The sequence below is a fragment of the Hypanus sabinus genome, unplaced genomic scaffold (assembly GCF_030144855.1).
Source record: "Hypanus sabinus isolate sHypSab1 unplaced genomic scaffold, sHypSab1.hap1 scaffold_414, whole genome shotgun sequence".
Lineage (NCBI taxonomy): Eukaryota > Metazoa > Chordata > Chondrichthyes > Myliobatiformes > Dasyatidae > Hypanus > Hypanus sabinus.
The window spans coordinates 342436-414524 of NW_026781294.1; the positions used below are offsets into that span (position 1 = coordinate 342436).

The 72089-nt window shown below is 45.4% G+C and overlaps 1 long non-coding RNA gene across 1 annotated transcript; it reads right to left on the reverse strand.

Moving 5' to 3' along the window:
* Positions 1-872: 872 nt before the first annotated feature.
* On the reverse strand, positions 873-58368 carry LOC132388802 (uncharacterized). Its single transcript, XR_009510348.1, has 3 exons — positions 58346-58368; positions 7561-7741; positions 873-888 (listed from the first exon to the last, which is right to left on the reverse strand). It is a non-coding gene; the product is annotated as an uncharacterized LOC132388802 (long non-coding RNA).
* Between the last annotated feature and the right edge of the window lie 13721 nt (positions 58369-72089).

Below are 72089 nucleotides of genomic sequence, written 5' to 3' on the forward strand. Positions count from 1 at the left end.
AAGTGGTTGGCCACTGAGAACTCCCGCTTTTTGTTGACGGAGCTGAGGTACTCGATGAAGTGTTAATTCATTTGAAGGAGGGTCTCGGCCATAAAAGCCAACTGTTCGTTCAATTCCATCGATGCTGCCTGACCAATGGTGTTCCTTCAGCACTTTATGTGTATTGCAGTTAATTACATTCGCAGTTTCCGTGCGTTCAGTACCTCAATGCAATAGAGCATTCCAATGAGAGTAGAAGGTTGATCAATGATTACAAAATCTGTGCAGTTGAACAAGATCTACCATAACAATCATGGAACCCGGGGTGAGCCGGGGAGTGGTTCACAGCGGTATTCACTGAATTCGTAAATCGTCATTCCTTCGTCTTTGTAATTTTGCAATTTCGTGTTAGGCTATCCATACCTCATCACACTTGGGATTTGACTTGAATTACATCATGTTTATTTTTACCCCAGCTGTTGGAAGACAAGTCAGCCTTGTGTAGTATTGAATATTCAGCGTGCTGGAGCGACTATAAATGAATGACTGTGGAGATTGATCAGCACAGAGTTTCTTCAGCGAGATCGTGAGCAGCTGGAAGACAGGCTGAATCTCACTCAGCATGTTTGAAACAATTTACCGTGTGAGAAACATATATTACTTGATCATTGCCGTCATCGGTGTTTTTGGTAAGATCAGAAGTGAGCTAGCTTTTGCAGTTCTGTGTGCGCGGTCTTTGATGACCGACAGCGTTGTGATGCCGGTGTATTAACGAGTGCGGTACATGCTCTGGGAAGAAATTCTGCCTTCGTTCGAACGTTCCCTCGCAGTTTAAACCGTGGCCTCGGATGAAAGTAAACCGGCCGTTGTAACAGATGCAGTATGGATGATCAGCGAAGTGGTTTCATTCTGTAAATTCATAGCAGACAGTTTTGATTTAATAATGCAAAGCCGCTTTCAAAATAAACTCCCGTCATTCCCTGCGCTCCACACCTTTACTGGCCTCTTTATGCGAATCAATGGCGCAGTATGTTTTGATATCAACTTAAAGATGTTGCTCTGTATTTAAAGAAACTGCTGCAAATTTGAGGGAAATGCGGAAACGTATACAAGTTGAATGTCAGGGTATCGCGGTACACATCACTTCTGAGTCAGACACCAAACGATTGGGAGTTTCGAAAATTGGAAACTGGTCTGTGTGCGTTTTAGTGTACCAAGTTTGCTTCCACGCCCTATTGTATGTGAAATGAAAAGGCAGTTAAGAGCCAACCCAGCGCAGTTAGATGTCAGACAGGGCAAGGATCATGCGAAATTCCGCTCTGGAGCAATGAGCATTCAAGCGTTGGTAATAGTGCTGTAATAATTTGGAAGTATTGCTGAAAGAGGCCGATATTTGAACCACTTATGTTGTCTTTCTTTTGCAAATTGAATGGATTAAACACTAACGTGCAAAAAAATCGGAAAATTCCAAGGGCGAGCCAATATATTTAAAAGCAAAAAATGAAACTTTCAGATAGGATTTATTGACATAGGGTTTATTTATATAGGAAAATGTACAGCAGCAGAGTATCAAAGAAGTGAGACTAAGACATGCAAAACGAGAGAACAAGCAACACACTCAAGTGCTCGTGGAGCACAGCAGGCCAGGCTGCATCTATAGGAGAAGCACTGTCGACGTTTCGGGCCAGGACCCTTCGTCAGGACGTCAGAACGGGAGAAACTAATTTTCTTTCAACTTTGATTTTGTTGGAAGTGAACCGAAACGGAGGGAGTGCGTCTGAGCTGAATGGAGATTGTCAGAACATTGGTGACGGGAATGTGGCGGAAGTTGCCGAGGCATCCTGGCTTTAAACATCAGTCGCAAACTTGCAGGTGGTGGAGTTATATTTATTTTCCCAGAGCGCCCTAGTTTATACGTTTACAACACCTCCTCCCACAAACAGTGCCCCTCCGCCGGTAACGAGTACCGTAACCTTTCAACCAGCATGCACTCGCTTGAAGCAATCTGTTACTCCCACTTTACGCTTTTAATCATCCAATAATTGAACGTTGAGAAAAGTTTTGTCGTTCACAATTTCAGACTTATCTCCGCCCCGAGACCAAAGGAGAGGCGAGACAATAATTCACTCATTCTTCTCGTTGTTCCCGCAGTGAATTTAGTGGCGATTGTGATCCTGTTCGGGGGAAAATGTGGCCTCTCCACCTGCACCACTCGCTACCTGGTGGCTATGGCAGCAGCGGATCTACAAACCATCATCTTTGAGGTCCTACTGTGGCGGGTCAGTTATTATTACTTCCCCGGATCTTTCCTGGACATCACCCCGGTGTGTAGTGTCATTTCTTCCCTGGGTGAAACAGCCACAGACTGTTCTGTCTGGTTCACTGTCGCTTTCACGTTTGATCGGTTTGTCACCATCTGTTGTCTGAATCTGAAAGCAAAGTATTGCACCGGGAACACAGCGGCTGTGCTTTTGGCAACCACCGGCGTTCTGCTCTGTTTTAAAAATGTGCCCAACTTCTTTGTGTATAGTCCTGTGAAACTGATTGGCAATATACCCTGGGACTGCATTCCAAAGCCGGGCTACTATACGTATCCCGGATGGGTGGGATATAGATGGGTCTCTACCGTTCTAACCCCGTTACTCCCATTCGTGTTAATACTACTGTTAAATGTTCTGACAGTCAGACATATTATAGTTACTAGTCGCGTCCGTAAGGGGCTGAGAGGTAACGATAAGGCGGAGAACCGCAGTGACCCGGAGATGGAGAGCAGGAGGAGGTCTGTGATCTTACTTCTCACCATCTCCGGAAGCTTCATCATCCTGTGGTCGGTGAATGTTGCCGAGTTTCTTTATAACACAATTGCTGGATTGGATCAAAATTATTACAACGATTCGGAGTACATATTTCAACAATCCGGATACATGCTGGTGATATTAAGTTGCTGTACAAACACATTTATTTATGGGGTAACTCAGTCCAAGTTCAGAGAGCAGTTCATCAGCGCAGCGAAATATCTGCTCACGTCAACTATTCAACTAATTCATAAATAAAATATTTAAGTTTTTTTAGAGGCGGTCGCAGTGTTTTCCACCTTGACACCGCAGAACTGGCGCTCCTCGGAGAACGTGGCAGGGGTGGGGGTGAATCAAGCCGGTTTAGAGCCCGAGCGGGACATAGAACACTAACAGACCCTTCGGCATCTGCAGCCCGCGACGTCCCCCTCCTAGCAAATATTAAACCCCCGCTACCTTTTACTTGTTTACACTAATTTTCCGCTTCTGTCGCCGCCACACCCCTTTTGACGATGAAACCTGAACCCCATCCTAATACTCATCGGTCAAATGACCTACAAAGCCGTTGCTTCGCGGCGACGGAGAGGAAGCAGAGCACCTGACAGAAATATTGGCGTCACAAGGAGACCGAGGCGGAATTTACACGGAACGGGCGGCAGATCAGATCGGACCTGGTCCATACTCATAGTGAGGAAACAGATCTGCAAAGGCATTCAGAATATTATGTACATCTTCTGCACGTCCTCCAACTCGCTATAAGCAGTCTGCATCCTCGTATACAGATACCTTAACTTCAACTGTGAGTTTACCTGCATCGAGTGAGTTTGTATCAACTTTGTGATGTATTCATCTGCACAGGGAATAGCTCAACATGCCACAACTATCATCTGCAAAAAGTTTATTTCTGAAGTTTTCTTGCATGAAACTGTGAGGAAGGAGCACTTATTACTAATTTCCTTGAGTGTTTTTAGGAAGTAGCACAGAATTTCAACGTAGAATCTGTCAATAGGCACTTGAGAAAGGATTTTAGCGAAAGGTAATTCAGACGGTCAAATTGCACGGTAAAGACCATTACACCACTGGGTGTAGAAGCAGAATTGAGCTATATTTTCCATCGAGGTCTTCCACGTTTCGTCCTTGGGTGGATCTTCCTCAACCCAATCTCTTTCCATCGCCCAGAAACACTTAGACCTATAAAAAACTTCGTTTCCTCACTGCATCTAATGTCTCTACAATTTATTTGTCATCAAATTAGAATCTGCTTGAAATAAATTCCAGCACTGCATTTGTCCTCGTTAATGCCGAAATAACCTGCAAGGTAGCTATCAGGAAATCAGGAGCAAGGAAATAACTCCATATGCATCTCTTATTTCGGACATTTCTCCCCAGTTAAAACTTGCTACACAGAAGACTTTCGTTCCAAAATGCTTCCTCCACACCTTCATACGCAGTATTTCACATGTCACTTATTTCCCCACGATTTCAAAGTGACTGCTCTGCCGGCGACATTAATTGTATCTGCGGGCAAACCCGCCCAGCTGAATCCCATCCAATAGCTGACTCCGCACCGTTGAAAGACTCGTCTACCCTGGCGTATCACTGCTTCCTCCATGTAATGGCACATCTTTAGATATCTCTCGGACTTTCGAAACATTAACGTTTGATGAGGAGGGCACGATGTTCTCTGCAGATGTCACAATGATCTCTGATCTTGTTTCCTATAATATCCCGGGATACAGATGGCCAGGATCCGAGGATATCCATGAAGAACTTCAACACTTCGTCCATTATAATGTTGATATGGCACCGATAGAACAGTCCCCAAAGTGACTCACAAACCTATGTCAGTCCCACGAATAAATGTCGATGTGATATATTCATTTAACACTACCATCATTCTCTTCACATAGATCACCCCTGAGGCTAGCGGTGTCTATTTCACAGCCGCACCCTACACCCAAACATGTATTTACCCATTTACCTCCCAGATGCAGTATATAAATGTGCAGGACGGTGCCAAATTCATTGTTGTTCGTTTTCACGTCTAGATGCGCATTGGTCGACATTTTGCCGTTTCCGCAGCAATTTCGGATTGCAATGCATTTCCTCCTTTCCAAAACTGACGGATTGCAACCTGGAATATCCATACAACTCGATTTATTTTCTTTATGCTCAGCATTAATAGGAACAGGTAACTGCAGAACAAACCCCCTTCTTTCCTAGTTCATTTGCAAAGGTTCCCGCCTCGACAAGCGTTCTTGTCATCCGAGAAGTGTGTTTATTAAAGAAGCATTTGATTAACTTTGCACCAGATTAGCAATCTTCATAAGCCTGGTCCAACAACATTATACATTTCTTAGAGGATTTATGAATTGAGCAGAGCTTACGGTATCGTAAATGTAAGCCGTTAATTACCTGACGCTTTTCGTATCCAAATACACTCTACAATTATACTATTATTTCCATGATTCTAATCTCCAGCTCAATGCTGTATCTACCAACCAGTTACTTGTTTTACTATCTCAATACTCACCGTCGGAACTGGGACAAGAGACAGCGGTGCCATATTCAAATGCAGAGAATGAGGGTGTGTTGAAGGCAAACGCGGCTTGGGTATTGATTCAGATAATTCAAAGTAGCGTTTACTTAGTCATTCGTTCCGGGTACTCTCCTACCGGCGTGGACTCAGCACAAGTGTTCCTCATACCGATCACAGAAGCTGCCTTTGGTTTCCCTAACGTATGTATACTGAGAGTGCAGCGGAGCAAATGGCCTCCCGCGGTCCGAAACATCCATCTCCCACTTTTATCTACACCAAGTTCCCGTTCTCGTCACCGCCACATCCCTTTGGATAACAACTCAGCGGCTCAGGATCTGAGGATATTGGAGACCAAATCGGCAGAAATGCAACTCACTCGTCACTTCAGTCATTTTGCAGAAGACGGAAATGAAGTCTACCGAAACCTGCAGTAAATCTTGCGCAAGTCCTTCGCTTTGGAGAAGCATTTAACACTGCAGACCTCGGGAATTCTGATAATCGTCTTTGCGAATTTCTATGGAGAATCTCAGTGCGTTATCTCCTTCTGGGAAAGAATGTCATCTCGCCTGCTGATTTCTAATAAATTTCCATCCGAGGAAACTGCATGTGGAATCTCCTCTGCATTCACTCCGGTACAATCGCATATTTATTATTATGTATTTAAATCAGTAAAGCCTGAGCTGTCGAGATTGACAAGCACACTCTTACTCAATCGCCAGGAACTTGCGGACTATTCCAGTCGTGTTAAGTATTGTGGCTTTCGGGAAATTTACACAGACGTTGCCGCAGAACGAATTGTTCACTGTTATTGTGCAGTGACATTCGGATGGAACCAGTTGTAGATATTAAAATCGGGAAAATGTATACACTGTCCGTGTACCATAGACTTTCAATTCCCTGTTTTATTTCAGCATTTTTCGAGTTTTTCTCCTTTTTCATTTCTGTACTTCTGTATTCAAATCGATATATTCATGAAATATATTGTTTTTCTTTTGCTTCGATATCCTGTAATATTATATCCAGACGTTTATCATGTATTACCCTATATGTAATAATGGATCAGTTGCAATATACTTGTAAGGCTGTGATTATAAAACTGGAGCAGGATTGTCTTTTTGCAATGAAACATGTCATTATGAGTGGATTTTGGTGACTGTTCTGTACCACTTTATTTTACCTGTATAATTCACATGGAATTAAACTGTTGCAGGCTGATGGAAAGTGTTGGATAGTTTCCAGTTTCTCTTTGCATTTTATTATCTATTTGTTTCTTTGTTTCTTTGTTTATTTATTTTTTATTTACTTTTGTAATTGCAGTTATTTTTCTTCTGAACGCTGGATGTGTACCGCTGTTTGTATCGTCTTTCATTGATTCTACAATGGTTACCATATTTACGGAATATGTCAGCCGGAAAGCGTTCTACAGATATACTAACTAATAGGTACTTTGATCATAAATTGACTTTGAAAGTCAATTGGGTGTATGGTCAGCTCTGCTTAAATTCATCCGGGAAAATTAGCTTGTTATATTCTCAATAACTTTTGTATATCCTCACTATGAACTACTGTAAATTTCTCCACAATCAGGAGTGAATGTTTTCTCTTCACCTAATTTAATCTTTTACAACGTATTCATATTCCAGAAGCCCGAGATGCCAACCGTATGCATTCATTAGCCACATCTCCACGGTCAAGTAACGGTAATAGTTATAATTCGCAAACAAGTCATTTCAGGAGATTCACTGGTCAAACTGTCTCAGTGATAAAGACGTTAAGTCAGTAGTGTTAGCAATACCGCTAAAAGCCAGTAAGTGCAATAATATTTAGGAAATACAATGACAAATCATGGCTTTGTCTTAGAATACACATTACCAGAACATAGAATTTAGAAAAAAGAAATTATAATTTCTATAATGTTTCTATACGGCCACAACGTTGTGCCGACCAAGTAGCCTGCTCTAGAAATTGTCTGGAATTTCCGTAGTGAATAGCCCTCTATAATTCTCAGCTCTTTGTACCTATCTAAGAGGCTCTTAAAAGACTCTATTGCACCCGCTTCCACCACTGCGGACGGCAGAGCATTCCACGCACACATCATTCTCTGCGTGAAAAAAAAATCCCCCTGACGTCAGGTTTAAAAAGAAGACCGTCATATCCAGCGGGCAGCGGAGATAGAGAGAAGAAGAGTGATAGGGCTTTGGGTCAAAAAGGCTTACCCGGTCACGGGACGAGGTGAGGTAGTTTTACCTGTGTTAATTGCGGAAACGAAATATGTGTGTGAAGCCGGTGTTCTATGCTCGGTGTCAGATGTGGGAAGTCCTGGAGTCTCCCATCCTCCCGGACGGCCAAAACTGCACCGGATGTGAGCGAGCTGCAGCATCTTAAGAAGCCGATGCAGCTCAATGAACTTCGCCCGGTTACGGAGACCCTGGAGGTGACAGAAAGGAGTTATTGGCAGTTAGTCACACCGGGCCACAGCAGACAGAAAAATCGGTAATAGTCATGAGAGGGAAGGGGAAGTGTCAGGTACTAGGGAGTACCCCTGTGGCTGTCCCGCTTTACAATAAGTACTCCTGTCTAAGTACTGCTGGAGGGGACAGACTACCGAGGGGAAGTAACAGTGGTAGTGTCTCTAGACCAGAGTTTGGCCCTGTTGCTTAGAAGGGTAGGGAAAGGAAGGGAAAGGCAGTTGTAATAGGGGACTATAGTTAGCGGGTTAGCCAGACGATTCTGTGGACGCAGGAGAGAAACTGCGTGGTTTCTCTGAGTGGTAGTTCGACTCACAGATGCCAGGGTCCAAGATATCCAGCAGTGGGAGGGAATATAGCCAGAGGTCGTGGTACATATTGGTACCAATGGCATAAAAGAAAAGGGAAGAGCTCCTAAAAACAGACGATAGGGAGCTGGGAAGGAAGTTGAGAAGCAAGAGCCCAAAGGTAGTAATCTCGGGATTACTGCCTGTACTACGCGACAGTGGTCATAGGAATAGAATGAGGTGGAGGATAAATGCATGTTTGACTGATTGGAGCAGGGGGCAGGGATTCACATTTCAGGATCATTAGGACCTCTTTTCCGGCAGGTTGACCTGTATAAAATGGAGGTGTTGCACTTGAATCCCAGGAGGACCTGTGTCCTGGCAGGGCGGTTTGATAAGGCTACCGGCGAGAGTTTAAACTAGAATTGTTGGTCGGTGGGAACCGAACTGAAGAGACTGCGGAAGAGGCAGATGGCTCACAAGTAGAGAAAACTTGGAGACAGTGTGTGAGGGAGGATAGACAGGTGATAGAAAAGGGACGCGCTCAGGTCGACGGTTTGAGATGTGTCTATTTTAACGCAACGAGTATTGTGAACAAAGCAGATGAGCTTAGAGCGTGTATCAGTACTTGAAGCTAAGATTTTGTGGAGATAATAGAGACTTAGATGGTTCACGGACAGGATTGATGGTTTCAAGTGCCGGGTTTTAGATGTTTGAGAAAGTACAGGGAGTAAGGCAGTAAAGGTGGAGGCGTGGCACTGCTGATAAGAAATAGTGTCACGGCTGCAGACAAGGTGGACGACATGAAGGAATTGTCGACTGAGTTTCTGTGGATGGAGGTTAGTAATAGGAAGGGGTCAATAACTCTGCTAGGTGTCCTTGTATAGGCGCCAAATAGTAACAGGGATATCGAGAAGCAGATAGGGAAATAGATCCTGGAAATTTGTAATAATAAGAGTTGTCGTGGTGGGAGATTTTAATTTCCCAAATATCGATTGACTTATCCCCAGAGCAAGGGGAGTAGATGGGATGGAGTTTGTAAGGTGTGTTCAGGAAGATCTTTTGACTCAATATGTTTATCAGCCTATAAGAGGAGAAAATGTACTTGATTTGGTATTGGGAAATCAATCTGGTCAGCTGTCAGATCTCTCATTAGGAGAGCGTTTTGGATATAGTGATCATAACTCAAGTCAAGTCTGTTTTTATTGTCATTTCGACCATAACTGCTGGTACACTACATAGTTAAAAACGGGACAAAGTTTTCAGGACCATGGTGCTAGATGAAACAATACAAAAACTTCTCTGAGCTACGTAAAACAACACAGAAATACTACAGTAGACTACAGACCTACCCAGGACTGCACGAAGTGCACAAAACTGTACAGGTACTACGATGAATAATAAAAAAGACATTAGGGACAGTAGCGGGCAGTAAGTTGGTGTCAGTCCAGACTCTGGGTATCGAGGAGTCTGATGGCTTGGGTGAAGAAACTGTTACAAATTCTGGTCCTGAGCTATACTATCTCCTTTACAATAGCTTGATAGGAAGAGATAGGAATTGACAAGTTAATAAAGCATTTTATTGGAGTAAGGGGAATTATAAGGCTCAGGCAGGAACGTGGAAGCTGAAATTAGGAACAGATATTTTCAGGGAAAGGTACGGAAGAAATGTGTCAAATATTCAGGGGATATTTGAGTGGAATTCTGCATAGGTACGTTCCAATGAGACAGCGTAGTAATGGTAGGGTACAGGGACCGTGATGTAGAAAAGCCGTAGTAAATCTAGTCAAGAAGAAAGGAAAAGCTTAAGAAAAGTTCAGAGAGCTTCGTAATCATAGAGATCTAGAAGATTATAAGGCTAAAAGGAAGGAGCTTAAGTAAGAAATTAGGAGAGGCAGAAGGGTCCATGAGAAGGCCTAGGCGGGCAGGATTAGGAAAACCACTAAGGCATTTTACAAGTATGTGAATAGCAAGAGGATTAGATGTGAAAGTATAGGACTCATCAAATGTGACAGTGGGAAAGTGTGTATGGAACCGGAAGAAATAACAGAGGTACTTAATGAATAATTTACTTCAATATTCACTGTGGAAGAGCATCTTGGTGATTGTAGTGATGACGTGCAGCAGACTGAAAAGCTTGAGAATGCAAATATTAGCCAAGAGGATATGCTGGGGCTTTTGGAAAGCATCGACTTGGCTAAGTCGTCGGGGCGGAGAAACCAGGAATGGTACAAGAGTGTATGTTTGTCCATGAGAACTCGCGTGTGTTACCTTGTTCACTCTAATGAATGCAGGCCTTTCTGTGCACACTGAGGTGCGGTGGCTGGGGTCGACAGGTTTGCAACTAAATCGTTGCAACAAATCGTTATATAAAAAAAAACGAAGAACGTCCTATCTCTTCCTATCAAGCTATTGTAAAGGAGATAGTATAGCTCACGACCAGAAATACGGTAATTTACTCTAAACGTTACACATCCATGAAGCGTATTTCCTTCGCACTTGATGCGCCTGACATGGAGAATTTGCTTGAATACTGAACAAATGTATGCCACTGATAACTTTTAAACTAATGTACGAATCACCTTTCCCTCCTTCAGTTCAATGAGAGAATGACAAATTATCCGCTGCTATCTGAAAAGGTCAATGTTCGGCAACTTCATGGTGAAAGCTTCGGCTCCACTGTAATCACACGCATTACCTATGTGGATCAGAATCATTACAACACTCTAATCAGACCATTATTATCGATGAGTCCATCATGACCTTTCCCATCAGTGGAGGCAGGTATTCGGACTGTATTGTACACCATATTATTAATCCGCATCGCCACCATCATTGATGTTTGAAATTCCATTTCCTTGTCCGTCTCTACGTCAGCACTCTCGAGAATTCCGTCCAACTGTGAATATCCCAGCCCAGCTTACGCATGGAAGGTAATCATCTCGTACCTCAATACTGACCCCTGTCTATCCTTCGGTAGCTATCTGACTAAATGACCAATTGAATCCCATAACCAATAATTCATTGAGTTACGACGGCATGGAGTCTCTAGACACAATGAATGACTCTATTTATGACAATTTAAATACATAAACACATCGAGCTAACACGTCAGCGCAAAAGAAAAGACAGAAAATATAACGTTGCGTTATATATACCTTGAAAGTGCAGCTCAGATTGTCAAATAAGTTATTACGACTCTCTGACAACAAGACGAACAATTTTGTTCATCTGCCGAACTATAGTCATTATTGGTACAAGTGTAATGAACACAAATGCTCTGTCGGATTAAGCATTTGCACCAATCCGAGGGTCCTTTACACGGTGATTGAAGTACATTGCTTCATACCCGTGTGAACATTGACGGCTACTGGTCTAGTACGTGAAAGAATGCATGTGTATCATTTGAATGCACATACAAACACCATTGGGGTTCTCAGACCATTGCAGGTCTGGCAGCATCTACAGAAATGAATAAATAGAAGATGTTTCGGGCCAGGACCCTTCGTCGGGGGTGAAACGGAAGGAAGAAGATATTAGAAGAAGTACCTTGGCGGAGGGGAGCAGCACAAGCTAGAAGTGGATAGGTGAAGTCTCATGAGTGGGGAAGGGGGTTAAATAACAGGCTGGGTGGAGGTAAGTGAGATAAAATCAAGGGTCCGCAAAAGAAGGAATCTGATAGAAGAGGATTGTGGATCCTGGAAGAATGGGAAGGAGGAAGTGCAGTACATGAAGGTCATAGACTGGTCAGGAAAAGTGATAGATTTCCAGCGCCGGGAAACGAATAAGTGGAAATTATCGGAAGTCGGAGAAATCAATGTTCCCGCCATCAGATTGAAGGGCACCTGGACGGAATTTGAGGAGTAGCTCATCCAGTCTGAGAGTAGCCTCGTCGTGGCACACGGGATGAACTTTGACCGACAAGTCCGGCAGGGAATGGGACTAGGAACTGAGATGATTGGCTACTGAGAAATGACGCTTCAATCGATAGAACTGACATGCTCGACACAGAATTAATTAATTTGATGAAGGGTCTGGTCCGGAGTGGTCGACAGATTAATCACGTCCAAAGATGTTGCCTGAACTGTTGAGTTCGTCCAGAAATTTGTGGTTGTTGCAGTTAAACTGATTAACGGTTTGTATGCGTTCAATATCTGCGTAACCCTGGCTGCGATATTAGTTTAAGGCTCTTCACTAAATTACAGGAGCGTGATAATAACATATTCGTCTTTATATTTCTGTTGTGAGATCTATAACAGAGACAATTCCCAGAATGAAACAGAGCAGCCGAATGGCGTTGTCCCATTGGTCTATCATTACAAAGTCTATGGATTCTCGGAATTGACAAGACCATGAATAATAATCCTGAAACCGGGGGGTGAGCCTAAGAATATTCAGTAACAACATTCACAGAATTCTCAAATCATCATTTCTTCTTATTTGAGATTTTGCAACTTTTTGTCAACCTTCCGCATCACAACTGGGATTATATTTCAGTGACATCATGGTTATTTTTTTTTTTACCCCAGCTGTTGGAAGGCACGTCAGGCTTGTGCAGTATTGGATATTAAGCGTGCTGGGTCAAGTATAAATGAATGACCGTGGAAATTTAGCTGCTCAGAGTTTCTTCGTCAGGAATAAATGCAGCTGGAAGACAGGCAGGATCTCACACAGAATGTTTGAAGCAGTGTACCTTGTGGGAAAGATATATTACTTGACCATTGCCATTATTGGTGTTCCTGGTAAGAACAGAGACGAACTAACAACTGTTTTTCTGTGAGATCGGTATTTGGACTCATTCAGTTACCGACAGTGTTATGATGGGGTTATATCAGTGAGAGTGGAGCCGACATTGTGATAAAACCGAGCAACACACACAAAATGCCGGTGGAACGCAGCAGGCAGCATCTATTACTGACGAAGGGTCTCGGCCCGAAACGTCGGCAGTGCTTCTTCGATAGATGCTGCCTGGCCTTCTGCGCTCCACCAGCATTTTGAGTGTCTTGCTTGAATTTTCCGCATTTGCAGATACCACCTGTTTGTCGTGACAAAACCGAGTTGGCTGAAAATATCCCGGCAGGTGAAAGTGATGAAGAGTAGAAGATCGGGGAGATGGACTCATGGCAGGCAGTTGTGATTTATCAATGCCCGGTCGCTTGTCGAAGTAAACACCAATAATCCAGCGCACTCGTCACCTTTACGAGCTACTTGGAGTTGCACCAACAACGCGACAGGCTTTACATTCAGATTTCAAGATATTTCTGCAAATCTGAAGGGAACGCATGACACGAATGGACTCGTCCGAGATATTAAACACAATATTAGAACGTTTTTAACATTAACAGGCATTTCGGCCTAGTAGCGTTCACCAAAGTCTTCTTTATAGTGTATCGAAATAACTATAGCGTTTAGATCTGGAAGTCTCTCAGATAATGCTCTGAACTACTCAGTTAGCTCCATGTGTCCAAGGGTTAGGAGGCAACCCGGCGGTGTCCATTAAAAGTCAGACGGAGTAAGGCTCATGAAATACGCCCGCTCTCGGACCACGAACGTCGAAGCATTTGGAATAATAATTTGCAGCAAACCCTAAAAAAGTCAGATGTTTTCAAGTACCGGTATTGTCTTTTCTTTGGTCGTTGGGTGGGATAAGCTAGAACGTGCAAGATCCCTGAAACATTCAGCGGGTCAGGCTAAACGATTAAAAGTGAAAATTGGAAACGTCTGATCGGACACTTTGACATTTTGTGAAATAACCCCGATCAACAGAAGTTGCAGAATATAAAATAAGAGAGGCAAATGGGGCTTCTGTGGACGCGTGACAAACGGGGAATCGAGGCGGAGACAAAGACATGCGAATGGGGGAAAATAATTTGACTTCAACTTTCAATTCTGTGAACGGGCAGAGCTGGAGGGAGCAGAGCTTCGCCGTACGGATAGTCCCAGAAGAAAGGTAAGTGAACGAGGCAGTCAACATCGTTAAGAAAGATGCCAAAGTGCCCAGACTACTCATCGGTGGGTGGGTGGGAGGGGGGAACAAACAATGCTGGGAGATTTAAATTGAATTCTCCAAAGAGCCCTCGATGATCCATTGAAAATGTTCCTTCCCAAACGTTACTCCTCTTCCGGTACCGAGTACAGTACCCCTTCACCAAGTATGAACTCGTTTGAGGCATCTGCCACACCCAATGTAAACTGTTTAAACTTCCAGAAATGAGCTACTGTATACTTAAAGTTCGATTGTTATGAATTTCCACTTAAGCTCAGCCTTGAGACACAGATAGTGGCGAGACAGCAATTCACGCATTATTCTTTTCTTCTCGCAGTGAGTTTCGTGGCGATTGTGATCTTGTCCCGCGGAAAGTGCGGCCTCTGCATCTGTACCACTCGCTACCTGGTTGCCATGGCGACGGCGGATCTGCATCTATCGTCTTTGAGATCATTCTGTGGCGGGTCAATTATTACTACTTTCCAGGGACTTTCCTGGACATTACTCTAGTATGAAGTGTGATCTTTCTCCTGAAAAAGACAGCCGCAGAAATGTCTGTCTGGTTCACTGTCACTTTCACGTTTGATTGTTTTGTCGCCATTTGTTGCCAGAAGCTGAAGGCAAAATATTGCACCGGGAAAACTGCGGCTGTAGTTCTGACAACTACCGGTGTTCTGCTTTTTTGTAAAAATGTGCTCTTCTTCTTTGTAAGTAAGTGATAGACAATATGCTCTGGGACTGTATTCCAAAACCGGGCTCCTATACTGACACCGCCGTTTTCCGCTGTTATGCTGGCATTTGTTTTAATACTACTGTTTAACGCTCTGACGGTCAGACACATTACAGTGAATAGTCGCGGCCGTAAGATGTTGAAGGGTCAGAGCAAGACAGAGAAACGCAGTGATCCGGAGATGGAGAGCAGGAGCAGGTCTGTGATCTTACTTCACACCATCTCCGGGAAGTTTTATTATCCTGTGGTCGGTGATTGTTGATGAATTCCTTTATTACACCATTGCCGGGCGAGATCAAAATAATTACAACGACTCGGAATACATATTTCAACACACCGGATGATATAAAGTTGCTGCACAAACACGTTTATTTACGGGGTAACTCAGTCCAAGTTCACAGAGCAGTTCATCAGCGCAGCGAAATATCCGCTGTCGTCAATAATTCTACTAATTAATAAACACAATATCTAATTCCAGCCAGACGAGGTATTAGTATTTTCTATCTTCACACAACAGAACCGGCCGTTTTATGAGAACGTGAAAGCGGCGAGAATAAAACAGGCTCAGAGCCCGAGAGAGACACCGCACAGGAACAGATTCTTCGGCCACCCACACCTCAACACTCCACCAATTATTAAACATTCCCGCTTTTGTATTTGTTTTTAATTCTGCATCAACAGATTCCCACTCAACATATTCCACACCTGAACAGTAGAAATTAATTCCATTCGTTTCCTTAGACTTTTGCAGACGATGAAATGAAAAGGAAAGTCAAATAATCTACAGGAACTTACAGTAACCCTTACATGTTCTTGATATTATATAAATCTGTTAATGAGATGTGTTAGCACTACAGAACTCATGCATGCTATTCATAATTGCACAGGTTTCTATGGAAATTCCCATTTCATAGTCTGCTTCAAGGAAGGAACGTCGTTTCCTGATTTGTAATAAATTTCCATCCGAGCAAACTGCATCCTCTGCATTCACTCCAGTACAATCGCATGTTCATTATAATTTTAGTTTTTATGTGAAAGCTGGTAAAATTTCAGAGACAGCGTGGGGGGAGGGGAGGGAACGGAGATAAAAGTGATGCGTTGACAGATGGTGGGGAGAGAATCGAAGTAAGAGAAACGGTGGGAGAGAGGTGGAGGGAGAGAGACATGGGAGAGAATGTAGACGAGGGGAGAGATACAGCGAAAGAAAGAGACTGGGACGAGGGGAGAGAGAGGTCGAGAGAGATTGGTCAAAGAGAGACGATCGGGGACAGGTAGGTCTGGAAGTGAAGAGAGTATGGGACCGGACAGGAGACGGCTTTATTAGAGAGTGTGCGTGGAGAGGGGAAGGAACTGGACAGAAAGAGAAGAGAGAGAAACAATCTGTAACAGAGTGTGGAAGACTTGAGAGAGTGAGACTTGGCAATTGGTGTGGAGAATGAGACAGGGAGGGAGCCCTCTGTAGAGATTCCGCGGGGTGGTTGGATATAGAGAGCCCAGTAGTGTGATGTATTCTTGGATGAGAAGTGCGACCGCGGTGAGGAGAACGATCTGGAGTAGAGAGATTTGGAGTGGGGAGAAACCGCGAGGGCGATGGCCCGGAGGAAGAAAGACACTGAGGAAAAGAGTTAAACCGGGTCAGGGAGCAAGAGAAGGGAGGGGAGAGTTTGATCTGAGAAAGAGAGCCTCAGGTTCTAGAAAGTGAATGTAGGAGAAAGAGAATGGCCGATAGAGAGCTCGGAGGAGCGCAGACGTAAGGGGTTGGTAAGGGAGCGTGAAACTGGGATAGAGTTCGGGGTTGGGCTAAGGAACCGGAGTTGGAGAGAAACTGGATGCGGCGGGGGGGGGGGGGGCAGAAAAAGTAAAAGACAGGAGGGAGGAGAAAGAGATCGGGGGATATGGAGAGACAGGTGTCCGGGAGTCTGAAGAGAGAAAGAAGGGGGAGATAAATGCGAGAGAAAAGCCGGGGAGACAGAGAAGGAGGAGAAGACTATGAGAGAAAAATCAGTAGAGGGAATGAGAAACTGGGAGAGAGTGCAGGGGAGAGGGAGAGAGAATAATAAACTTGCCCTTACAATCTGTGATATAAAGACCGGTGCTTTCGACTGTATATGACACTTTGCTAGGCCTCATTCATATGTTGTATATTTCCTATTGCTATCTGACTGCAGAAGCATCACACCTCCATTTCTGACAGACTCGTCTATTGCATCCCGTCTTTAATACATCTGTCCGACCGTATATCAGTGAACCCAAATAGAAACTCAGTGACGAGCCTGCGATTTTTCTTCTGTCATATATTTTAAACTCTTTCTCTGCTCCCTTTATTACAGGAAAATCACTTTAGCTGTCTAACCCTACTGCACCTCTTGTGAATTAATAAGTCTCGATCATGTTACCATTCGATCTTCTTCCACCTAGGATAAAGGCGAACCTATTGAATATTTCTGCACGTCTGTAGTTTCAATTAAAGGTGAATAATTCAAAAAGGTTACTTAGCATTATTACCCACTTTATGAAAGTAGCGAAGTTGTGTTGCCTGCGTTATGAAACATACAGTAAGTTGTTTCACGGATGCTATAAAATGTGTAGTTCTGATGGTCACAGTTCGATACAGATGTGATTGCACTACATGAATGTGCAGAAGTGGGACATTGGTGAATATTACGTGGGATCTAATATTTCACCAATGAGGAGCCTTTGAAAAGGCAATGTTTCATTTCTGGGACGTAGAACAATCTGATCAGACGTAACAGTGTAATTCAAATGATGAGAAGCATAAATGGGTTCAAGTGGGAGCAATCTGTTCCAACAACAGGCGTGTCAACGCGCAGTGGGCTTTGGTTTATTGTGAAGCACAGGAGGAAGAAAGTTTATTCACACCGTCGGTGACTGCCATTCGGAATTACTGTAGTTCGGGAAGGGTAGAATCTGGCAAACGTTTAGAAGCAGTGGAGACTACCACTGTGCCGGAAAATGAAGGTTTAGATTAACTAATTATTTTCCCTTGGACCTGACTGAAGGTCACAAAATCAGGAACGCAAATTACTGTCGGCCACCAGAATAAATTTCTCGTGTTCGAAATGACAAATTGTCGAGGACACGGACATTGAATAGCGGGGATACGTTTAAACGAATCCGGTTGGACAAATGCACGAGACCGAATGTGACAGCGGCATTCGGTTGCTTTTCGGGAGGTACATGAAACGAAGCAGATGGACTGCACGGATTGGTTGTATTTGGCATCATGGTAGGCACCGATATCATGGGCCGGAAGTTCATGTGATGGACTGTCCTATGTTCCGGGAGTGTCCGAACTCCGGAAGAAGCCATTTGATCACATAAATTCTTCTCGCATCTTTTTTTCTTACTTTTTTTTTATTGAAGCTTGGGCATACAGTCCACCTGAACTGAGAATTTCCCAGCTCAATTCATGCGGAATTTGTTCCTTGTTTGGGTAACAAATGGCGGTGTGTAGATATGTAAACAGTGCGGGCTCACGAGGAAAATGCAGCGTATGGTTAGAGACTTCCCTGGCATTTACGGAGAAAATGATCCCTTCATAATGCTGAGAGAAGTGGTGAACTGGAGAGTTGCAGCCAGTGGTTACATCAAATTCTCAATGATTCTGATTATTTCGTGCGGATATTAAACTGAACAAATCGTTAATGCAGTTGGTCACTTGTTGGTTTGAAGTGTGAAATGCTTCTCCTGCAATGCTGGGCGGGTGTGTTTAAAGTTTGTCTGTGTGAAATGTATACCGTAAATGTCAGATACATTTTTAAACACAGTTAAGATCAGTCTAAATTTACATGATATTCGATGCTGCTGTCATTTACGCCACACCACACTTAACACCACACGCTGCCGGAGCAGTGCTGCCAGGATTATCAAGGACATGACCCACCCAGCCAACATACTTTCTATCCCACTTCCCTCCGGGAGAAGGTGCAGGAGCATGAAGATTCGTTCGACCAGATATGGGATCAGCTTCTTTCCAACTGTGATAAGACTGCTGAACGGATCCTGACCGGGATCTGGGCCGTACCTTCAAAATATCCGGACCGGACTTGCACTAACTTACTTTCCATTTTCTATTTTCTAATTAAGATTGATAATTTAAATTTTTATTGTATTTACTTCGACTTGTACTCCAGGGAGCGCGAAGCAAATAAATAAATGTCACAGTGATGATTGTACGCTCTAAAATCAATTGTTTGGTGGCAGTAACGTATAACGTATGAAGTATTTTCCATAGAGTTACTATGTTTAAACTGACTTCGGGGGTATTTTATGATATACCACATATTTATATATCCTACTGTACATCACAAACTAAATTCGTCATGTTTCACAGTGAACCACTTCGTCCAAGCTTCCCGCATTTTACTCAATGTAGGACTTCTGTTTTATTTCTCGACGTCATTACGACTTTATCTCGAATTCATGTATTCATCTCTCTCTCTCTCTCTCTCTCTATCCCCCTCTCTCTCTTTTACCACCCTCTATAATCAACAACCACCCATCATTCGACATGCAACACAGTAAGAAGCAGACAGAAACTCTCCCCCATCTATCTGTCTCTGTCTCTCTCTCTATTTATCTCACTCTCCCTCTCCTTCTCTCGGGGAAAGACCGTGATTAACATCTAATATGATCTCTGAAACTACGTAGTTGCATTTTACATGCCGCGGCACACCCCGGCTCCATTTGTAATTACATTGAATACTTTCGTTAATGCGCGGGCGCGCGCGCGCGCACACACACACACACACACACACACACACACACACACACACACACACACAGACACACACAGACACACACACACACACACACACACACACACACACACACACACACACACACACACAGACACACACACACACACACACACACACACACACACACACACACACACACACACACACACACGCACACACACTTACTGAACGGCAGGGCATTGAGGAATGCCGGAGAACGTTGGATCACTGAACCATATTCCCTTGAAAGTCGTAAAGAGATTACTTGATCATTTGGCATATTGCCCTTCATACATCAAAGATGTCGTTGAGCTCTAATTTGGAGTATTGTGTGCAGTTCTGGCCACCTACCTACAAACGACATTGCAATAGGATTGAAAGAGTAACGAAAATAGTTACAGGATTGTTACCGGACCTGAGTACCTGACTTACAGGGAATGGGTTCATTCTTGAAAACGCAGGAGAATAGCAGAAGATTTGGTAGAGATATAGAAATTCAAAGAGGGTAGAGATGTGGTAAATGCAAGCAATCTGCATTCCACTGATCGTGGGAGAGGCTGTGTGAATGGTGAAATGTTTCAGGGTAGCGACTAGCGCCATTCCGTTACAACTCGGTTCGTCAGAATCTTCTGTGAATGCGTGGGTTTACTCCGATTGATCCAGTTTCCTACCACAGTCCAAAGATGTGCCTTTTATGAGGATAATTTTTCGTTGTAAACTATACCGTGTTAAATCAATGGATTGCTGGAGGCGCGGCTCAGAGGTTTGGAAGGGTCTATTCTGCATAGTATCTCTATGTAAATTATATTAAATTATTTCAGTGGTTTCACGAATGAAAACGGCTCAAACTAGCATCATTCTCGACAGATAGCAGGATATTATTGAGATAAAAAAATAAAATCCTAAGTCATTTGTGGCCACAGTCCTCGGCACCACAGATGAAATGATTGGAGCGGCGAGCAGTTCAGGATCATACACACACACAAAGCACATTACCACGAAATAGAGCGAAGTTGGAGACTGGGAATGGCGAAGACCACACCAGTTTGGCCAGTATTAGGGAGTGTGAACCTCAGAGAATGCGAGTGCATTTCAATAAGAGTTCCGCGACCACGTGCTGCTGGATGCCATTGGTGCCTATCAGACTTAAGCGGTCATACCCGTTCCATGACCATAATAGTTTGCGGCATTTTTTGTGCAGTAATCGTTTGCCATCACCTTCCTCTGGGCAGTGTTTTTAGAAGATGGGTAATCCCGGCCGCAGTCAATACTTTTCAGAGTTGTTCTACCGGACGTTAGTGTTCACATAACCAGGATTTCTGATACACAGCAACTGCTCTCATATGACATGTTGTCATAAGGCCCCGAGCGCCCAGTCCTCGTCTAATGCCCCCTTGGACACGGCGCAGAGCCACGTGACACCATGGGAACAAGATGGTACTACTACCTACAGAAGACATAGAAATACAATGGTGTGCAGAAAAAAAAATTGCCGGAATGTTCTGGAACTTGAGTCTGCCGCTTAAGGGATAAGTTGAATAAGTTGTGAATATATTCCCCACAGTGTAGGAGAATGAGGGGAGATTTGAGTAAGATATATACCGTGCATTTATGAAGGATATAGATGGGGTCAACGCAAGCAGGCTTTCTTTACACTGAATTTACGTGAGGCTAAATGTGAAAGCTGTAATGTTTAAGGGCACATCAAGGGGAAGTTATTCACTCGATGGTTGTGGGTGTGTGCAATGAGTTACAGGAGGGCTGAGATTCTACTTCAACGTGTACCAATACATGGATGGGAAGGTTATGGACAGGAATGGTCCGGTTACGGGTCAACGGGACACGGCAGAATAATGCTTCTGCACCATTAGGTGAGCCGTAGGGTCGATTTTTAGCGCAGCGTTTTATGTCTCTATTATTCCAGTAAACTTGAAATCATGCAGGCATCTCTACTCAGCACGATCTTCGACCAAGTTGCTGAAATTAAATATATTTACTTGCAACTTTTTTAGCGGATTTATTTCAATGACTGCCTCATCTTTTTAAGCACTGAGATACTTTGAACTGTGAAACCCCTTATTCCTGCATTTTTACCCGGTAGAGATTTGTGGTGAGAATTCGGATTATGAAATACGAGGCAGATAAGCGAGCACGACAGCACAGTGCCAGGCAACTACATTAAAGCAAGTAGAGGCAAGCGAGCAAGCGAGGAGAGGCATGGAAACTCGAAGCAGAATTATGCGAAAGTGGAGTATTTATGCAAACAGTTTTATATCTGGATAGTAAGCCAACCGAAAAGGTTGTGAGAAAACAATCGGTATTTATCATCTGAGTTGTGTTTATGTACTACTGGACATTGATTGTACTGGCTGTTTACTTTTTTAAATTTATTGTTTATTTATTTTATTTGTTGTTTTACAGCATTGAGTACGAGAGCTGCAAATTCATTTCCGCTGTACGGTGCGTGACAAATTGTACTATGCAATGACAATAAAGATATTTCATTTTACCAGGAGACATTAAAGGCACTGCAGAGATAGGGAGCCGAGTTTTCGAGATGAATCTTATGATGGTCCGCGAAAAGAATATGGAGTAGAAGACATCCGGGTGTACATTTCACTGAGGTTAATTCCGTGGTGGACAGGGATTCTCTCCCCGTTAAATGTGAGCCTTTTATTTGCTCATCTTTGTTCTTCTTCGGATTTAGATGATCATAGCTGTTATCGCCTTGGTAACCTCGACTTTTGCTCATCCAATCAACGTCGATTTACACTGCCGACTGACGGAAACTGGAGGAATGTCGAGCGGAGCTTCACACAACTGGTCTGAAGTGAAGTCGTTGTTCTTGAGCCCGCGGTTGTAGTACCTCAATTTTCTTTTGCTAGTACTAATGAATGGCCTCAACTTGAACCATCCACTATTCACACTTTTCCATAGATGCTGCCTGTCCTGCTGTTCCGCCAGATTTTGCGTGTGTTGCTTGGATATCCAGCATCTGCAGATTTTCTCGTCATTGCAAATAATGCGGATTCGGTGGGGGTGGGGGAGAAATATCATCAGAAGCTTCTGACGGTGCAAAGTAATTGAGAAGAAGTGGTTACTTGTCCCACGCTCAGTGATTAAAGGAGTAATTAAATGGAATTCTAATTTATGGAAAGCGAGCGTAGTGTGATGGGGGATGATGCTGAGTATAGATCCGAGTGTACAGGATAAAGTATAACCGGAGAATGCAATATTCCTGGTGGAGCATCACTATCCGCCATACGCTCTATCGTGTTTCGATATCGAAATTTCACAGGGTCCTTGTGGTTTCCAAGCTTTCTTGTTTTATAACTTGTGTTTTTTTTATCGGTTTCTACGTTTGGAAAGTTGAGGTTTTAATCCTGTCCTTGAGCCTTAGAAAGTTTATCACCGATCGCTCATACAAGTGAACAACAGACCGTGTACTTAAAAAACAAACAAACAAACAAACAAACAAACAATCAGCTGTCTAATGTGCCAGCCGTCTGGAGGAAATGTTCGGTGATAGTTTCTCTACTGCAAGCTCATGACAAGTAAGTTTCAACCCCGATCCTTTCATATTGTTCCCTCCACTCTATCCTTGCCACTTTATTTCACTGTCAACGCAGGGGTTAACTGCACCTGTTCATCCACTGGGTTTAATTAAGGGAACACCCATGAGGTCTGATTAAGTCATTGGAGCGTGCTTCTCTATTACAAATAGGGTTTGCCTCCAATGATTGTCAGTACCAGCATCGCCTCCGGTAATGACATTGTTCAAAAGACCCGGGAATCGGAGTTCCGACGCACAAGCTCTGGAGAGTAGAGTGGGACAGTTCAGGACTGGGTGTGAATCTGGGATCAGTTCAGTGGAAAGTTACACCAGTGGGTCAGAACGTTTCAATGGGGATGCTCACTTCAAAACTCATTCAGATGAACTGACATTATCACAGCGGATCCAAATCGCGCTCTGGAACTTTGCTCCGATTTACTACCCAATTCTTGCTGTTGTTGCCATCTCTGGTAAGTCGAGTTCTGATGCTGAAACTATTTCTAGAGGTAGCTATACCATAGTTTTGTTATCGGACACAAAACGCATGTCACGTCCACTGCTCCCCATGTTACCCACAAATACAGTCTGTCCTTTTTGTTTGCTTGATATATATTCGTAACTCCACGTTTATATTCGGATTAAGGTTGAAAACGCCCGGTCAGACTGACGACTTATTCTATTTTCCGATAGTTAGGGATGCTGTCAAATCCCGATATTCAATTTCTGTTTTACTTGCTCAAGAGCCGTGAATTTCTCAAGCTGACCTAGCATTGTATTGTCCATCTCCGACTGTCTTTGCGAACGGATGTGTTAGTTGTCTTGTGGAATAGCTGATGTACTTGAAGATTGGGTATCCCACATGACTGTTGGGGGGACAGAACCAGGGTCTTGACTCAGAGACTGTAATGGAATTGCGATATTCCTTTCCGCGTTACAATGGCGTATTTTAGCGGGAAATGTCTAGGCAGCGGAATCGCCATGCTTTGCTGCTCCTGAACTTCTAGATGGTTGCAGTCGTAGGTTAGGAAGTTGTCCATGAGCCTTGCTGAGTTGTTCCAGTGCATCGTGTAGACTGCCCCAATCACCGCGGATTTTCAAAGATACGCGCCGATCTCTTTCCTTGTGTTGCTGTTTACCTATCGGGAATGTAAACTTAAATTTGCGCCGATTCCAAAATCTGTCCCTGCCCGCTGCACCAACCTTCCATAAATATCACACGGCGGCTGCAATGGACATTTTCATTCGCCTGTTTGTTTTTGACTCTGAGCACAGTGAAAGCCTCTGTCCTCTCCATTACTCAACATTCAAAGTAAACACCACAGATCAACGCCTCCTCTGTAGAATCAAAGTTCTTCGGCTGATAAAGACTTTGATTCTCTCTGTCACCGGGCATGATGAACCCATAATTACCTATTCAATTCCTGGCTTAGTAGAGGGAGAGAAGTCTCATCTGTACTCTGTCCCCCTACTGAATCTCTAATCATTACCTGTGCTGCACCTCAGACTCTGCCCCTCACGAAGACTTGGACCATGTCTGACTCTCTCGCTAAAGGCCGGTCTGGCACACAATGTATTCAGCGCGGCCAAATAGTGATTCTTGAAGAAGAAAAAAAATAGTACCTTCTGCATTTCTATGGTTGTTTAGTCCAAAACGCAGTTTGCAAACTATGATAGGGTTAACCAACACACAGTATATGGCATCTGCACCTCTGACAGACAGTCGAACATTTTCTATACGCAGAAAGAGTAAAAGTGGAACAAATCAGAAAGACTAGTGTACACAGATTAATGACCTTAACGAAAGAAATAATATGACAGAGAAATAACAGCTCTATCCGTCCCGAGGTGGGTGGTGTGGGGCTTTAGAGAGTTTGGGACATTAGGGGCTGTTCTGCAACTGAATGCAAAAGGACAATGGGCGAGACTGAAAATCAGTGGCTTTAGAATTAATAAAATCTTGAAGACCATCTATTCAGTGTGTGAAGTTTCTACGTAATCTGTATCCATCCCCATTAAAGTTCGTTCTTGTTGGTTCACTAATGTTGTCAAGACAGCTTCTTGCCTTGACCCGGTGGCTTTGAGGAAATTGAAATTGACCACCCCAGCCATTCACAATGCGTTCACTGCACGTTGAATCTAACTGCACCTGACTTACTATTGGTCACATTGCTCTCCTCTCTCCACTGTACCTCCACCTGATTATTTTATTTTACACTTCGGGGTGACCTAAACACTCTTGCTTTTGTTTATGCCGCCGGTTTCGGGTCCATGCAGCCTTCTCACACTCTCACTGTGCACCCGTGTGTTCATTGGGTATCAATGCTTTCCACCCATCTCCAAATATTCTCCACCTGTGGTCTAATGGCGGATGCACTCAATGATCGTCGGACAGTTTCCACAACATCTGTATCAGGGTGTTTCTCAGCATTACTCCCAGCTAAAACATCAGACCGCAGAACTCTTCTGTTTTCACCTTCTCGATGCACCCGAAACACTTCCCGAAACACAAAGGGACCGGTGAATGGTCACATACTGATCAGATCAGTGCCTTTTTGTGAAATTCCTGATTTGATAACGCAGGAGCAAAAGCAATGCAGGATTTTAAGGCTACGGCATTTCCCCGCACCGCGTCCAGCTGAAATGCTATGAGTTTTATTGAACTTAATTCCATATTGCATGCAGTCACGGTATTCGATCAGAACGGGCATCCTCTGCATTATTGACTTTGTTTCCAATGATGTACAGAGATCGGTGATACTGCACTGAACCGGGACAAATGTCAGCTCGACATTTGTTCGACTGAATTGGGCTCATTGTTGAACTTAATATTTGCTGCTTCTCTCAGATTACATATTTTATTTGGGGAGAGAAATGATGCAAATGACATTCGCTCATTTTTGTCCTCACTCGGATACAGGATTTCAAAGCGTCTTCTGTACAGTTGGTGACATCGGATTCACTAATTAGCATTCGTATTGAATATAAATTCCTGACTGACACAAAACCCGTCCCCAATCAGCGAATCATTCGGCTACCTCTGATTCGTACAAGTATTTGATTTTGTCCTTAGCAAATTTTATAATGATGCTCTCAATCTGATGTATAATTTCTGTACATCTGCTTTTCACAGTGAACGTGCTGACGATTGTCATACTATCACGGGGAAAGTGCGGACTCTCTAAAACAGTCACCCGCTATCTGATGGCCATGTCAGCGGCTGACCTAGCGGTCGTTTTCCTGGACGTTATATTGATGAAAATTCCGAAGGCTTTTCCGGATGAGTTCTCCTTCCTGTTTTACGTCCGCGTGTGTAGAACCCACGTCTTCTTAATGCAGGTCGCCACAGATTGCTCTGTTTGGTTCACCGTCGCCTTCACCTTTGATCGATTTGTGGCCATTTGCTTCCAGGATCTGAACGCTAACTATTGCACTGGGAGAACGGTCGCTGTGGTTCTGAGTACAGTGACTGCACTGAGCGGTTTAAAGAACGTTTTCTGGTTCTTCATGGTCCAAGATATATATGCTTCCTCTAACCTAAAGTGGCCTTGCATGCAGAGATGGGGAGTACTAGGGTCATTCTTCTGGTCAGTAATTGATGTCGGTCGCATTGCCTTTTCGACTGTGATCCCGTTCCTCGTTGTTATCCTGCTCAATGCTTTCACCATCACGAACGTTTTACTGGCCAGTAGAGCCCGCGGCAGACTCCGGGCTTCCAGCCGCGGTCAGAGTTGCGGAGACCCGGAGATGCAGAGCCGCAGAAAATCCCTCGTTTTACTGCTGGTCGTCTCGGGAAATTTCATCCTGTTATGGGCGTTGTACGGGGTGATGGCTATTTGGAACAGAATGGTTCATGTAGTGCGCATCCCATATTGGTTGAGGATATCTTCATTTTTCAACGAACTGAGCTACATGCTGCAACTCCTGAGCTGCTGCACGAACACCGCTCTTTACGCCGTCAGCCAGACTAAGTTCAGGCAGCAGCTGAAGGAGGTGCTGACTTCCCCTCTCACTCTCATTTGGAAACGGATCCGATACTGAGGGACCATCTGACCAGCGTCCTTCTCTCTACTTTGAAGAAGGAGGTCAGAATATTGTCCTTTGATTATCCGTGTTGCTCCAGGTTCTCCCTGCATGGACGGACACGACTCTCTTGTTTCAACACTTCCTGACACTCACGCTGCCCTGATATACTCTCATCTGTTGTCATCTGCCACTCTGTTCATTCGGTTTCAATACCTTAAGCAGCCGAATTGTTTCAAGCAGGTGCAGCCTTTCCTTTCCATGTCACAACTCGGAGCCGTAAAACTAATGTAATATTAGACACATGACCATCTCAAAATCACACAGTGAGAACAATGACAACCTGGTGTTCATGACAGAAACTAGTTCCAAATTGTTGTAGCTGCCTTTAGGTTGGAGGCTTCCCAGACAGAATTAAAAGGCGCCTGAACCGTGCGGATAACAGAGAGTCGAGGGTGGGGAGAGATAAACATAAGTTTTTTTGTATGATGGTGGAATTTGCAGTTTAGAATATGTTGAATTCTGGGTGACATTGTGTGGTAGATATGGACCAGGGGAACACTGTCGCTGTTAAGGCGGCGGGAGAGTAGGTGAGCGCTGATAGGCCGACCATATTTTAAAATGGATAGCTCAAATAAACAAATCACTACCTCCCAACCCCAGCACTCCGTTGTCGGGAGGGATCGCTCGGGAGTGATTTCCCTCTGTCATCTCTCCCTCTCGACTGATCTCACTCACGGTACTTTTCCCTGCAAGCGGCCAGCCGACTACACCTGCCATTCACCTTCTCCTATTCAGCTCCCCCGGACAGGACTTCAAGGTGAGGAAACACTTCTCCTGATCTGTTGCAGCCTTCTCCACGTTAACGCGGCCCGTGATGAACTGGACTTCATTTCGTCGAACACCAACGCTCCAGCCGCGAAAGGCGGAACTTTCTGGTGTCCAAACATTTAAATTCTGCTTCCCAATCCCGACCCGATATTTTCTGTCCAAGGCTTATTCTTGTGCTACGGTGAGGATAAACTCCTGACGTAGGAGCAACAATCTGATGTCTTTAAGTCGGTTAAAAACATCCCTCCACCCCTCTACTTCTATTCACCGTTATGTCCTCATGTTTATTCCCATCGGCCTATCACCTCACACGTCGTCCCCGTCCTGCTCTGTTTTCCCTGTGCTCCTCTGTCCTCCCTTTCCAGATTGCTACCGCTCCAACGATTTTTCTTTTATACGCATTTAACTACTGCTTTTTCCTCCCCACGCCATTTAATCTGGCTTCTCCCTGCTTACTTGCCAGAGGTCTGTTCCTATCAAATTCTGAACGTACTTATACAGTTATTTACTAAAATTAATATATTTTAATACTCTGTTTATTTTCATTCAACATATAAGCAGTTGTGTTGCCAAGCCATAGAAAGTTTCAGATCAGGCGCTGTTCACTTGGGCCTCTGGGGTTGAGCAACGAAGTTGGGCCGAACTTCATTTCGTCGAACACCAACGCTCCATTTTTGCCATATGACTCTATTACACAGGGCGTAACACGTCATCATTCAGAAATGTACTGTCCATCTCACAGGTTTAACATAAACGCTTTCAGAAGACGCTTGTCCTAACAAACAGTTCTGGGAATACATAAACTGTTTTACTTCTTTGTTTACTAGATTGAGTATATTTAATTGATTTGAGGAAGAGCGGGAAGGATGGAGAAAATTATACGCTCGCTCACACGGTATCAGCTGTATCACACTGTATCTGGACGGAGAGGACACGCTTTCTGCTCGAACAGAGACAGAAAAACACAAAATGAAACCCACATTCTCGCACCGTAGCAGAAACTGACATATACAGAATGAAAGACACAGTCTCACACTGTAGCAGAGACTGATAGATACAGAATGAAACCCACACTCTCACACTGTAACAGAGACTGATGATACAGAAAATGAAATCCACACTCTCACACTATAACAGAGACTGACAGGTACAGAATGAAACCCACACTCTCACACTGTAACAGAGAGTGGCATTTACAGAATGAAACCCACACTCTCACACTGTAACAGAGATTGGTATTTACAGAATGAAACCCACACTCTCACACTGTAACAGAGAGTGACAGATACAGAATGGAACCCACACTCTCACACTGTAACAGAGACTGATGATACAGAATGGATCCCACACTCTCACACTGTAACAGAGACTGACAGATACAGAATGAAACCCACACTCTCACACTGTAACAGAGACTGACAGATACAGAATGAAAACCGCACTCTCACACTGTAACAGAGACTGACAAATACAGAATGAAACCCACACTCTCACACTGTAACAGAGACTGATGATACAGAAAATGAAATCCACACTCTCACACTGTAACAGAGACTGACAGGTACAGAATGAAACCCACACTCTCACACTGTAACAGAGAGTGGCATTTACAGAATGAAACCCACACTCTCACACTCTAACAGAGATTGGTATTTACAGAATGAAACCCACACTCTCACACTGTAACAGAGAGTGACAGATACAGAATGGAACCCACGCTCTCACACTGTAACAGAGACTGACAGATACAGAATGAAACCCGCACTCTCACACTGTAACAGAGACTGACAAATACAGAACGAAACCCAGACTCTCACACTGTAACAGAGACTGATGATACAGAAAACAGAGACTGACAGGTACAGAATGAAACCCACACTCTCACACTGTAACAGAGAGTGGCATTTACAGAATGAAACCCACACTCTCACACTGTAACAGAGATTGGTATTTACAGAATGAAACCCGCACTCTCACACTGTAACAGAGAGTGACAGATACAGAATGAAACTCACACTCTCACACTGTAACAGAGAGTGACAGATACAGAATGAAACTCACACTCTCACACTGTAACAGAGACTGGTATTTACAGAATGAATTCACTGAACCAGAGAGTGACACCTACAGAACCGCACACTCTCAGTTTATACCAGGGGCTGATGTCTACAAAATGAACCGCACACTCTCACTTTGCACCGGAGACCGGTGGATGCAGAATGAACCGCCCCTCTCCACACTCTACCCAAGACAGGCAGATGGAGAATGAAACACACACTCTCATATTATCCGACGGAATGGCTCCCGTTTGTTGATTGTCGATGCACTGCTGTCGTTCCCACTCACTAATGTGTATGTCAATTGAATTGCAAATCAACTCGCTCTTCATTTCCGGATTGAAATGTACTCTTTGATCTCCCAACGCACTGTTTTCTGTCATTTATGCGGCTACAGTTACACTCCATCTGCCACTTTTCCGCCCAGTTAACAGAAACAACTTTGAGATTCGTCACAACCGCAAATCAACTGACATCCACAAGTCCATGTGCACCTATGTGCGCCAACACAACCCTAAATCTGCACCTATTCCCACTTCCACGCGTACACCCGAATCCGTGTTCACCACCAAATCTTCATGCAGTATAAAATCTTCGGACAGCTCTACATGCAGAATTGATTATCGCCGATCAAGAATCCTTTCAAACAGTTCTCCACTTTTAAAAGCTCTGGAAGAACAGATTTCAATATTCAAAGTGTATTCATTGCGGATATATCTGTAAATAAAACATCCTTGAGTTATCACATCTCTGAATCAACTCCCACACTCTTTTCCGTTTTCACCCATTTTCACCACAACAGCCCTCAATGTGCGCACATCCCCGAATCCACACCACCCTCACATCATATGCGCAACCCCTAATCCATGTGTACCACCATTACATATTCAAACCAGAAATTACTCTGCACCTCCTAATACAACGACACCCGCAAATCTGTGTGCACCCCGAATTTTCCGGCATGGGCAAATCGAAGCACATCACCAACTTCATGTGCTACTTCATATTTGCCGTCACACTACAAAATCTGAACACATCACCACATCCGCGCGCACACCAAAATCTACTGACACTGCGATATGCACATCAGATTATCCCAGAGCAAGAATAGTTCATATATTAGCTGTCTCCACTATAAATAATAGCGAGAGATATGTTCAATGTTCAAATTGCCCTGTGATTCATCACACCCGCTGATCGACCGACATCATTAAGCAAGCCGACGCACCCCAATCCGTGTGCACCTCAATCGGAACCCAACACAATATTCGACAGCACGCCCCAAAGACTGTGAGCGGCACAAATCCGTGTTCTCCCCTACATCGACACCCATCCAGAAATCCGTCCGCCCTCTGACACCTCCCTATGCATGTTACATTATCCGTGAGCAAGAATCACTTCAGAGGACGTCTGCTTCAATGAAACAACCTCGAAATTCGTCATACATTCAGAACTGCAGATACCGCAAACATGTGTGTACCTTGATATTCGTCACATTTCCTAATACAAAGACGCCACAAATCCGCATATACACCCAAATTCCTATGCAATCCTAAATCGGCGGAGACACCCAAAGCTGTGCACATCTACTAATACGTGTGCATCCACAAAATCAAAGAATACGCCCAAATCTGCGCATATCCCGAAGTAAATGCGCAGTCACAAATCCATGTACAGCACAAACACGTTGACATCCCTACTTTCGCAGTATAGTATCCCAGAGGAGGAATCTTTTCGAACTTCCCAAAATGGCTGTCTCCACAATAAAGGCACAAGAGTACCGTTGAAATTCAAAGTGTTTTGATAATGGGAGTATCTATAAATGATGCAACCTTGAAATACCTTACAACTGCAAATCCGCAGGCACCACAAATCTATGGGATCCCCGAATTCCGTAAACCTCCCTATATTGAGCGAGACAACCCTAAATCAATAGGCGCTCCCAAATCGGTGTGTACCTCTATAATAGCCGACACTGCACTAAATCTGTGCAATCCACAAATTTGTGTACACTGCAGACCCGCTCTCATCCCTCATGCAAAATAAATTATATCAGAGGAGGAATCATTTCAACAAATTTCAGAAAATGGCTGTAGCTTCATTAAAAATACGCACGCAATCCAAAATTTGATTGGAAAGGCATGTGAGCTGTCAAACCCAAATCTTGCTGTATTTCCAAATCCGTAAGCATCCGGATAAAAGACAACACGCCCTAAAACGTCGCACATCACCAAATCCAGATACACCCCCAAATCAGTATTCACCCCCGTATTCCAGTACACAGCCCTAAATATTCACGCATGCCGAATTCAATGCGCAGCCCATAAAACAGTGTGTACACTACAGTTACCGACTTTATCTTAGCTCTACGCAATTCCCAATTCAGTGCGTATCCTAAAGAAAGCTAGCATCCCCACATGCACCGTACATTATTCCAGAACAAAACATATTGTAAACCGTTCAGAAAATGTCTACCTCCACCTTAAAGTAACAAGAATACTGTTGAAATTTTTGCATTGATTCTAAAAGTATTTGTAAATGAAGTAAAATTCAGATACGTCACAACTTTAAATCCGCAGGCACCAAATCTCAGTGAGAAGCCTGATATCCGTAAACAGTCACCCATTGGCCGACATGATCCTAAATAAATAAGTATTCCCAAATCAATATGTACCTCAATACTGGCGGTTACATCACTAAATCTGTTCGCATCCTCAAACAGGAGTGCATCCCCATATTTGCTGAGAGCGCACTAAATCTGCGCAATCCCCGAATCGATGCACAAACACTCTGACACGCCAACATGCATAACAGATTTTACTCAGAGCAGAAATCATTTCAAGCAGTTCACAAAGTGCTATTTCCACATGAAAAATTCTCACACATCCCAAAATTCGTCTACAACTCCAAATCGGCTGACGCGCCTAAATCTGGTGGAACCCAAAATCCGAATGCACCTCCATATTCGAAGACATACGCCTAAGTATGCGCGAATAAACAAATCCGTGTGCACCCCCAAATCTGGGCACATAAGAAATAAGGGCGCACCCCAAAATCCATGTGTACCCCAGACACGTTGACAAACCCACCTGCACACTAGATTATTCAAAAGCAGGAGTCGTTTTAAACTTTTCACAATTCTCCTTGAAAAAGGTGAATAAAGTTCATAGTTCGGTGTACAGTTATTCTCAAATTATTTATAACCGAAACAACATTGTGATTCGTCACACACCCGAATCCACCGACACCACCAACATCTTCTTGCACGCACATAACAGTATGCAGACTTCGTCGCTGTGCACTCCCAACCTGCCAACACCTCCACATACACTTTATTTTATCCCAGAGAAAGTGACCTTATTAATCAAGCACCTATTAATGAAACAACCTTGACATTCTTCACGACCCAACATCCACCGCATCCCCAAATCTGTGAACACTCGAAGACGTGCACATCGACAAATCTACTGACACCCACATATGTTTATTAGGTCTTTCCAAACGAACAACCATTTCAAAACGTGCACACATTAGCAGCATTGTCCTTAAAGAAATAGCGAGAACCATTTTCTGAGTTTAAGGAACAATTACGATTAAATGTTCGATAATCGACTTCGAAATTCGTCAGAAAACCAAACCAACCGGCACCCATAAGTACATGAGTACCCGTCCGCGCCGAGACACACATAAATTTGACCATATCCCCAAATCCTCAAGCAAACCCATGTCTGCGTGCAGCCGAAACCCTCACCAAGCCTAAATCTCTGTGCACCCATATTTACCGATACGTTAATAAATCTGCACAACTCCCAAAGTCAAAACCGTCAAATCCGGGTGCGTTCCCAAATCCGCACGCACCCAAAAAATCCTTGTATGCTCATACTGGCCGAAACTCTCCTAAATCTGTGCGCACCACCACAGTTCCAATGACACATCGCATGAACATTAATTTATTCCAGAGCAAGGATCACCTCCAACAGTTCACAAACTAGCTGGCTGATACTTAAGTAATAGCAAGAACAAAGTTAAACGTACATTTAGTTCAGGGTTCTGTAAATTTGATTGTCATGCATCCACATCCATCGACAGCCACAAATCCGTGTGCGCCCACAAACTCGCTGACAATCCCACATGAATTTCAGATCATCTTTGAGCAAGAAAAAAAATCGAAAAGTTGACAAAATCAAACTTAAACAATCATCAAAGCAAAGTACAACGGCGAAAATGCTTTTATTGATAAATTGTCGCAAAAAATCCCTGACACACGAAATCGCCATGCACACCAAATTCGCGTGCAGCCCCCAACACTTGGAGACACTCAAATCTGTCTTCATCCACTAATCAGTGTGAAGCCCCTAATCCGTCTACTCATAAATCGGCGCACATCCTAAGTGCGTACCCCCAAATCGATGAGCCCTCCAAACTCGCTGACACACCCAGATGTACAGCAGGGCATTCCAGAGAAGGAATCATTTCAAACAGTTCTAAAAATGGCTGCCTCCACCACAAAATAACACGAATACTGTCTCCAGTTAAAGCTGCATTTATAATATAAGTATTTGTAAATGAAACTGTCTTCAAATACAAAATAGCTCCATATCCGCAGATACCACAGTTCTCTGAGAACCGCTAAATCAGTGAACATCAGAATATAAGCCAAAACAACTCAAATTAATTCGCATCTTGAACCCGTTCATCCTAAATCTATTCACATGGGCAAATGAATGTGCATCGCAGTTTTACCGACACTGCCCGAAATCTGCACAATCCCCAAAGCAGTGCGATCCTCAAGCCGTCTGACAGCACCGCTGCATAATTGATTATCTCAGAGCTGCAATTATTTTAAGCACTTCACCAATAACTGCTGCCACCATAATTTAACAAGAATACTGCGGAAAGATCAAAGTGTATTTATTATGAAAGTAATAAAATTATTTATTATGTATTTATATGAAATTTATCCATCTTCAGATACGTCACACCTCCAAACCCGTAGACCAATCCGTAGAAACCGAAATCCGTAAGAATCGCCTCATCGCCTTACACACACCTAAACCAGTGTGCACCCCATGTTTGCCAAAACAACACTAAATCTGCACAATCCCTAAATATGTCCGCACCCATAACAGACTGACAAATAAAGCAAGAATTATTTCAAACAATTTAGAAAATATTTGCATCAGCATTAAAGATTAAAATTCCGCATACGCCCCGAAATCCTTTTGCAGATGGCGACATACCAAAATCAGTGTGTGCCCCAAATCGATGTGCACCGCCATATTCAAATATACATTCGTTCACATCACTAAAATGTGTCTGTAATCCCAAATCTGCGCCATTACAAAATAAGAGCGCACCCCAAAATGCATGTGCACCCCAAACCCGCTGGCAACCCCACAAGCTTATTAGATGAATATTATACTTGAGGAATAATCATTCTAAGCACAAAATGGCTGCCTTCAGATTAAAAACCCACACGCATTCTAAAGTCCGTGCGCACGTCACCAAATCCGCCGACACAGCCAAAACCTCGATATGCACCCACAAAAACGTGGCGATTCCCATATTCGCCAACACACCCCTAAATATGCTATCGCCAAATAGATGCGCACCCCATATCCCAGCAGACCGCTAATTCCATGTGTAACCCCTAAATCGGAGCGCATCCCCAGATCCAAGACCATATGCAACCCATATCGCTCACAAAACTCTTGAGCACCCCAAACTCTTGACCCCCTCCCCACATGCACATCAGAACATGGCAGTATCGACTCCGAACGCAATCATTCATTCGTGCGCAAATCCTGATCCGCAAATTCACACAAATCTATATGCATCCCCACATGCCTTTTGATGCCCATGTTCGAAATTCAGTGCACATCACCCATCCCTCAATCTAAGCACATCAAAAATTAGTTTGCACCCAAAACACGCGAATACCCCACATACATAATAGCAGGAATCATTTCAAACCTATCAGAAACCGGCTATTTTGGCATTAAAAGTTCGCACGCATCCCACATCGTTCGGGAACGTCAAATCTGCGAGCAATCGCAATTCCCCGTCCACCCCCAGACCTCTAAATATCAGTGTACGCCGCAATAATTGTCAATAAAACCCTAAATCCCCGAGAACACGTTTACACCCATGTTTGCCGGCAGACTCATATTTGTTTCACAGCCCTGAAACTGCGCACATCCCCTAGTCCATGTTCACTCCCGAAGCCGCGAAAATGAACATGTGCTGAACCGGCCCTGTATTTGCGCAATCCTCAATTTAGTGCGCATGCAAATCGATTTTCATCCCACATTCAGAATACACTTTTCCAAAACTCTAGATGTAACCGCAAATCCGTGTGCAACCCCAAATTCCATAACACCTCCCCGAATTCATGTTCTCCTGCAAAGCAGTGTGGACCCCAATATTACACTAATTCTACCCTAATTCTAAGGAATCCCAATCCAGTGCACTGCTCATACTCGCTGACAACCTCACATGCACTTTTGCTTATCCAGGAGCAAGAACCATGTTAAACAGTTCAGAAAATAAATGTCCCGTCACTAACATTCGCAGGCAGCCCAAAATTCGTGTGGAACTCCAGATCCGCCGAAAACACCCAAATCGTTGTCTAACCCAAATTCCGTTCACACCCCATATTCGAGAACGTACGCATCTGTGAGTATTCCCAAAACCATGCACATCCTGAAACATGCGCACGTCCTCAGATCAGAAGGCAGCACAATATCCATGTGTGTATCAAACCCCACATGCATCCCAGTGTAAGACTCTTGCTGCGTATACCGGAAATAAAACACATAAATAGAAATCAAGCTCAAATTAAATTTATTACTAACGAATCTATAAATGAAAGAACATAGATTCGTCACACCTCCAAACCTGCAGACACCCCAAATACATGCGAACTCCGAAACCCTTGCGCCACTCCCAATCTGTATGTACCCCCATATCTATGTACAACTTCAAAACCGCATGCACACTAGATTATCCGAAAACAAGAATCACTCCGACTGCTGATAAAGACGACAAAATCTGTGAACACCGCAAATCTGATTACAGCCAGCAAAACACAGTGCTCCCCAAACCACCAACAACCTGACATACATGTGCACCCCAAACTTTTTTAATAACTTTCTAATGGTCAGGACATATAAACATTTGGATTTCAATTGTAACATAGTGATATGGTAAACAGATGACACCTAGATTCAAAACATGGGTGGAGAGCGTGGCAGGATATGAAAATTTTTGCAAAACTTGGAAAAATAGGCCTAAAAATACTCTCCAGTAATCTCCTCCCCTTGAAATGTGATTGAGAAGTCAATATTTTCCTGGATTATCCATATCCTTCCCCTTTCACGAATAATAGAGTATCATATATCATTGCTTTCCTGGTCCCTTCTTTGTGGCTATGGAGAACACAAGTATGTTGGTTCTGTCCGCAGTAATCTAATGTGATGCCTCTCAGTAAGCTGCCGTGTATCACGCCTGTCCCTGGAAAATTATCCACTTTAATACAACATTCAAGAGATGAAAAACAACCGCCTCGGTGCCCTGTACGTAAACAAATGTACAAGACACTGTCGGCAAATACAGTACGGGGAAAGTTTAATCAGAGACTCATACAGAAAGGAAAAAAAAAGTTCCTTCAGACTTTGCTATTGAGATGAACATTCAGGGTAATTTCTCTGCCAGAGGCGTCGGAACAAAGGCAGGCAGTTGGGAATATGTTGGTTGTCCCCTGGTCTCAATGCACGAGGGGTGCAGAAGGTACAGTGTCAATTTTGTAATGGAAGTGCCTCGTCAGAGAGGTCGACTATATTCCTCTGAATATATGCGGAAGACCCCAAGAGCGTGACCGAAAGCCGTGGATAGCATGTTGAGGTATGATGATAACGGGACTCAGACCCGAGGGATGATTGCTGAAGGTAGGTTATCAGTTCTTGTACAGCGTAGAATAGAGAGATAAAAAGCTTTTTGTGGAAAATAGAAGAGGAAAGATCCATGTTACAGCAGACATCAGGTACGAATACGGCGATCGCGGTGAACACGGAGAAAGAGAAGAAATTCCACACTTTTTCATCAAGCGTGCAGGTTAGAATATAAACACCCTTTCAGTACAGGGTTAAAAACCATGCTCCTTACACCAATCGCACTAAACCTGGTTGAGAGCTCGAAGCCGGCCTGCCCAAATCGTTAACCACATATTTGCCTGTATTTCCTTAGCATCTATTTCCTTGTAGGTCTGTGACGCCGGAAGTAAGTGTGACATCACGAATCCGGAGTTGCAAGTTCTTAAGCCATCAGCCTTCTTAACCAGTAAATTAATTTGTTCGGACATTTTGAGGGATCTACAGGCTTTCATAGCACGACTCCCCCGTTCCTCCTCACGGCGATAAAATCTGGCATTTGTGCTCTGTAATCCATCTTGAATTTTAATTATGTATCAGCTCATACTGATGGAACTCCGTCCGTCACATGACAGCCCAGCTCTACACCGTGTCGATGTCCCATTGTAATAACATGAGGAAACACCACACAGGTGTTATTTATGCATTTAGAGATGAAGCAGATAACAATGAGCAGCAGTGCCCAGCACATCAATTTTACCCGAGCCTGATCGCTAAGTGTTGTTTCTCTTTTTCTTGGTTTAACTTGGGAGAAAGCCCATTAGTATCACGGGGAGGACGTCCAAACTCCTGTCAGAAAGCACCGGATTTGAACTCCGACTCCATTGCCCCGAGCTTGAATGCTTTGATTCTAAACATTACGCATTTTGGAGCTTCAAATTTTAAGTTACCAACTAACGTATCCACTTCCTCTTTCAAGTCACTTAAAATATCAAAAAAAAAGGACGGGATACATAACCGATCACTTGGAAATGTCCCATCTACTGCCAGTCCCATATTCACAAGGGAAGATTATTCAAAATCCTGGCAGCTGAGTTTCCATCAGTCCCATGACTCCCGACGTTTGGGTGTGTCTATTGTGGCGGCTCCTGTAAAACGCCTCACTCAATTCCATGCACTGAACGTCCACCACTCTAACCACATTAACTTGTTTTGTCACCCTTTCACGTCAAGTCAAGTCAAGTCAACATTTATTGTCATTTCGAACATAACTGCTAGTACAGTGCATAGTTAAAATGAGACAACGTTTTTCAGGACCATGGTTTACATGACACAGTACACAAAACTAGACTGAACTAAGTAATTAAAAAAAAAACAAACACAGAGAAAGTTATCCTGGACTACAGACCTGCATTGGACTGCATAAAGTGCACAAAACAGTACCGGCATTACAATAAATAATAACATAAATTTATTCAGGTGCGCAATTCATGACCTTCCCCTACAAAGTGATTTGACTGTCTCGAATGCTGCTTCACCAAATATTTGTCAATACTCCGGCAAGGAAACCCATTTCAAAGTTTGAGCCTCCATTAATGCCAGGAGTCACTGTTTCACAATTCCCAGGTTTATCCCTGCTACCCATTATCCGTCTCAACCAAGGTTATACTTAACGCTCACATTATGAAATTACCCGCTCACGTTTAACATTAATTAAATTCACCGACCCAACTACCGAAGGACTCAGTTTGATTCCTCAATTCAGCTTCATCTCGAGCATGTAATACCCAAACGCAAACTGCTGCTACACCCATCAGCCTTCTAATTTTGTAAATAATAATATCCCCATTCGTGTTTGTTTAGAGACCGTCCAATTTCCCAGTTGCTTGAAATACAAAATTAATTGAGCCTTTCCTCCATTAATTATCAACTGTCTGTTTCTATATCAATGTCCTTTTCAACCATTATTCGCTTGTTCTTTGTCCAGGGTCAGTCAGAATATCTCGTTGAAATTGTCCAGGTGTAGACCAATCATAAACAAGAGAAAATCTGCAGGTTCTGCAAATCCAAAATGCTGGAGGAGCTCTGAAGGCCAGAGTAAAAGAGTAAACTACGGACGTTTTGGGAAGAGACACTACAGCTGAATTGGATCTTTTTTCTCTATCACTCCCCAGTCCTGCTGCCTGAGCTAAAAAATTTCTCCAGCACTTTGCCTAGGACTAGACCATGTCAGTTCCCATTTCTTGGGTTCACAACATCTGCTCTTCCACCGAAACAACTCCAGATCCCCTCCCCCCAACTCTTTCACTGAGGGCTAAATTTCTGTTACTGGAAATTATCTCAAACTGGAAAACAGAAGGAAAAGCCACAGGTAGAGACAGAGGAGAATTGGAGCGTAAAGGAAATAACGGATAATGATGGGACCAGGAATGGTGATGCAGACGAAAGTATACTCCATATCAGGCAGTTCTGTCAGAATCGGGACGAAAGAGTGACAGGTTTCCCTCAAGATTCAAATTAGGCCAGGAGAAGGTGAGATGAAAAGGAATCTCACCTTGATGATGGTGAGATGACGAGGCAGCTCATCAGGACAAAAAAGAAAGCATATGTTAGAATTAAGAAACAGGAAATAAGAGGGGCTAATGAGAAATATAGGGTAGCCAGGAAGGAGCTAAAGAAAGGACTTAGGAGAGCTCGAAGGGGGCATGATAAGGCCTTTGTTATGGCACTGTCGGAAGTCTGTGGTCTGGTCCACTGTCTCCAGACTCTGGGTTCTCCGGCGGTCTCTTGCTTCGGCTGTACTTAACCAGAAACACCTGAGGCTCATGGTGGAACTGGGAATATAAGTGGCTCTGGTACTGAGTGTGGTTGGGGGGTCGTCCTGTCAAGATTCTCATGTCACAGATGGCTGGTGGAAGATTGGAACGGACTCTTGACATCCTTGGGGCTGCGCTGGAGAAATATGGCTACTGGAAGCCTTGCGGGTGGTAGTCGGTGCTGCCATTGCAGTGTGGATTCAGCTGTTTCCCGGGCCAGCTGGGTGGCCGTCAGCCACGCCGAGCTGGGTAGGGATCCGGTTGTTTCCGCAGCTTACGGTCGCCACCAGGTCCGCTGGAAGAGAGACGGGAATGAGCAAACTGAGAAAATATTGAACAGAACCCAATGCAGCAGTTTTCGGGGATCATGAAATATTTCCACTGTTTTACTACATTCAGCGGTAGAAGGGTGAAGAGAGAGTCAAGATTTGGCTGAGTTTACACATTAAAATAAAGTCAAATGACTCGAATTCGGATTCCCTTCTGATGACCAAAATGTGAAAAAGCAACCACAAGGTAAAACTAGGTAACCGCAGAGTCAATTAAAGATTGGAACATTTTCTGTCGGCGTCATCCGTGCCTGAAATGAATGAAATGAATAAAACTCGACGCTAATTCCAGGATTCTTGCATTAGACTATTATCAACTTCCAATCGACTCTCTGTCAGCCACAGAACAGGACAGAACAGAAACAGCAAATCCTGGAACCACTCATCTAGATAAAATAAAACATGTGGGAAAGATGATAACATGTATTTTCTTTGATCTGTCTCAGAGAGCCTAAAAATGACACGACTATCTCTTTCTGAGTATTAGAGTCGTCACGGCCTGTTGTATAAATATCCCACATTCTGGTAGTCCTGGACATTATCTGACCCATGTTGTAAGCAGCAAGCGCATCTTTAAGCTGCTGCTCTTTGTTCCAGGTTGGAAACTTTTGTTTAATGGCTTCAAACATTCCTAGCTCATGTCTCTGTTCCTTGCGTAAGATGTTCTCTATTGTCATAAGACCCACGAAGTGAATGCCAGTGTTTGTCAACCTGCATGAGACCAAATGCATTCCCATGGTTACCGCAGCCATTTACCAAGACATTTCCTACTCGAGATTCAAGAGATGCTATAGCACCAGTGGGGGCTGGATCGATTTGGTTGGCATGGACAACTTGGTATATCGAAGACTTGCAACGATTTGCCCTCTGAAGATCAGTCTCCGTCATCTGTTGAGAAACCGCACCCTCGGCCGTCCTGGTTTGCAGTGACCTGGGACGCGCCTGTTTTCTCAACCCTTGTAATGTCTCCGTACCTACAGAATCTTGACATAGTTCTGTTATCGGTAGATACAGAAGGTTGAACGGAGTTCTCATAAAATGTTGAATGATGACACCTTTACAAGCTCGCGCAGATGCGTGGGGTAATAACATCTGCACTTCTGCCTCTCGAGTAAGGCCTCACAAGCCAAAGTCCCAACATCTACCAGTCGCGCTCAAGCACAACTACACATGCAGTTGTCTATACTGCTGCCTTCTTTTTCTCTGTATGCCGTTTGGGGCTTTGTGCCTCCAGCATTTCCCGTGTTTGTTTCCTGTCCCGGCATTTGCCACCTCGCTGACGTTACAGCAGATCTTTGACTGTGGCAGCAATCACAGCGTAGTCTGATACAGCAACACAGATATACTCAAAAACTAGGAAATGTGCAGATGCTGGAAGTTCAAGCAACAGACACAAAATGCTAGTGGAAAGCAGCAGGCCAGGCAGCATCTATAGGGAGAAGATGGCCCGAAACGTCGACAGAACTTTTGTGTGTGTTGTTACCTGAAGCCTCCAACTGATTATCCATCACAGGGAAGCCGGGGAGAGGAATTCAACGACCAGTAGCAGAGTCAGTGGCGCAGTCAGTTGTCTGTAGCGGTGTCAGATGTGGACAATAGAATACATTTCACAGTATTGATAGTTATGAATGACCACTTCGGTTTTGTTGATTGATCAGCAACGACGTCATTGCGTTATCCAACAACTCCCTCACTTTCTGTTACACCGCACACAATTACTAAAAATCCTCAAGTTTTATGGTGCAACATGAAGCCCCTCACATTTGCTGAATCGTTACCTTTACTCGTACCTCACACAACCGCTCACATACCACTGCAGACAATCAATTAGTATCATCTCCGCGGCAGTATAAACACAATATTTTCAAGTGTAGGTTAACTGCTTCGAGACCAGAAGCACAGAGACCCGAACATCACATTATTGAACACAAACCGCTGGAAGATATCTGCCTGTCCCACTGAGGTCTTCCGATGTTGGCGGATTCGCTGAGTTCTTACAGTGGTTTATTTTTGGATCCAGATATCAGAATCCACAGTCGCTGGTTTCAATTCCATCCCTAGAATGCCGAATACTTGGACTGGACATCTGGCAATGGAAACCAGCGACAGAAACAATCACTACATTGATATGCAAATTCAATTCCCACCAACGGCAGCTGATACGGCGGATTACCGGGAATTCCAAAGACTGAAATAAAAGGATAGTAAACTTCTCCTATCCGAGGACAGGATACGCCATTTCGGTGTTAATCCGCCAATTGTTTTGCTCCTGAATTCACAGCTTCGTCAGAAATTCTGAGCTAATGTATTCAGAACGGCGCTGATTTATAAAAATCATCAGTCTCCAGAGATACGGATACTGCGCTGACTGACTGACCACAGTCACTTAAACAAACATGGTATTTCAACTCCTTTTCTCTGGAGAAAAGATGTAAATATTGGACCGAATGAAGATTAGTACTTATAAATTCCTACGCATTACCTCTGCGGTGACTCATCCAGTGAAAAGAATGTCAGAGCTCTAATGACAAAGACCCGAAACAGCCACATTTACAGATTTCAGTGTTTTGATGACAAATTATCCACTTGTAAGCACAGTTCAACGACACGTCCGATCCCTAACTTCCGTCCCTGTGGTTTTCTATTTTCAGATTCATCCTGCCCCCCCTCCTCACACATTCACACACACAGACAGACAAAAATACACACACACACACACTCACACACACACAAGGACACACACACACACACACACACACACACACACACACACACACACACACACACACACACACACACGTGATGGCAGTGTTCTCACGACGACGATGCTGATGTACAAAACATGAGATCACTCGCAGATTCTTGAAATCCAAGGCACAACACACAATGTGTTGACAAAGCGCTGCGGAGTTCCTCAAACATTTTGAGATGTTGCTCATGTAGGAGGCGTTTTAGAGCATCTCAAAGTTGTTAGAGCTCAAACGAAAATTACGAAGAAACGCTTCGATCTGCAAAGGAAATATTAAATATAGAATATTAAATTTTTGTATCTAAATTGGGAGATTTAGATAGGATGGTCAATAACGCAGGATAGCTGAAAGTGAAGGAAAGAAAGACAAGTGTCACATGCAATGTTATATATGTGCCAAAGAAAGAGAGAGTCATACCGACAGATTGACAATGGTACAGGGTGCAACAGCCGATTTAGGCATTGACCCTGTTTCCTTTTCCTACCCATAGGGAAAAAATTCAATCAACTCTGATATTCCCTCCTGCCGAGGAACCAAAGCAGCCGCTCCGCTCTCACACACAAGCTGTATTAGAGAGCACTGAGACACCGACAGCTCATCAGTTCCACAGTTTCAGACAACAGAGAAATTAAGACTCAGTCCCACACTGAACCCAAGACCGAGACACAGATTACCAATACAACGGTTTACACTGAACCGTCAATATTTACTTGGTCAATATTTACATTGAATTCTGAACAAGTATCCAACAGGTAGAGATACAGACCAAGTCCCAGATCCTCACCCACGGGGCTGGCAGAGACAGTGTGGGCTCAGGATTGGACAGACAGATGGAAAATTGGGAACTGATGAATGTGGTATTGGATGAACTTAAAAAAAGGTTTGGATAAGCACGCAGGATTCTTGATAATATGCCTGGGTGAGAATTATTCAGCAGGTCAATGTCAGGTAGAGGAAATAAATGGACCACGTTGAAACATTTAGGTAACTCAGGGATTCTGTGTGAGACCCCAGCTGTTCACAGTCTACATTGAAGTTTTCAATGTGAGGACCAACTTTATTATATCCATGTCGCTGTTGCACAGATCTGAATGGCTGGGTTAGTGGTGAGAAGGGTGCAGCCATGGTTTGAGGATGCAGACAGAAGTGATGGAATGAAGAAGTGGTGGACGGAAGTGGGAGATCTGAGGCCATCCATTCCTAGTGGAACAAACTAGAATATCCATATGTATATGGGGACAGATTGAATGGTACAGAGGGACCTCACGGTCCTTGTCAACATGTCACTAAGAGTTAACATACAGGTACCGCAAATAATTAGGAAGGAAAAAGCAGTATCTTGTGCTGTGATGCAGGAGTATTGGAGAAGAGGTATAGAGATGTCTTACTGGGACGTGTCCTACAATTTGTGGTGAGAAGTAACCTTGAATATTAGTTCCAGGTCTTGTCACATTTCCTTGGGAAAGTTCTACCGATTAAAGAGAGGGTGCGAGACTATTGCTTACACTGACAGGTCTAAGTCCCGGGATGGCCCGCTTGCTGCTTGTGGGGAGAGTGAGTCTGTATTCCCTGGAATTGTGAGGAGAAATACTGGATTCTTTCAGACCATTCAGACCAATTGCAGGAAGGATTTCTCCCCTGAATGAGAATTTTATTACCGTGTGTCATTGTTCCAGATTGAAGGAACAATCAGGAATGCGCGGGACACTAATGTCCTCAGTCAGTGATCCCTTCTTCAGTTAAACCATACAAAGCTGCAGGACAGGAGGAGGACATTTTGTCTGCGACGGTGGACTGACCAGATTAAGCAATTGATGCCTCACTAAAGGAATCCCTCTGCTTGAATGCACATGAAATGTTTTTTTTCCATTTCTATTTACAGTTCCTCAGGAAAGTTATCCCCGCAACAGAGAGAGTAAAGGGACTTTTCCTCACACTGACTTGAATGCTTCAAGAGATGGTAGGCTGTATGTGTAAGGGGAAAGTGAATAAGCTGGGTCTGTTTTCTCTGGAATTATGAGAAGAATTAATCGGTTCTTTCAGGTAATTCAGCGCGATTGCTGGGAGGATCATTCCGTTGAATGAGATTTTATTACCATGGGTCACAGACTCAGAATGAACGACGTCATATTCACGATGGAGGGGAAAATAAATTTCTTCTTCCAGTGATTATCTCTTCAGTTAGACAGTGTGGGGCAGGAAGAAAACATTTACTCAGTGATGTTCGGCTGATATGGTTAAGCCTGTGATACTGTAGCGGTGTGCTACACGCAGCGCTAAAATCACGACACGGAGTCGGTAACTGCAGTCGAAGGAAAAAACTTTATTCGAAAACTTCAGCCTCACTTTTAAGCCTCTGTCAACCGGCCCCCCATGGCGAAAAGGCTCCAAAGCTCTGTGCTCGCAAACCCCCGTAGGCTATCTAATTGTGAGTCGGTTCGGATACGCTAGGAAATGAGTCGCCACAATACCTAATTAAACTAATCACGTTGTCTCCGTGTTGTCTATACCCGTCCCTTCTCTGTGAATTTGTTTGCCTATCGCAGAATCTCATAAATACCATTGCCTTCACCAACACGCTAGAAATGATTTCCAGACACCCGCAACTCTCTGTTTTATTTTAAACATTTCGCCACACATCTGCTTTGAACATTTTTCGCTCTCACATCAACGGCATGTCCTCTGTTATCTGGTACTTTAATGCTGTGAGAAAGGTTACAGTTGCTGACTGTATTTATGACTCTTATAAGCCTCTCGATCTCCCGTTGGTGTCTGCCATTCTGGAAAGGATAGCAGGAGTTCGTGCAAATCGTCCTCATAGATCTCTTGCCTATAAATCTCTTCGAAACTTTTTCCGAAGCCTTGTCCTCTTTTCTATAATGGAGCGTCCGAAACTAATTTTAAATTCCGGATGGAACTTATGCAGAGCTTGAAAAAGCGGCAACAACACTTCCTTTTGTGAGAATAATGATCCTCTCAGTTCTCACCTTGGCTTCCGCCACTCGGACAAGAACAATCCTTGTTTGTGCAACTCCTAGTTCTCCTCCCGAAGGTCCTCCTTATAACATCGTCTATACTCTTTCCAAATCCTCGTCACCCTTCCTATCAGACGACTGAAACTAAATGCAATACTCCACATGCAACCCGACCAGAGTTGTCCGGTGAAGAGGAACCTATGGGAATAGGCTGGTTCTGAGATGTCCCGAGAAGCAGTTGGTTGGACAACTGTTGGTGGTTGTTTTCTCTGCAGCCGGATAGCTGGGTATCGTTATCAATAGAAAGGAACGGTCACAGCACTTCCTACTTCAAACCCAAGAAGCTGGACTCACGTCGGGGTCTGAGAGGTCCTTTCCCGATTGAAGGCACAAAGCCAGACGGAAGATAGCCCAGTTCCACCAAATGATCATGGAGACATCTTGTGGGACCTCATCGCGATTCTTTCCCCCTATCCAGCCAGTTACTTGTGGCCGTCCACACCTCTGCAGCCACGTCCACCTTGGCAGAAAGCATCCTGACTGGACACATCATGGCTTGGTACCGCAAACCGCTCCTCCTGTGACCAAGAGACACTGCAGAGGGTTCTGGACGCAGCTCAACACGTCACGGAAGCCAGGCTCCCCTCCGTGGCCTCTGTCTTCACTTCCACTGCCAGTGCACTCCAGGGTCCTACTCATCCCAGACATCCTCTCTCCCGTCCAATCGGACAGAGGATGCCAAAGTATGAAAGCAAACACTGCCAGGCTCAAGGACAGTTTCTAGCCACTGTTATAAGGACAAGGAATATGTTCTAACATAGTTTTACGTGATAAGAATATCCCTAATATGAGCAGATGGACTTGACGTCATTCTAGTGGAATAGGATCTTGCAGCTTATTGTCTATCTGGCCGCTGATGTAGTGGCATCGGCACTGGACATCGACGGGAGTGATCCTGGATTAGAACCCAACCATCCTCTTCCAAAACAGACAAAAGTGCTAAAGAAATGCTCTCTCAGTCGACATCTCTCTAATAGGACACTAACATATATACATTTTTTAAGTTATTTTACGTCTGTTTTTTCGTCCATCTTTACCGTGTTCCTGGGACAGTTAAAGGCTGCCATTTACAGCCTGGAGATGGTTTGACTGCTCCAGCGCTTTGCCAGCTCCGAGAAGATTCTGTGACAAGAGTGTGTAATCAGACGACCACAATGAGAAGACATTTCGATGCGTGGCGGGAATTTCTGTTCGACACCGTTTCGCCGCTTAACGAGTCCATTAATCTGCCGAGGAGGTTCGAGATATCGAGGTAAATGAGAAAAGCGAGCGAGAGTTCAGCGCCGGTTGCCTGTCAGAGTAGGAATCTATAAGTGACCGATCACAGTGTGGGTCTCTGTAGACGGCGGGTACGCCTCTTTGATTGTGTCTTGTCTCCCTCTTTTGATGAATGTCGTTGATATCAGAGGATGAAGCTGCGTTCATAGACTCTGGACTTTCTCAGATTTATGCTATTTATATTCTGGGTTTTTATCGTCGGTTCCTTTTCGGTTTTGTTGTGTGAGGGGAAGAAGTTTCGGGGTTAATGCTCAGTTAGTATTCTAAAAGTTTTCTTTTTTTTCGTTCGGGACATGAAGCAAATGTTCCTGCTCCGTTTCGTCGTTTCGTGCGGTGGTTTGCGGGGGTGGGGAGGGGGGTTGGAGGTGCAGGGAATTAGGTGATCAGGATGCTGTTCCTTTTGAGTAGGGAAGGGTTTGGGTTTTCTCTGAATGTTTTTTCCTTGAATTAATTTCATGTCCTTTCTTTGACTCCTGCTTCTCTAAGAAAAAGTTTAAGAAATCAGCTATGCATAAGGATGTATGCTTTGATATTAAAAAAAAAGTTTTGAATCTTTCAAAGTTGCCGTGCGGTTCATCACAACGTAATTGTTTAACTCTACTGCACTTTATCTGTGGCAGTTATACTCTATTGCTGGGTCATCGCCCACATCATATGACATGACACAATAAAATAGCAATGATCCACTTACTCCTCACAGAGTTTAGATCCCGGTTTTTTTTTTTTCTCTCTCTCTCTCTCTCTCTCCTCTCTTCTCTCTCTCTCTCTCTCTCTCTCTCTCTCTCTTCTCTCTCTCTCTCACTCTCTCTCTCTCTCTCTCTCTCCTCTCTCTCTCTCTCTCTCCTCTCTCTCTCTCTCTTCTCTCTCTCTCTCTCTCTCTCTGGATATCTCTCTCTCTCTCTCTCTCTGGATATCTCTCTCCTCTCTCTCTCTCTCTCTCTCTCTCTCTCTCTCTCTCTCTCTCTGGATATCTCTCGCAAAAGCTCTCCCCCATAGCCTTCATGTCACCCACAGCAACTCAGTATTTGATGGAGATGTTGGTGAGGTTAAAAGCGGGACACTAGGTTAATGATTACACAGCAGACAATGGTATTAATTTAATTTCTGGAAAGGTGACAGGCTGAGAGTAGTGGGAAATCACAGCGGTTGTGATTACTTCCCAGCGATGACAGCCATTGAACTGAGAGGGGCACATGTCCAGTTCCCACGGTACGGAGGGTGAGTGAAAAGTTCGTTTTGAATACCGTACTAAACACGGTCCCCTTCCTGCACGGTCGCTCCCACCAGCTCTTCCCCTCCACCTCCTTTACTCCCGATCAGCTTCTTCCCATTCCACACTCTTTCTCTTTCTCTCCAGAACCTCTTTCGAGATCGTCCATTTCCCTTCTCTTTAAGGCAGTCTGCTCAGGCTGGATCGATCCTCGTAGTCTGGAATAGACTAACTGGGGTGTTCTGACCGATCGGTGTGGAGGTGTATGGATGGGTTACACAGTCTGAATGGTCACCCTTGTAGCACAGTTCTCAAGTACACAGGACAGATTGACATGGCCGTGCAAGAGGTTCAGAGGGACTATGAGCAATGTCACCCAGAGGTGGTGGTATGGTGGTGAGGGGTGTTGGAACCAGGAATACGCTACCATGGGGCGTTGATAGTGGTTGTATGCAGTGATTCTGACTGTCCATCCCCATTATCCAGGTGAACATACAGAAACATTGGCACTGCCGCCTGCGGACGAAGTATTTGTAAGTAGAATGGTGTTGGGTACTAGAATAGGTCTGGTGGCCCGAACGGGAGCTTGATCAACAAACTGTGAATCATCCTATGCCTATGGAAAATATAGGGTAATGGCCGGCACAGCACAATTTTGTGTGCTTAACACTGCTCTACCTTCTCTATGCCCATGACTATGTATCCAGGGACATCTCAAATATCAACGAGAAACTGCTGTGAATGTAATCATTGTTGGCAGAATTTAGGTCTGTGAGGAAATGGCGTACAGGAGCAAGATATACCAGTTAGTTGAGTGTTCCCGCAACAACAACCTTGCACTCAACTTCAGCAAGACCAAAGAGCTGATTGTGGAGTTCAGGAAGGGCTAAGACGAGGGAGCAAAATCAAACAGCATCGAGAGTTCAGGAGTGGAAATAGTGAGCAATTTAAATTTCCTGGGTGTCAATATCTCTGACGCCCTAACATGGACACAAAATATTGTATAGGTATAAAGAGTGCAATTCAGGGACTTTATTACATTCCGAGTTTGAGGAGATTTGGTTTGTCAACTAAAATACTTGCTCACAACCACTGGACACTGTGGGGAGTAACTCACCTTTGTCAGGCTTTGCACGTCTATTGTGATACAACTGTGGTACCGTGAAGTCCATGAGGTTGGGATGGCTCGCTCGCCCACCCACACCCCTGTTTGTGTGAATGCTGTGTGATTTTCTACCCCCGGCAATCGTCCTTTGGCAAGATATAACATTTCACACACTGAATACAAATTATAAAGAAGTATATTTACGAATGTTAAATTAAGCACCTAGTTACCAAAGGAAGGGCTGGAAAAAAATGACCTATTATACTTAAGCAGTCACCTGTGCAAAGTGGAAGTCAAATCATCCAGAAACATTTGTTTCTGCTTGAAATCCACGACAAACAAAAGTGCTCTCCAGAGTATTGGTTCTTCCTCCTGAAGACATTCATTTGCATAAAGCACCTTGTGCAAGAGCGACGGCATCTTCATCCGTCTTCCCTCCTGCATTCTCCCAGCTCCCACCAACAAAGAGCTGCCCTCACAGCATTCTGTAGAACCCTTAACAATTCTACCATCCTGAATGGATGACACTACATTCTTAAGTTGTACAGTAAATCCCCATATTCTGATCAAACCGTACAAGCTTATAATAAAACAGAGTTCACTCACAAAATTGATGAAATGAAATGCCTACAGCATAGCAGACAGACTGCTAATTCAGGGTGTTACACTTACATGACGTTATTTCCTAGAACAATATTTTGATGATTGATAATCGCCACTTAATTGTACCTATTTAAATTGGCAGATTGAGTTAACTTGCAGCATTATCCGGCGATGTTCTGTACGGTGGGGGCGGGGGGGGGGGGGTGATTGATAAGTTCCTGGCCTGATGTAGAAAAAGTCAATTTTAGAGAACCTAACACATTTAATTTTCAACATAGCCCCATCCTACATTTACATACTTTGCCCAGCGTCCGTGGAGCATACGGATCTTGCAGATCTGCAGGGGTGATTGATAGGTTTTTCGCCTAAGAAACATAGAACAATACAGCAGAATACAGGCCTTTTGGCCCACAATGCTGTGCCGACCTATAAACCCTGATTCCTATATAAACCACCCCGCACACACCCACACATTAAATTCCTCCATATACCTGTCTAGTAGTCTCCTAAATTTCACTAGTGTATCTGCCTCCACCACTGACTCAGGCAGTGCATTCCACCTTCCAACCACTCTCTGAGTAAAAAGCCATCCTCTAATATCCTCCTTGAACTTCCCTCCCTTTACCTTAAAGCCATGTTCTCTTGTACCGAGCAGTGGTACTTTTGGAAGAAGCGCTGGTTGTCCACTATATCTATTCCTCTTAATATCTTGTATACCTCTATCATGTCTCATCTCATCCTCCATCTCTCCAGAGAGTAAAGCCCAGTCTCCCCTAATCTCTGATCATAACGCATACTCTCTAAACCAGACAGCAACCTGGTAAATCTCTTCAGTACCCTTTCCAATGCTTCCAATACCTTCCTATAGTGAGGCGACCAAAACTGGATACAGTACTCCAAGTGTGGCCTAACCAAACTTTTATAGAGCTGCATCATTACCCCGCGACTCTTAAACTCTATCCCTCGACTTATGAAAGCTAACACCCCATAAACTTTCTTAACTACCCTATCTAACTGTGAGACAGCTTTCAGGGATCTGTAGACATGCACCCCAGATACCTGTGCTCCTCCAAACTCCCAGCAATCCTGCCCTTTCTTTTGTACTCTGCTTTGAAGTTTGGCTTTGCGAAGTGTACCACCACACACTTCTCTGGTTTGAAATCCATCTGCCACTTCTCAGCCCACTTCTGCATCCTATCCATGTCTCTCTGCAATCATCGACAATCCTCAGCACTATCCACAACACCACATCCTTTGTGTATCGTAACCACCCCAACATCCAGGTGGTTAATAAAAATCATTGTGGAACAACACTAGTCACAATACTCCAATCCGACTCTCTCCTGTCTGTAGGCAAGCCAATTCTGAAACCTGGTCAAACTTCACTGGCTACCATACCTTCTGAATATCTGAATAAGCCTACCATGTGGTACCTTGCCAAATGCCTTACTAAAATCTGTGTGGTTAATATCCACTGCACTACCCTCATCTATATGCCTGGTCACCTACTCAAAGAACTCTATCAGGCTTGTTAGAATTGATCTCCCCTTCACAAAGCCATGCTGACTGTCCTTGATCAGACCATGAATCTCTAAATGCCCATAGACTATCTCTAAGAAGCTTTACCAACAGCTTTCCCACCACAGGCGTAAGGCTCACTGGTCTATAATTACCAGGATTATTTCTACAAACCTTTTTGAACATGGGGGCAACCTTCACCCCTCCACCCAATCTTCCGGTACCATTCTAGTGGACAAAGAGGATATAAATATCCAGGCTCATCAATCTCTTCTCTTGCATCATGGAGCAGCCTGGGGAATAAACCTTCAGACCTCGGGGACTGAGAAATCCAACAGCTCTTCTCCCTTAATATCAACATGCTCCAGAACATCATCTTCACTAATATTGTCCTCACCATCATCAAGTTTCCTCTCATTGTTGAATACCGAAGAGAAGTATTCATTGAGCACCTCACTCATTTCCACAACCTCCAGGAACATCTTCCCAACTTTATCTCTATTCCGTCCTATCTTCACTCCTGTAAACCTTTTCTTCTTCGGATAATTGAAGAATGCCTTGGGGTTTTCCTCTAGTCTACTCGCCAAAGCCTTTTCATACACCATTCTTGCTCTCCTCAGCCCCTTCTGAAGCTCCTTTCTTGCTACCCTATATTCCTCAATAGACCCATCTGATCCTTGCTTCCTGAACCTCACGTATGCTGCCTTCTTCCAACTGACTAGATTTTCCACCTCACTTGTTAACCGTAGTTCCTTCACTCTACAGTTCTTTAACTTCCTCACCAGGACAAATTAATCCCTAACATCCTGCAAGAGCTCCCTAACCATCGACCACATGTCCATAGAACATTTCCCTGCAAAAACATCATCCCAATTCACACCTGCAAGTTCTAGCTTTAAAGACATAATTTGCCAATTAAAAATTTCCCTGTCCTTTCTGATTCTATCCTTTTCCATGATAATATTAACGGCCAGGGTGTGGCGGTCAATGTCCCCCAGATGCTCATCCACTGAAAGATCTGTGACCTGTCCCGGTTCGTTTCCTAATACTAGATATAGTATGGCATATCCTCTAGTCGGCCTGTCAACATACTGTGACAGGAACCCATTCTGGACACACCCAATAAAATCTGCCCCTTCTAAACCTCAATTATGTGATGACAGGACCGACTAGAGATAAAGGTGGGAAGATGTGCCGGGAGGCTGTGGAAGTGAACAATGTCCTCAATGAATACTTCTCTTCGGTTTTCACGAATGAGAGGGAATTTGATGACGGTGAGGACAATATAGGTTGATGTTCTGAAGAATGTTGATATCAAGGGAGAAGTGGTGTTGGAGTTTTTAAAATGCATTAGGACGGAGAAGTCCCTGGGGCCTGACAGAATATTCCCCAGGCTGCTCCATGTGGCGAGGGAAGAGATTGCTGAGCCTCTGGCTTGGATTTATGTTCTCGTTGTCCCCTTGTTCAAAAAAGTTAGTAGAGATAGTCTGGGTAATTATAGACCAGTGAGTCTTACATCTGTAAAAGATTCTTAGAGATAAAATCTAAGGGCATTTAAAGAATCATGTTCTGCTCAGAGACAGTCAGCATGGCTTTGTGAAGGGCAGATCGTGGCTAACAAGCCTGATAGAGTTTTTTGAGGAGGTGACCAGGCACATAGATGAGGGTAGCGCAGTGGATGTGACTTACATAGTTTTAATGAGGCATTTGACAAGATACCACATGGTAGCTTATTCCGAAAGTCAGAAAGCATGGGATCCAGGGAGGTTTGGCCAGGTGGATTCAGAGTTGGCTTGCCTGCAGATAGCAGAGTATAGTGGCTGATGGAATACTTTCAGATTGGTGGGTTGTGACAAGTAGTGTCCCACAAGGATCGATTCTGGGACCTCTACCTTTGTGATGTTTGTTACCGACGTGGATATATGGGTTGGGTTGGCAAGATTGCGGACGAAACAAAGGTTGGTGGTGTCGTGGATAGTATTGAGGATTGTCGACGATTGCAGAGACACATTAATAGGGCTAAGAAGTGGGCTGAGAAGTGGCAGATGGGGTTCAATCCGGAGAAGTCTGAGGTGATACACCTTGGAAAGATAAACTCCAAGGCAGAGTACAAAGTAAATGGTAGGATACAGGGGAGTGTGGAGGAGCAGAGGGATCTGGGGGTACATGTCCACAAATCTCTGAAAGTTGACTCACAGGTAGATCGGGTAGTTAAGAAAGTGTATGGAGTGTTAGCATTCGTAAGCCGAGGGATAGACCTTAGGAGTCGCGGGGTAATGATGCAGCTGTATAAAACTCTAATTGGAACACAGTTGGAGTATTGTGTCCAGATCTAGTCTCTGCACTATAGGAAAGATGTGGAAGCATTGGAAAGGGTACAGGTATGATTTACCAGAATGCTGCCTGCTTTAGAGGGTATGCATTATGATCACAGATTACGGGAGCTAGGGTTTTACTCTTTGGAGAGAAAGAGGATGAGAGGATACATGATAAAGATATACAAGATATTAAGAGGAATAGTTAGAGTGGACAGCCAATCCCTCTTACCCAGGGCACCACTGCAAAATACAAGAGGATATGGCTTTAAGGTAAAGGGATGAACATTCAAGGGAGATATTAGATGAAAGGTTTTTACAGAGAGAGTAGTTGGTGCGTGGAATGCACTACCTGAGTCAGTGGTGGAGGTACATACACTAGTGAAATTTAAGAGACCACTAGACAGGTATATTGAGGAATTTAAGGTGGAGGGTTATATGGAGGTAGGGTTTAAGCGTCAGCACAGCATTTTGGCCAATTGTCCTGTACTGTTCTATGTTCTATGTTCTATGCTCTATGCTCTATGTACTATGTCCTTTCCCACCTTCCCTTCTGAGCTGAGGGACCAATCTCGGTGCCGGAAACGCAACCGTCCCCAGCAAAAGTATCCAAGACGGTATACTTATTATTGAAGTTAGTGTTAGGGGTTTGGAAAGGGGTCCTGAAGAGACCCTATGAACTGTGCTGCTTTTAAGAGAGAGGGGGAGGCATCCCGAGCAATGACAGAGAGAGAGAGAGGGACAGAAATTGCCCAAAAGAATGATGATGTTAAGGTTCCTCTGCTGTTTGTTCACCTTTCACCTTTCAACCTTTTCTTCAGAAAGTGCAGGGAGGAGCATCTTGAAGGACAGCTAGTGTCCAGCATGTGGAGATAAGCAGCAGATCTACTGGGCCACAGACAGACACACCACGAGACACACACAGTGTCAGACACTAGACGAGCTTTGTGCACGCACATGAAGGTGAGGTTTTGGAGGATCATTTCGGGGAAATTTATCAGTGGCTCACAGTGTGAAAAGGTGCGACTGGTGGGGAATTACTTTTGTGTGCACTCTTGCCTGTGTGATAACTCGGTTGTACGAAGCACGGTCATAGTTGGTGACCACAACAGGACTTCGGAAGACAACGGGAATATCAACAGCATCACCTCCCTCTCTCTCTCTCCAATGTTACTCAACTAAATACCACAAACTGAACTGAACTCTCTTCATCATCGTAAGACTGTATCCAATTACCCCAGGTTTGAAAGAGCCTAGTTTTGTTCCTATTTCCACACATACATATATATATATATCATTGCTAACCTGTTTGATATATTTGCATTTATATTACTGTATTGCATAATATACTAATAAACACTATTAGTTTATAGCAATACCAGACCCCAAAGTGTTTTCCATTTCTGCTGGTTCTTTAACCGGTCACTGGGTACGTGACAGTAGAAAGAGATGGGTTATTTACTTCAATCATTCTGCATAACCACTATATGTGGTTATGTGAGTTGAACTATATGTGCATGTAATGAGAGCCATATAACTGATCTCCTTGTACCTTAGGCCACGAACTTAGCTCCTTCTCCTTGTTCACAGGTTAAGGGGGGAAGGTCATGGAGTTGGGGCTGAGGCAGAGGGGGGAAAGATCAGCCAGGATTGAATTCCAGAGTAGAGTTTATGGGACTAGATGGCCAAATTTTGCTGCTGTGTCATGTGGGCTTATAGATAAGCACGTGGATCTAAGACTGTGCAGGGCTATGGTCCAGTTTCTCTCTCCATAGTGTAATACCCCGGGAAATGTTTCACCGCTAACGTAATCTTCTCTCTGTAGAAGCAGTGTTTGAGTTATAGGGAAACATAACAAGTGCTTTGGAATGAGAGCTGGCTCCTTTGCATGGAGGGAGGTGAAGAGGGAAGACGCTGGAGAGAAGCGGTGGTAGGACTGGATGCATTGGGGAAATTGTAATTAGATGGAGACAGGCGCCGACATCAATGGAGGATCCATGAACTGAGCTCCAACGTGTGCACATTGACTGTTTAATTATAAGCGGCCCTTAGTTTTATTTAATCTTTCTTATCTTTACTAACCTTTCAGTTAAGACTCACAAATATAATTTCTTTAATTGTATTCAGTGTGCTGTCTGTTATCTCTGGGCATTGAGCTGTAACAGGATAGCAAATTACGCAGCATTCACACAAACCGGGTCCGGGGTGGGTGCGCCGCATCAGTCTCGCGGGTTTGGCGGGACCAGAGTGTGTCTTCCCTGGACTTACGCAGCCCAGGAAAGCAGCCGGGGCCTAGGCACGTGGTTGAGTGAGTTTTCAAATAAAAGACATTTCCACGACATATCGGTGGACTGATGACCATTAGGTCCCTGGGGTTTATCAGCTCTCAGGAGTCCAGTTCTGTAGTTTTGATCTTACAGTTGTAAAATTTATCATCTCTTTCTCGCTTATTTAGTTTTCTAATGTTTTTGGAATCTATTTGCTTATGACACCTGTTGTGTTATTCATGGTATGGAGTATCAATGGGCTAACAACTATCCTCCTGTTTTCCAAAGGAATGCATGTTTTAAATTTGAGCAAGAAGTTTTGAAAGCGACCAGACAGAAGAAAATGAGTCTGATGAAAGTTTACGGGTCGAATCGCTAACTGTTTACGAATTTCCAAAGGTGCTGCCTGGCTTCCTGAGTTCCTACTGCAATTTGGGCGTGCTGCATGCGGATTTCCAGCATCTGCAGATTTTCTCGCGTTTCTGATAAAAAATGAATCTTTCCTTTAGTGGATGCGACCAAAGGGGTTCACCAAAGCACTGAACTGACGGGTATATTGTTTCACACACAAAATGCTGGAGGAACTCAGCAGGCCAGCCAGCAACTGTGGGGAAAAAAAATATAGTCGACAGATCGGGCGAGACCCTTCGGAGAAAAAAAAACTGAGGAGTAGATTTATAAATTGGAGGATTAGTGAGGAAGGAGAGAAAATCCAGATGATAGGTGAATCCTGAAGTGGGAGGGATGAAGTACAGATGCTGGGAGAGTTGGTTGTTGAAAGAGACAGAAGGCCAAGGGAAAAAGGGGGAGGAGCAGATTTTCTCTTGTTTGTAAATTTAATTGTTTCTAAAGCTTTTCGTGGTTTGCACGCGGTCCTTCAAAGACAACAAACCACTTGTGTTCCTACTCTCTCCCCGGGATGATATTAACACCACAATGAAACACCACAATGTACCTTTGATCTTGAATAAACCAATGGGAAATCCTAACCGTGCCAATGATTTCAAACAAAAAAAACAGCAGCCGAACACATCATATCGTCGGCAGAAGAGAGCCGGTGACTCCTGGATCCCTGACTCCAAAACAAAGACACCTTATCAAAAATGCTGCTTGAATGAAGACCGTGAAACAAACATCAGAAGCGGCAGTATTCTCGCCGAGATCCCACTTAAAATTTCTACCACTTGTTCGATGTATTTTCCGAATCGATTCATGCAGCCTACCAGCCGAGGGGCCTTTGGCTGACCTGAGCGGTGCCGGCTGTTATCCTGCGGGACTCAGAATCTCTGAGCGACCAGCTGCCTGCCCGCAGGGCGAATTCCAACACACACATTCCTCAGGAGAGGGAGAGGGAGAGGGAGAGGGGGAGAGGGAGAGGGAGAGAGAGAGAGAGAGAGAGAGAGAGAGAGAGAGCTGACCTGAGCGGTGCCGGCTGTTATCCTGTGGGACTCAGAATCTCTGAGCGACCAGCTGCCTGCCCGCAGGGCGAATTCCAACACACACATTCCTCAGGAGAGGGAGCGGCCTCTCTGCTGAAATCGGAGCAGCCGGCTCGGTAGCTTGCTGTCAATCAATACTGAAGGACGTGGTTTAATATATTGTTTAACCATTCCTTCTGCACGGAATGGAAACAAAATAGATACAGAGATAACATTTATGTGATATCAAATCCCAGAGTGAATTAGTACCGTTAGAGTTGCTGCCCAACATGCTGAGCGTTTATATTGTTTTTCTTTTTTTTTCGTGGTCGGTGCACTGCCCTGATTCCTTCAGGTTGTTACATCCAAGGGTGGTAATGGGAACAAGGTCCCTCTGCCTATTAAATGCTCCCAATGGTGTTCACCTAAATAGCCTTTGACAACCAAGTCCGGCTCCTGGCCTGCACGTGTGGCTTAGCTACTGACTCCGATGGAACAGTTTCTACTGACAGGAGACGGGGCAAGAGTCTTAATAATTGCCGTTTCGGGCAGATGTGGCTCGTCAGCCGCGGTTGACAGCTCGACTGGAAGGAATTCTCTAATCTCAAACCTCCGCTACCTTATGGCTGGATCAACTCATGAGAAAGGATTCGATAGTAAACACAGAGGGAAAACTCCGGAGCTGCAGTTCCTAAGTTGACTTCAACGCTGACTGGCAACTCCTGCGACGCTGCCGGTATGGATCTCTTTTTTTTATTACAAAATCCTTTATTACAAATTTCGGTGCTATACAATATATACAAAACAGTGGCAAACACAATTACTGCACTACAAATAGACAATAGACATTACACCAGAATGTTGCCATCCCTATCTACGATGGCATTTACACCCCGCGGAGCCCAACGGTCTCGAAACTCCTCCAAGGCAACTGTGGACTGCGCGTGTTCCTTTTCAATAGTTACCCGGGCACGAACATACCCCCTGAACATTGCCAGGCAGTCTGCCCGGGGAGATCCTCCCGCCACCTGTTTCCAAGACCCACGGATGGTGGATTTCGCCAGCCCCAGGAGCAAGTTGACTAGGACATCCTCATCCCTCCATGCCCCCTTCCTTACTGGATGACCATATATAAACGGGGTGGGACTAAAATGCAGCCAGAAGGCGAGAAGCAGCCCACGCAAATATGCAAAAAGAGGCTGCAGCCTGACACACTCCATGTACATGTGGTACACGGTCTCCTCCAGCCCGCAGAAGTGGCATGTGGGTGGGAAGTCCATGTACAAACTGAAAATCTTATTGCAGGGCACTGCCCTATGCAGTACCCTCCAGCCGAGATCCCCCAAGTGCATGGGAAGAACCCCGGCGTAAAGGGACTTCCAGTGGGGACCCTCCTCACCTCTGGGTGGAAGGACTGACCGCCATGGCGTGTCGGGACGGTGTACAAGGGCAAGGAAGTGGAGGATGTGGAGTAGCAGCCCATACAGATACCTCCTACTTGCATCCCTGAATGGGACTGTGGGTATCGATGAGAGATGTCTCAAGTTGTGTGGACACGGCTCCCGGAGAAGATTGCGGGGTCTGGGCCCGACCAGCAGCTCGGCCTGAGTCGGTCCACACAACTGAGCTGCACCGACAGCCACTGAGGTAGGGCAAGGGCCGGCCAGGACCCCGCCCTCCGCCTGAGGAGGGGATTCCCGGCCTGAGGCGACCATGTTCCAGACTCTCAGTAGGTCCTGATAGAAGCCGGGCAGACTCCGCAAAGCAGTACGGCTGACACCCGCCGGTGGTAGCCACATGTCTTCATGAAGACAGCAGCCCCTCCGGAGGAAGAAAGTCGCCAACACGTGCCACCTGGGATGGTGCTCGGCGTACAGGAATCTCTGCAGAGTCCTGAGGCGGAGAGCCGCCAGCTGCGTTCGGACGCACACCAGCGACTATCCGCCCTCTCCCACTGGGAGACTCAAGACCGCTGCAGAGACCCAGTGTTTCCTGTTGCCCCAGAAGAAGTCCACTAATTTCCTCTGCAGTCTTGCAACAAACGGGGCAGGAGGGGCCAAGGTGACCATCCGATACCACAACATGGAGGCCACCAGCTGGTTTATGACCACCACCCTGCCTCGATAGGAAAGCACCCTGAGATGGCCTGACCAGCGCCCCAGCCGGGCCATGACTTTCATCTCCAGGTCCTGCCAGTTCGCCAGCCAGGTCTCCCCAGAAGTACTCAGGTAGACTCCCAGATAGATCTCTGCCGCTCCTTGCTGTTCATTGTGCGCTGGAGCAGGGCAGCCCGCTACTGACATCCTCAGCCTGGGGAAGAGGTGGACACCGCAGCCATGGTTCCACCCACCGGACACAGCTGTCGGCTCTGGCTTTGGTGGCGCTGCAGAGGAGGTTCACCGGGTTGATTCCTAAGATGGGGGGAGAGGGGAGGGGGTTAAACTACGGGGAACTATTGATTCACCTGGGACTGTACTCGCTGGAATTCAGAAGATTGAGAAGAGATCTGATAGGTACATATAAAAATATGAAAGGAGTGGAAAAATAGAGGCAGGAGAGTTTTTTTTCCCCAGTGGTAGGAAAGACTAGAACGAGGGTGCATAGTCTCAAGACTGGGGGAGTGGATTTCGGGTGGAGATCTTCTTTCCAAGAAATGGAGAGTCTGTGCAATTCTCCGCCCGATAAAGCAGTTGAGCATACCTCAGTAAATATACTAAAAACAAGGTTTTGATAGATTTTTGCATACTAGGGGAATTCAGGGTGATGGGGAAAAGGCAGGCAGGTGGAGATGAGTTCATGGTCAGATCAGCCATGACCTTACTGAATGGCAGAGCCGGCTCGACGGGGCAGATGGCCGACTTCTGCTACTATTACCTGAGTTCTTACTTCTTATCTTCGACCGGAGCGGGTCGGACCGTGGGCTGAGGAGGAGCAGTACAGCAAACAGGGGAACCCCTGAGGGGAACAAGGTGAAACACATGCAGAAATATAAAAAGCTGCGTTAACCTTACCTCACGTCCGCATTTATTTTCTCAGTTGATTTCTGGGCAGATCTCACAAGTTCTCTCCTTATTATTCAATCCCAGCTGTCCCCAACCTGGCGCCCACGGATAATGGTAAGGGTCCATCGCATCTAATCGGTCGGGAAAGATTGTTCGACCCCAAACGTGGGGTGGACGTCCTCTGGTTAAAGTCTGCAGATCCCAGGCTGTGAATTCGAGCCGCCCACGCTCTGCGGGATTCGAAGCTCCGCCCAGCAGGTCCCGTCCTGCCCGGGGCAAGAGTTTCACCCTAAACGTCCTAGCACAGAGTCACCTGCTTATTCGGGATGAAATCAAAGCTCTTCCCCAGCTCCCTCCCACTTCAACTGTCAACAAGGTATGTCAAGCCCTTTGCTAAACAATTCCATTTGCAGGGAATTAGGCACAAACTAATCTGTAAATCAATTTCCCTGTTTCTTTTTGTGTTTAATTACAGAAGTTTGGCTATAAAATTCATGTTATTTTGCATGCTTTTTTTGCTGTAAAAGTGGTCGCGGAACCCCCGCCCCGTAAGTCAACCCCGTGTAAGATAAGTCATACGAAAGAGGAACTGTCCAATACAACGAATCGGGCAGGTTGCTTTTGTGGCTCGCTGGGTATTTGCTCCTCTTGCCAGTCGGGTGTCGGGAGCCTGATGTTGCCTCTGTAGCTGCTCAGCGGCATGAGTCTCTCAAATATTCGCCGGCCTCCATGGGTATTCAATATTGGGTTTCTCCTGTAACTAATAAAGTGGTCACTGAGTGTATGTGCTCGTGGTCTTCTGCTGCTGTAGCCCATTCACTGCCAGGCCCCTCAAGGCTTATTCTAAATGCTTTCACGTTAGGATTTTTTTTGAATAACGCTCGCTTTCCAGAGATCCCGCTTGCAGAATCGTCCCCGGCGGGAAACGTCCCGCAAGATCGGGGATGCTGACTGATGCAGCTCAGGTAAATTTCCGTTCGAATTCCCAGCGGATAGACAAGGCCCCATTTCACTTGTATTTAAATCCAGCGGTCATTAGCGGGGGCAATTGAACTCTTTGCCTCAGGCAGCTGTGCTGAATGGAGATGAGAAGGAATTCATTTCGCCAGAGTGTGGTGAATCTGTGGAATTCTTTGCCACTGGTGGCTGTGGAGACCAAGGCAAAGTTTATTTAAGGCAGAGTTTCATAGATTCTTGATGGGCTAGGACACGAAGTGATACTGGAGAACAGAGAACATAGAAATCTACAGCACATTACGTCCTTCGGCCCACAATGCTGAGCCGACCATGTAACCGCCTCTGGAAAATGACTAGAATTTCCCTACGATGTAGCCTTCTATCTTTTTCTAAGCTCCATGTTTCTATCTGAGACTCTCTTAGGAGACCCTATTTTATGCGCCTTTTCCACCGTCGCTGGCAGTTCAGTCCACTCACTCACCAGTTTCTGTGTGAAAGACATCCCTTCCGTACCTACCTACAAGCACATTATAACTATGGAACACCTCCCACCATCGCCACCCTCCTTCTGTTAGGTTGAACAATCATGCATTTCCTTTGTGATGTCAGGGGCTGAGGGGAAACTTTATTGAATGGTAAAATTATGGGGCATTGATACTGCAGATCAGGGGTTTCCAAACTTTTTGATTCGAAATGACCAATATCATTTGTCAAGGGGAGAGTAGACATGCGGGGGATGGAAATGAGAGTTTGTGGCGACCCATTTCCTAGCGTATCCGAACCGACTCACAATTAGATAGCCTACGGGGGTTTGCGAGCACAGAGCTTTGGAGCCTCTGCGCCATGGGGAGCCGGTTGACAGAGGCTTAAAAGTGAGGCTGAAGTTTTCGAATAAAGTTTTTTCCTTCGACTGCAGTTACCGACTCCGTGTCGTAATTTTAGCGCTGCGTGTAGCACACCGCTACAATTGGTGACCCCGACGGTCCAAACGATTTTTGGACCAGAAATGACCGACGCCGCCTCTGTTCATGCGGTTTCGTTGAAACTGCCGGGTTTCTGGACACAGCGCCCGGACCTATGGTTCCAGCAAGCCGAAGCCCAATTCCACGTTCGCCAGATCACCTCAGAAGACACCCGCTACTACTACGTGGTGAGCTCCCTCGACCAGGACACAGCGGCCCAGGTCGCGGAGTTCGTACAGTCGCCCGCGGCAGACGGCAAGTACACGGAATTCAAAGCCCTGCTCCTCAGGACTTTCGGACTCTCACGGCGCGAGCGGGCTGCCCGTTTACTGCACCTGGATGGCTTGGGCGACAGACCTCCATCGGCTTTAATGAATGAGATGTTGTCTCTCGCCGACGAACACACACCCTGCCTCATGTTTGAGCAGGCATTCCTGGAGCAGCTGCCCGAGGACATACGCCTGCTGCTGTCCGATGCGGATTTCAGTGACCCCCGGAAGGTGGCAGCCCGGGCGGACTTGCTGTGGAACGCCAAAAAGGTGAGTGGGGCGTCCATCGCACAGATCACCCAGCCACGCTCCCGGCAGCAAACAAGTCCAGGCCCGGCCACAGAGCCCGCCAACCCCCGGCCCTATGAACACTGGTGCTTCTACCACCAGCGGTGGGGCGCAGAAGCCCGCCGTTGTCGCCCGCCCTGCAAGTTCCCGGGAAACGCCAGGGCCAGCCGCCGCTGATGGCTACGGCGGCTGGCCATCGGGATAGCCTCCTGTATGTGTGGGATAGAAGGTCGGGACGCCGGGTTTTGGTCGATACTGGGGCTGAGATCAGCGTTTTACCTCCGACGAGTTACGACACCCGCAGCAGGGCACCGGGTCCCCCCCTGAGGGCCGTGAATGGCAGCACCGTAAGGACCTATGGCACCCGTCAGGTGCAGCTACAGTTCGGCTCCAGCCAGTTCACGTGGGACTTCACACTGGCCGCCGTAGCCCAACCGCTTCTGGGTGCGGATTTTTTGCGGGCTCACAGCCTACTGGTCGACCTGCCCAGGAAGAGACTGGTACACGCCGAGACTTTTCAGACGTTCTCCCTGGGTGCAGCCCAGTTGCCAGCCCCTCACCTCGGCTCCATCACGCTGTCCGACAACGACTTCACCAGGGTCCTGGCGGAGTTCCCATCGGTTCTGGCACCGCAGTTCACAGCGGCCATGCCCAGGCACGGCGTACAGCACCACATCCCGACCCAGGGACCACCCCTCCATGCCCGTGCTCGGCGGCTTCCCCCGGACAAGCTCCGACTGGCGAAGGAGGAGTTCCAGAGGATGGAGGAATTGGGGATCATCCGGCGGTCCGACAGCCCATGGGCCTCCCCCCTGCACATGGTGCCCAAAGCGACGGGGGGCTGGAGACCGTGCGGCGACTACCGCAGGCTGAACGAGGCTACCACACCGGACCGCTACCCTGTGCCGCACATTCAGGACTTTGCAGCAAACCTGCACGGCGCACGGATCTTCTCCAAGGTAGATCTCGTCCGGGGATACCATCAAATCCCGATGCATCCTGACGACGTCCCCAAAACGGCTCTCATCACCCCTTTCGGCCTTTTCGAGTTCCTCCGCATGCCGTTCGGCCTGAAGAATGCCGCACAGAAGTTCCAGCGGTTAATGGACGCGGTGGGACGGGACCTGGACTTCGCGTTCATCTATTTGGATGACATCCTCATAGCCAGCGGCAGTCGTCAGGAGCATCTGTCCCACCTCCGTCAACTCTGCGCCCGACTGAGTGAGTACGGTCTTACAATCAACCCCGCCAAATGCCAGTTCGGACTCGATACCATTGACTTCCTGGGCCACAGGATTACTAAAGACGGGGCAACCCCTCTGCCCGCTAAGGTAGATGCGGTCCGCCACTTCCCCCGACCCACCACGATCAAAGGCCTTCAGGAATTCGTAGGTATGGTCAATTTCTACCGCCGCTTCCTCCCTTCAGCTGCCCGGATCATGCGCCCCCTGTTCGCCCTGATGTCGGGTCCGAGCAAGGACATTACCTGGGACGAGGAGTCCGCCGCCGCTTTCGTTCAAACGAAGGAAGCTTTGGCGGACGCCGCAATGCTAGTACATCCCAGAATGGACACCCCTACCGCCCTCACAGTGGACGCATCAAACACGGCAGTCGGTGGGGTGCTGGAGCAACTCATCGCAGGTCGCTGGCAACCCCTGGCGTTTTTCAGCAAACACCTGCGACCACCCGAGCTTAAGTACAGTGCTTTCGACCCGGAACTGTTGGCGCTCTACCTGGCAATCCGGCATTTCAGGTACTTCCTAGAAGGTCGGCCCTTCACCGCGTTCACGGACCACAAACCGCTTACCTTTGCGTTTACGAAAGCATCCGACCCCTGGTCGTCCCGCCAGCAACGCCACCTGTCCTACATCTCTGAATACACGACGGATGTCCGGCACGTCTCGGGTAAGGACAATGTCGTGGCGGATGCGCTCTCTCGCCCTACCGTTCATGCCCTTTCCTAAGGGGTAGACTTTGAGGCACTGGCAGAGGCGCAACAGGCGGATGAGGAGATTCCGAGTTACAGAACCGCAGTCTCCGGTCTGCAGCTCCAGGACCTCCCCGTGGGCCCAGGTGAGAGGACCCTACTCTGTGACGTCGCCACCGGCCAGCCCCGTCCAGTCGTCCCGACAGCATGGCGGCGCCGCGTTTTCGACTCCATTCATAACTTGGCGCATCCCTCCATCCGGACAACTGTCCGGATGGTTTCCAGCAGGTTCGTTTGGCACGGACTCCGCAAACAGGTCAGTGAATGGGCCAGAACGTGCATGCACTGCCAGACGGCCAAGGTGCAGCAGCACACCAAAGCCCCACCGCAGCAGTTCCATCCCGCCCACCGGCGTTTCGACCACATTCATGTGGATATCGTGGGCCCCCTGCCAGTGTCGCGCGGAGCGCGTTACCTCCTGACTATCGTGGACCGGTTCACAAGATGGCCAGAGGCGGTCCCGCTCAACGACACCACCTCCGAATCTTGCGCCCGAGCCCTGATCGCCACCTGGATATCTTGCTTTGGTGTCCCGGCCCACATTACCTCCGGCAGAGGCGCCCAGTTCACCTCCAGCCTGTGGTCAGCTATGGCCAGCCTTTTGGGGACTCAGCTGCACCACACAACTGCCTACCACCCACAGTCGAACGGGCTAGCGGAGCGTTTCCACCGTCACCTGAAGTCGGCCCTCATGGCCCACCTGCGAGGAGCCAACTGGGCGGACGAGCTTCCCTGGGTCCTACTCGGCATCCGCACAGCACCCAAGGACGACCTGCACGCCTCGTCGGCCGAGTTGGTATACGGCGCGCCCCTGGCCGTCCCCGGGGAGTTCCTACCAGCCCCAAGGGGGCAAGAGGAAGAACCCGCAGCAGTCCTGGGCAGACTACGCGAGAAGCTCGGTAACCTGGCCCCCATACCCACTTCACAGCACGGGCGGCACCCGACCTGCGTACCCAAAGACCTACAGAACTGTAAGTTTGTGTTTGTACGAAGGGGCGGGCATCGGCCACCGCTGCAGCGAGGGGCCGTTTATGGTGCTCCGGAACAACGGGTCCACGTTCGTGCTGGACGTTGGGGGGAAAGAGGAGGTTTTCACGGTGGACCGCCTCAAACCGGCCCATGTGGACCTGGCGCAACCGGCCGAGTTTCTGGCGCCTCGGCGCAGAGGCCGACCTCCCAAGCAGGTTCTGGCCCAGACTGTGGACATTGGGGGGTGTATCGCCGGTTCTGGGGGGGGGGGGTTATGTGGCGACCCATTTCCTAGCGTATCCGAACCGACTCACAATTAGATAGCCTACGGGGGTTTGCGAGCACAGAGCTTTGGAGCCTCTGCGCCATGGGTTTTCGAATAAAGTTTTTTCCTTCGACTGCAGTTACCGACTCCGTGTCGTAATTTTAGCGCTACAAGTTCATGGAGAGTGGGGCAAGTTTTCTCTGTTGTTTTTCCCCGGTTATCAATTTTATCCTGTATCCTAAGGCTACCACCAGCATATTTTGTGTTATCTACAATCTGTTTGGATTTATTCTCTCTGCCTGCCACTGTGGTCGAATAATATGGCCCAAGTGTAGAGTGACAGACAATGCAACAAGTCGATAGTTCACAGACATTAATGTGATTAGTATAAAAAGAAGAAAACAATAAATACTAGGCTAAACAGGGCCGCTAGCTAAAACTAAAGTCATCTAGGGATATTTGTGCATTATTGTGTGTCTTTAGTGTGTTGAAGTTCACAACGGAGATAAATGAGCATAATAGCACTACTGAAATAAAAGGGGAACACATGCCACCTATGATCAGATGCAGAACCAATTACAGAAACACATGAGAATATCATGAATGTATCTTTCGTTGATAAGATTTAGCAACTGCATTCAATCATTGACAATTAATTGGCAGTGGCATAATGGAAACACCAATGCTATTGAACAGAATATCCTACCAAAAGTAGTGGTTACTGCCCGGTTCAGCAGGGGTAAAGGCCTCCCAAATGTTCTGCACATCTACATGAAGAGCTGTGGCAGGAAAGCAGAATGCATCATCAGGAAATCCCCAATACCAAGGACACGCTCTCTTCTCGCTGCTGCCATCAAGCTTGTGGTACAGGAGCCCTCAGACTCACACCACTAGTTTCAGGTACAGTTACCTCTCTTCATTCATCAGGCTCTGAACTCAAAGGGGATAACTTGACTTGACTTCATCCGTCATTGAAATGTTTCCAGATCCAATGGACTCACTTTCAAGAACTCTTCATCTCATGTTTTTGATATGTAGGACTTTTATTTATTATCATCCCTTCATTTTGTATTTGCTTAGGTCGTTGTCTTCTACACTCTGGTTGAACGCCTTATTGGGCAATCTATCATTGATTCTGCTGTGATTATTCTTCTGTAGATGACAAGAGAATTAATCTCAGGGTTGTTTATGGTGATGCATAATTGCTTTAATAATATGTAACCCCCGGTTAGCCTCAGGCTCGCTCAGGTCACTTCCATCTAGGGTGAGCAGCCATACTGGGTAATCTGGGTGGATGATGTGTGATGTCCCCAACACACCAAATAACAGACAGTACACCATATGAGTTTAAATGAGTTCACTTCATAGATCTTACTGGAGCTATGTACTTAACAGAGATACAATATAAAAGGAAAAGGAAAAGGCACCAAACTTATGAAAGTCCAAACCACTTGGTGCACAACTGCTGAAGCTCAATTAACCAAGTCTTCTGGCCACCATTCGATCCCCTCAGACTGACTCGACTCGTAGCACAGGCCCACCCGTAAACAACCCCTGTCTTTGTCTCCTCTCCTCGCCAATAACCCAGGCGTCAGACTCCGCTCGGGTCTGTTCCGTTGCCCAGCTTACAGCATCATGTCCTCCCTCTCTCTCACCCCCTCGCGCCGAATCCCCCAAAGCCCACCAACAATAGCTGACAGATCCCGAAGAGAAAATAACATCTATCCCAATTGGTTAACAAATGAACACAATTCTCGTTATCAGTAATTTTAACCCAAACAAGCTGTGCGAGAAAACACTTATCATAACCATATAAACATATAACAATTACAGCATGGAAACCGGCCATCTCGGCCCTTCTCGTCTGTTCTGAAGACTTACTCTCAACTAATCCCACTGACCTGCACTCAGCCCATAATCCTCCATTCCTTTCTTGTCCATAACAAAGAAGCATTATTTTTTTTAACAAAACAAAGATGACATTTTGATTAATGTACGCAGTAACAATAAAAGAAGAAACCCCCTTACAAATCAAATGTACTTTAAACTTTGAAAATGGAAAAGTGTAACTTGTTTATCAATAATATTTAGGAAATGCAGAAGACGGACTATACAGATAAATATGTGTTTGTTTTTGCTTAGATCTACCCCCACTGTCTCAGATTCCCCACCAAAACACCCCACCACCATTGCCATTCTGCCAATAGATTAAATACAGTGATACATTGAATGACCATAATCCAGGATCTTCTGTGTCAATTCTTTACACTCCTCCTGCATTCTCTATTCTGTTTGTTTTCTGTACTTCGACAGGACATACTTGCAGGGGGTCTTGTCTATCAGTAACTCACGTATCTGTGGAATAGAACAGTCAATGATCAGGAATAGGTGATAAAACACGGTCAATTTGCAATGTCAAACAAGAGGAAATCTGCAGATGCTGCAAATCACAGAAGATCCTCGAGGATCTCAGCAGTCCAGGTAGCACCAATGGAAAATGTTCTGGGCTGAAACCCTTCAGCAAGACATAGGACATCTAGGATCCCCACCATCCAAGCCATGCTCCCTTCTCACTGCTGCCATTGAACATAAGGTAGAGGAGTCTGAGGTCTCACATGACCAGTTCAAGGATAATTGTTACCCTGCAACCTTTGGGCTGCTGAAGCAGCGTGGATAACTTCACTCACCGCCATACTGAACTGATGCCACAACCTATGGACTCGGTTTCATGGAGTCTACAGCTCAGGTTCTCATTATTATATATTGATCTATCAATTTTCAATGGCCCCCTAAAGTGTTCAGCCTCCAACACTTTGTTCCCCTAAATATTATAACCAGCGATTTTGGTCAATTAAACTGAGCATTATTATTTGTGAATCACATGCTCCTTTTTTCCATAGTGGAGCCCAAAAACAGTGAGAATTGACAGCATTAATAATAGTCTTTTGCATGGAGACTGCCTGGCCTGCCGAGTTCCCTCAGTAATTTGTGTGGAATTTGCACTATGTTGGGTTCATGACCCCTAGCAGGACAGCAGGACACTTGCCTCATCCCAGCATCATCCACAGGAATCTATCAGTGTACGCAGAAGAATCCCTCTCCTTTGCAACAGGAAGTGCATCACCAAAACAAGGGAGACTTAATCCCTTCCAAAACAGATCATTAATTTTCCTCATTAATCAACAACCAACCCTAAACTCATCAGGGAAAATCACCTTCAAACATAGAGATCAATGATATCTCCCCATGAGGACACCAGGGGAATCATCGTTCACAACACACCGGGAATCTTTTCCAAACCTACAAAGATCACCCACTCTGCATGCAAGACTACCCATTTCCCCTGGTTCCTGCCTGAACCAGAAATAACTCCTTCGTACAGATTAAGGATTTCCCGTTTCCTTGGTTGTGGATAAAACCAATTATTCAGACCCCAACCCTCCCCCACAGGAAAAAGAAACCCAACTGTGCTGTATACGGCACTTCCATAAAGAAAGCTAGGGACCATTCCCAACTCCCTCAGTCTAGGGTATTCCATAAGCCCCCTTATAACAGTTAACTTCTTTTTCCTACATCAGAAAAAAATAACTATCTTACAGACTGCCTTCCCAGTGCAATATATCCCTGTCTCTTAAACAGAGCAACACTTTTCTCCCCCAGACCCCACCCTCTTCCCCATCTAGTTCCAACAAAGGTTCTCTCAGCTAAACCAAAGTCTGGTTCGCCTTCCCAGTGCTGCCTGTCCTGAAGGGCATTTACAACCACTTTTGTGTGTGCATTCTTCACCCACTCCTCTACACCACTGGAAACCCAAACCTCAGACCGGTGGAATGCCCACATACCACCCAGCCACAACCACATATTCAATCTCACAAAACAAGTGAGACTGCCACTTCCTGTACACAACTTGGGAGATACTCTTCTCTCCAAATCTGAGGGAAGCACTTCAACTAGGACCATGGAAAACCTTCTATTCTACAAATCAAGGGAGCCTGAACAGCTCAAAGTGAAGGATAACCAATCTCATCAATCACCAGTAAAGTCAGAAAGTGATCATCAGCACCAGGAAACCCTGGCAACTGTAGCTGAGTGGAGATGCCAGTCATTGGGAAATGTGATGGAAAACTGACATCTGGGAAGGAGGGAGCATTACTGACTGTGGAACAAACTATGAAAATGTGGGATGATGATGATGATGATGATGGAGAACTGAAATAATATTGATTATGGAAGGGAAATATTGTTAACCACAATAACTGGTGTTAACTGGTCACTGGGCATTCTCTCTAATTGGCAGAATGAGAGATTAACTGGTTTTCCACTAATTTGTATAACATGTATAATCATACAATTATAGCTTTGATTTTTGACCATCATCCCAGATTCCCCATCACTGTAACTCATCACCAGGAACCCCACCCATTATGCAGTGATACATTGAATGATCGTAATTCAGGATCCAGAGAATCAGTTCCTTTCCTTCTTCCTGCATTCTTGGTTATGTGTACCCATAACACCTGAACAAGCCTTACTTGCTCTCTCGGCTTCACACCTATTGAATGGACAGTCGATGGTGAGAGACAACTGAAGAAACACTAAACAGCACTGTGTGGGGATGATGACTCAGACCAGGACAGCAGATCTACTGGCACACCTCCTACATCACCCACAGAATCCATCACTGGACATCAAGAGATTGACTGTCCTTCACATCAAGAATCACACCTTCTACACACTGAGAGAATCCCATTCCTTTGGAATCAGACTATTTGCATTCCTCATAAATCACCCTGCAACCCTACACCTACCAGGGGAAATCACCTTTCAACACACTAAAGAAAACCCTGTGCTGAAAGTTCATGGAAATCTGTGT